This window comes from Helianthus annuus, chromosome 4 (assembly GCF_002127325.2).
Source record: "Helianthus annuus cultivar XRQ/B chromosome 4, HanXRQr2.0-SUNRISE, whole genome shotgun sequence".
NCBI classification, from domain to species: domain Eukaryota; kingdom Viridiplantae; phylum Streptophyta; class Magnoliopsida; order Asterales; family Asteraceae; genus Helianthus; species Helianthus annuus.
In genome coordinates this window covers 11,650,213-11,722,301 of record NC_035436.2, presented here as the reverse complement: position 1 = coordinate 11,722,301, position 72,089 = coordinate 11,650,213, and the positions used below count along the sequence as shown (strand labels likewise).

General features: G+C 36.5%; 5 protein-coding genes and 1 non-coding gene across 41 annotated transcripts; 5 read left to right on the top strand and 1 right to left on the bottom strand.

Annotated features, from left to right (window-relative positions):
• The first annotated feature begins 15,432 nt into the window (after positions 1 to 15,432).
• Positions 15,433 to 19,216, top strand: LOC110935751 (UDP-glycosyltransferase 87A2). Its single transcript, XM_022178101.2, has 2 exons — positions 15,433 to 15,979; positions 18,287 to 19,216. Exons 1-2 carry the CDS (start codon positions 15,517 to 15,519, stop codon positions 19,141 to 19,143), a joined length of 1,320 nt encoding a protein of 439 aa, XP_022033793.1. The 5' UTR covers positions 15,433 to 15,516; the 3' UTR covers positions 19,144 to 19,216.
• A 6,533-nt stretch (positions 19,217 to 25,749) lies between these two features.
• LOC110935752 (probable inactive serine/threonine-protein kinase roco10) lies at positions 25,750 to 30,010 on the top strand. Its single transcript, XM_022178102.2, has 5 exons — positions 25,750 to 26,130; positions 28,239 to 28,289; positions 28,379 to 28,441; positions 28,542 to 28,610; positions 29,608 to 30,010. Exons 1-5 carry the CDS (start codon positions 25,822 to 25,824, stop codon positions 29,722 to 29,724), a joined length of 609 nt encoding a protein of 202 aa, XP_022033794.1. The 5' UTR covers positions 25,750 to 25,821; the 3' UTR covers positions 29,725 to 30,010.
• A 230-nt stretch (positions 30,011 to 30,240) lies between these two features.
• TRNAG-GCC lies at positions 30,241 to 30,311 on the top strand. Its single transcript has one exon. It is a non-coding gene; the product is annotated as a tRNA-Gly (tRNA).
• Positions 30,312 to 33,706: 3,395 nt separating this feature from the next.
• LOC110932918 (putative UPF0481 protein At3g02645) lies at positions 33,707 to 35,482 on the top strand. The gene has a single exon (XM_022176170.2). The coding sequence runs from the start codon at positions 33,866 to 33,868 to the stop codon at positions 35,480 to 35,482; it is 1,617 nt and encodes a 538-aa protein (XP_022031862.1). The 5' UTR covers positions 33,707 to 33,865.
• Positions 35,483 to 51,605: 16,123 nt separating this feature from the next.
• LOC110935753 lies at positions 51,606 to 55,434 on the bottom strand. Of its 36 annotated transcripts, none has more exons than XR_004892080.1 (6): positions 55,035 to 55,430; positions 54,317 to 54,537; positions 54,048 to 54,242; positions 53,901 to 53,972; positions 52,745 to 52,836; positions 52,013 to 52,313 (listed from the first exon to the last, which is right to left on the bottom strand). XR_004892080.1 is itself a non-coding variant. In XM_022178106.2 (3 exons), coding segments are annotated over exons 1-3 (396 nt in total). In that variant the 5' UTR covers positions 55,338 to 55,429; the 3' UTR covers positions 51,606 to 51,948. The 36 variants fall into 36 exon arrangements, 3 of the variants coding, with proteins under 3 accessions (XP_022033798.1, XP_022033797.1, XP_022033796.1); XR_004892077.1 differs by having other exon boundaries at positions 54,048 to 54,234; positions 55,035 to 55,429; XR_004892079.1 differs by having other exon boundaries at positions 53,901 to 53,968; positions 54,048 to 54,234; positions 55,035 to 55,429.
• Positions 55,435 to 64,857: 9,423 nt separating this feature from the next.
• Positions 64,858 to 65,936, top strand: LOC110935756. Its single transcript, XM_022178107.2, has one exon. The coding sequence runs from the start codon at positions 64,903 to 64,905 to the stop codon at positions 65,674 to 65,676; it is 774 nt and encodes a 257-aa protein (XP_022033799.1). The 5' UTR covers positions 64,858 to 64,902; the 3' UTR covers positions 65,677 to 65,936.
• Positions 65,937 to 72,089: the final 6,153 nt, after the last annotated feature.

Here is a 72,089-nt window from a genome sequence, read left to right as displayed (position 1 = left end):
ATTCGCGCCTTTTGTTTCCAAAACTCTTCCCTTCAAATGTGAAAATAGATTGTGAAACCTGTCTTCGCGCTAAAAGCCATCGACAACCGTTCAAACCTAGCAATACGAAAGTAGCCTCACCTTTCTCCCTTATCCATTCCGATGTGTGGGGTCCTGCTCCTGTGATGAGGGGGCAGGGTCTTCGGTACTTTATACTATTCGTGGATGATTGCACTCGCATGACATGGGTATATTTTTTGAAAAACAAAGCCGAAGTTTACGAAAAATTTATCACGTTTTATGCTATGATTCAAACTCAATTCCAAACCCAAATCCAAATCCTTCGATCTGACAATGGGGGAGAATTTGTCAATACGTCCATGAAACAGTTCTTTAAAACTAAAGGACTAGTTCATCAAACCTCGTGTTCTCATACCCCTGAACAAAACGGTGTTTCCGAACGGAAAAATCGTATTATTCTTGAAATGACTCGAGCCCTTTTGATCGAATCTCAGGTTCCTAAATCTTTCTGGCCGGAGGCTGTTGCAACCTCTGTGTATCTCCTGAATCGGCTCCCCACAAAAGCTCTTAAATTCAAGACTCCCTTAGATTGTTTGTCTAAATATGCCAGTATTCCCCATCCTCTTACACTTGAACCTCGAATTTTCGGGTGTACCGCATTTGTTCACATACCCAAAGTCAACCGAAACAAGCTCGGCCCATGTGCTGAGAAATGTGTGTTTGTCGGCTATGGGATCGACCAAATAGGTTATCGGTGTTATAATCCAAAAACTCGTCAAATGTTCACCACAATGAACGTTGACTTTCTTGAAACAAAATACTTTTATGAAACCCAACTCAGTGGTCAGGGGGAGAACGAATGTATTGACCCTCTGAGTTGGCTAACCCAACTTCCCTCGTCTGAAGAAGTAACAACAGAACTTCCTCACAGTACTGCGAGTCCTTCAAACACAGACACACAATCTGCGGAGCACAGTACCACTGAAGAAAGTCCATCCAACGTGATGCCTGAGGTAAGAAATACTGAGAACCCTAAATTTTCTACGTCTTATAACTATGAGACAACATGGGAACACATAGAACCGACAACTACAGAACATGTTGATCCAGTTGTGGAACAGGTTGATCTAGTTATTGAACCAGTTGCAGCAGAGACTACCAGAAGATACTCTCTTCCACCTAGAGCCAATAGAGGGGTTCCTCCAAAACGATACTCCCCAGAGAGGGAAACCAGAAATTCAAGATATCCTGTAGCTAATATGGTCGACGGGAACTTATCTAACAGTGCAAAAGCATTTGTTACTTCACTATACACTGAACAAATACCTAACTCCGTAAAGGAAGCTCAAGGTAAGAAGAACTGGGAAGAAGCAATGGAAGTGGAGATGCGTGCTCTTATGAAAAACAATACATGGGAGAAGTGCATTCTTCCTAAAGGAAAGAAAACAGTTGGATGCCGGTGGGTGTATTCGATTAAATATAAACCAGATGGCTCCATTGGAAGATACAAAGCCCGGCTTGTAGCCAAAGGGTACACTCAGACGTATGGGATCGATTACTCTGAGACATTTTCTCCGGTAGCAAAAATGGATACCATCAGAGTCCTCTTTTCCGTGGCAGCTAATAAGGATTGGCCCCTTCATCAATTTGATGTTACAAATGCATTTCTTCATGGAGACCTAACTGAAGAAGTTTACATGGAAGCACCTCCAGGTTTTTCAGGGGGTTTTAAAGATGGGGAAGTTTGTAGGCTGAAGAAATCTCTATACGGGCTAAAACAGTCTCCTCGGGCATGGTTTGGAAAGTTCACCTTGGCCATGAAAGAATACGGGTATCGCCAAAGTAACGCTGACCATACCTTGTTTCTCAAAAGAAGGAACGGTCTCGTAACTTGCTTGATCATATATGTGAACGACATGATTATCACCGGAGATGATGTAGAAGAAATAGCCCAGCTGAAAAGGAATTTGTTTTCAAAGTTTGAAATGAAAGACCTTGGGAATCTCAAGTATTTTTTTGGAATAGAAGTTCTCAGGTCTAAACGGGGGATTTTCATCTGCCAAAAGAAGTATGTTCTTGATCTCCTGGCGGAAACTGGGTTGATTGATTGTAAACCAGCAGATACGCCAATGGTGGTGAACCACAATCTTCACATGGAACTCGATGGAAAGCTCGCAGACAAAGAAAGATATCAACGGCTCGTGGGCAAGTTAATTTATCTCTCCCATACTCGCCCTGATATAGCGTACGCTGTTGGAGTGGTAAGTCAGTTTATGCACCAACCACAAGTTGCCCACATGGAAGCTGCTCAGAGAATTCTAAGGTATCTCAAGGGAACCGCAGGCCATGGAGTGTTGTTCAAAACAAATGGCCATTTAACTGTTGAGCTCTATACTGACGCAGACTGGGCAGGAGATAAGGGAAACCGAAGGTCTACATCAGGTTACTTCTCCTTGGTTGGCGGAAACCTTGTAACCTGGAGAAGTAAGAAACAGAAGGTGGTTGCTCTGTCAAGTGACGAAGCAGAGTTTAGAGGCATAGCTCGAGGGTTAAGCGAAGTTCTTTGGATCAGGAAGCTTCTAGAAGATATTGGTTTCTCCCAAAGGGTACCCAGTAAAATTAGGTGCGACAATACAGCTGCAATACAAATCTCAGAAAACCCAGTTCAACATGATCGAACGAAACATGTAGAGATTGATCGGCATTTCATCAAGGAAAAACTGCAGGAAAGGATCATAGAGCTCCCGTATGTAGCATCAAAAGATCAACTCGCAGATATCCTCACAAAGGCAGTCAACGGAAACGCGTTTAACAGCTGTTTGAGCAAGTTGAGTATTGGTAACCCCACTACTCAACTTGAGGGGGAGTGTCGGAAAGAAGATAATAAATAGTATAGGGGGCTAATATGTAATTTGGTGTTCTATATAAACACCATTCTTTGTAACCCTTTTTTCATATGAAACAATTCTCAATACAACTCAAACCCCATTCAAGGATTCTTCTCTATACCAAACAACAGCGAAAGTCGAACTGTAGGAAACAAATGAATTCTCAAGAAGAAAACCGACATGTATGGAAACATGCAAACCTTTAAAGTAAGGCTGGTAGCACATAGTGAAAAGAGGGCTACGGCCACATATATACCCAAACCACCCTAAGGTGTGGCTAAAGGTCATGTATAATATTAAACCTTTTAGCCACACAATTTATTATTAATGTGATCATTGTATAATAGTTCAAAACCTTTAGCCACATATTTTATTATTAGTGTGACCGTTATATAATAGATCAAAACCTTTAGCCACACTTTTAGTAAAAACTTTGACATTTATTTGCCACAACTAGACTAGTGTAGCCAAATGTAACCTATTGGTACTTTGTTTATTTGATTTCTTGATGCATGTGACGAAAACACATCTCTTCGAAACCTTCAGTATCACGTTCAATATAAAATGTGACAATCACTAGCCATGGTAGATAAGTGTGGCTATATGTAACTATCTGCCACAACTGGTTTTTAATGTTGTGGCTAAAAGATAATACATGTGGCCACTTACAGATTTGTGTGACGACTAACTGCCATGGTATTTGTTGGATTTTCTATGTGGCTAGACATGTGAAATGGTCACGGTAAAGCGTGTTTGTGTGGCTAAAGGTAGTAAATGGACACGGTTATATTTTAACAACACAATCACTGCTTCACACGTGTCAAAGTCATAACACCACAATCTCATATTCCCACAAAAGTCTTGAGGCATCTTCATCAATGGAATCTTCTTCATTACTTTTGAAGTCTTGTATTTCAGCCTGTAATGACCTGTATTTGTTTTAGGGTCAAGAGTAAAATGAATTTGAATCCTTTCAGGAAACTGAGGCTTGTAGAGTTCGTCTTTCCATCCGTTCCATTTCTCAAATCTGATCTTCTTTTTCAAACAAATTCACACCATAATCGTTGGGACGATTTACTACATGGAATCTGGCAAGAGCAAACACATCATAGTGTGGTAGTGAGAGAATGCTCAGAATAGAATTGAAGTATTGTATTCCCTGTTCTCGTTTGATTGCACATATTTTAACACTTTCAAGTACACCTAGCTGAGAATGTTTTTGATATGTCCTTCTCCAACTCAATGTGTAGCCTGTTTAGGAGGAGGTGGTGGTTTACAATGGCTTCTAACAAACTCCTCCATCCATTCTTCGTACGTCTTTTCCCTATCAGCTAAAGGTAGAGAATCATCAATGAACAAATTCTATTCTTTAAGTTTTTCTTGTAGATCCTTTTCAGCCATTCTTGACATTACTTCATCAAATGGATCTATCTCTTGGCCATCATCCCTAACATACTTTTCAGGATTATACGAGATCTCACTCTCAACACGAGTAGACTCTAAATCTATTTCATCAACGTCAACCATGTTATACAGTTTAGCCAACTGCTCGGCTGATAACCCATGAATAAGCTCTCCCACTTCTAGTGGTTCTCCTGTCTCTGAATGAGTCTTAGGTACTCAAAGAATAGATTTAGTAGTTTGTACCTCTAATTCATCCACTGCCATTTTTCCAACATCATTAGATTTTCTAGCTTCACCAGATTCACTTGACTCCCCCTTAGGATCAGATCCTATAGGTTTGTCACTAGCTTCTTGCTTTTGTTCTTAACTCAGCACCAACATCTTGTGTCTCAACCACCTACTCCAAGGATGCATAATCCAAACTACCCGTGTACTCGAAATCAAAGTTTAGTCATGCATCTTCAATGTCTTCTAGTGCACCAATCATTGCCTCTTTATCAGTTGGTGGCATTGAACTGACTGGAGTAACTATAAGTGCCATCGAGCTTGAACCTCCTTTGTAACTCATAGCCGCATCCGAATTGGATGAGCTCAGTTGTCCTTTAGGATTAGAAGGATCTTCTTTATCATCAGGGGCGTAGCATTTAAGGGGCCGGGAGGGGCGCCCGACCCCCTGAACTTTTCGCTCAGTAGTGTTGTACATGTAGTTTTCGTATAGAAATTTTTGGGTATATACGTTTTCGACCCCCCGGTTCTATAGAAATTTTTGGGTATATACGTTTTCAACCCCCCCGACGGAAACTTCAAGCTTCACCACTGTTTATCATCATCCTTCTTTTGCATAACCTCATCTGGTTTGCATCTTTCTTTCCACATAACATTTACTTTAGCATTCATTTTTCCGAAGAACTGCTTTTGGTTTTCAAACATTGTCTTGAGATGATTATCTCAGCTTGCATCTTTCTTGAAGGTGGCCATTTTTCTCTTCAAGCTTTTCATTCGTCTTTTTCAACTCGTTCGTCTCAGCAGTTCGAGCAATATATGTTGCCTTTAACCTATTGATATCTAACCTTTGTTCTATAATCAAATTTTGGGTCTCAAAAGCGTACGCTAGTTTTTTAGTAGACTGATTGATTGTTCCATTCAAGTGTTGTCTTAACACTTCAATCCTTTCACTGTTAGTCAATTCACGAGACATGTTTTTACTTCGTGGAGCAAAGGATCCTTCTCCAGCTGATTGTTGTGGACATTGCTGCGCTGGTGTTAGTTGTATTGGTTGTGGTGTGGTTTCTGCAACTTGTGGTTGTTGAGTCGGTGTTGTGGTTTCAGGAATATCAGGAATTGTATCTTGAAAAGATTCGTGCTCCTCAACTATTAGGCCAACTGGTTCTTTGATTGTGGCTTTAGTAGTTGGTTCTAAGTTACTAGCAGCGGTAACTGGTTTTGTTCTTAGTGGTGTGGGTGCATGTAAACTTGTGGGTTCACCTTTCTTCGACTTTTTGGATGGTTTGGTTGGTTTCTTTCTCTTCTTCTTCTTCTTCTCCTTCTCCTTCTCCTTCTCCTTCTCCTTCTCCTTCTCCTTCTCCTTCTCCTTCTCCTTCTTGGCCACTTCTTCAGATGGCGTATATCAGTATCAACTTCATCACCAGCGGGCTTCTTTATCCTTCGGATTAGCTTTTCCTTTCTCTACTTCTTGCTTCTACCAGCTTCTTCATCTTGTCTTTGCTTTTCATATAAGGCATCAAGAGTTGGTTCTTCATTATCTAAGTCACTTTCAATATGCCGCCATTTGTAATTCTCAGGAGCCACATACTCTACATTACCAAGATGACAAATCATCTTTGTGACACCCCGCGAAAACGCTTAACAAAACTAGCTTCCTCAGTGACCGTTTGCTAAATTTCGGGACGAAATTTCTTTCAAGTTAGGGATGATGTGACAACCCGGACTTGAATGGTTAGTATCTTAGTCTCGTGATTCTGTTTTTCTTAGTTATTCTTGTGTTCGTCCCTTACAATAATATAAATAAGAAAACGCTCGTAAATAAACAATCTAAACTTCGGACATAATTTACGTTCCACATAACCATAGTTCGATCATACAATCTAGTGCGCATTCTATTAACGTATCAACACATATTAGACAAGGCCCAAATGAAACATGTAGCACAATTGACACACACAATACCCGTCCTAGCCCACTAACATATAAACGAGTGTTCCAACATATTTAGGTCCATGTACATTACACATATCCTGTTTTAATTAGTGCGGTCCAGCCCAATTCCCCTTTTAGTTAAACAATCTTGGGCCGCTAACCTTGTAGCCCAACACAAGTAGTGACCGGCTCCCTCTTGTTGTTGTACGTAGGTGATTGGGCTTGAGCCCATTACTTGTTCATCGGTCCACTATTAGTTGTTGTAACCGGCTTGTTATGCTAGAGGTGTAATACTTGTAGGATACGTAAAGGTGCAACTATATCTCCCCACACATTATTAATTTGCGCACAACATCATAACAAACTCTACTCCACCCTATCTCTCTCTAAAACTTACATACGGCAGCAGGAGAAACCCCCCCCCCTCGAAGTCATCATTCCAGTTGTTGATTCTGGTTAGTAAAACCATGTTTACATTAATATTGCTTGATTGATTCTTGTTTATGTGTGCCTGGTTAATATTGCTCGATTGATTCTTGTCTATGTGTGCCTGATTCTTGTCGATAATAAAACTTGTTTATGATGATTACCTGATGATATCGTACACTGATAATAAAACTCGATGATTATATGATGGGCATGGTGGGCCGAATAGCATGGTAAATGGATGATGGGGTTATATATGGGGATAATGATTGGGTTCGGGTGTTGTATGAAATCGTTATATTGTGTTTCGATTTAGGCATGTTAATTAATATTATTATGGTAAGGAATAAATGATAATGGGTGATCTATGGGGCTGTTAATATAGATGCACAGAGAAAATCGTCTAGTGGACTGCATGTTGAATTAGTTATAAGCTATTAAATGCGATGATTAACAGTAACATTATAGGGGGCCATGAATGATGATGTTGATCTAGTTAAATGAATAATGTAAAAGGATTGTGAACTGGGAATTAGGCAGTGGACTAAATGAATAATCTGTACCGATTTGGGTTATATTATTTTGCTTGGGCCTCACATGTAAATGGTTATAGCTGGGCCGCGAATTGGGATAAATCGCACAGCCCAAGCGAACCAAGGTTATGGGCTGCATCTGTTTTAACCTCGGCTGAACAGGAGTGTACTCGGATCCCGGGGCCCAGTTACATGTGCTTGGATTCTTGTTCAGTTGGACCGTTTGTACAATTGGGCCACGATACTCTCATTGAGCATCTTGGGCCGCGAGGCCTGCTGGGTTGTGCCCTTTCGCCGGGCCTCGATCCAAAGGGGCTGCACTTTAATAAATGAACCGCATGCTGTTTGGGCCTTAGGTTTATTGGGCCGTACATGATTGATGAACTTGTATGCGACATGCTTAACAATATCAGTACTTGTATTCTTGTGCATTATCCGATGAATCCATGTGGCATGCTATGTGTTGTACTTATATGCAAACTGATTGCTATGTGTAACTATCATAGGGTTTGGTTGATCATTTCTGTTAAACGGGTAAATTGTTCTACCGAGCAAACCAAAGGTGAGTTCATTGCTCTTTTCTCAAGCATGGATCCCAGTGAAGGGTTAACGGGTAACGTTCCGATGAGGAATGCATGGGTAACGGGATGTTGGTTATTGTACTCAGTTTTTCTATCATTGTAAGACCACTACATCTACCGGCACGTTGCTTGTAGGGCAACGGGGGTTATTAGTTGATAGCGCTATTAGGTTTGGCACCCTCACGACGTTCAAGGGGAACGGGCGTGAACTAATTACCTTAAAACATGACCAATGCTTTGATAGAGGCATTGGGGTTGGCAATCACATATCATATGGCCATTCGGTACTCGAGTAATAACAACATCAAAACGTCAAGCATCATAACAACAAACAACATATCATTTTGCAAACTGTTTTACTCACTTGATCGGTAACACAACTTGGTAAACAAACACAAACCTTGAACTCACCAGCGTAGTCTGACACACTTGTTTACATGCTTGTAGGTAATTACTGAAGGAACTTGGGAACTTGCTGTCTGATGCTGCTGGAGTGGTTACGGTCATGATAAACATTTATATTGATTGGGTTTCGACACATTCATACATTTATACTTTCATGCTTCCGCTCAATACTTTGGTTTTGGTTAAACTTTTCAAACGTTATATTTATTTCAATTGGGTATTTCAATACATTATGACTTGTGTTTGATATGATTGGTGGCTCTTTGTTGGATCGTTGCACCTCCAATAGGGACATACCCTAGGTGGTAATTTGGGGGTGTGACAGTTTGGTATCGGAGCCACTGGTTATAGAGAACTCGGTTTTAAAAATGTTTTCATAAAACCAGACTATAACCGAATTGATCCAAACGATGACCATGACACTCAGCTTCAGACTGCAAGGTTCGTTCCTCCTTAGCTTATGCTTTATATGCCTAGTAAACGTAACTATATTTATAGCATGCACGATACGACATGGTAGGCATCATGACACATTGATAGTGTAACATAACACTTGCATCTAGTAAATTCTAATCTTAGTGGTAGTGCTTATTTTGTGTTGATTGGGGTGGGAGAAACTTCAAACATAAGTTAAGAAGCATCGAGAGGAGCATGCAAACTGCCTTATTATCATGGGTGCACACATAATAATAACGCGTGGTGCATGCAAATCCCAATGAGGCTTAACGAGTGTAAGAGGGGTTCTTCCCTGTTTGTGTATGAACATGGTAGTTAATCGTTCTTAACGTGATAAACCTGAACACTTTCCTCGTTTTCGACCCCTAAATTAGTTCATTTTCATATATAGAAACATGAGTGGACGAGGAAACGGACGTAGCAACTATTGATTGAAACCTTGTGTGCTTACTCTTTCTGTCATTTTTTTTCCTTTCTGCGTTAATACCCTCTTTTGGAACGTTGTGAGTGTGCATTCTTTCGTTTAACTTGCGTTACGTCATCAACTCGACAGGCATGTCTACACCGTCCGCATCTTTCGACCAATCCCGGGCGCCAGGGAAGGCACCCGCTGCTACTCACTCACCCCCGCGTCAGATGGAGACGCGTGCTGCTTATAGGAAGAGACTCGCACAGGGCGGGGAGTCGTCCTCCCGACCTACGCATGCACTACCAGTTAACTCCCTCAGCGCTCAGGCCGAGTCGGCTGTGAGTAAGGCCCTCCGAGATTATAACCAGATTCTAATAGGACAAAACCAAGTCTTAATGGAGCAAAATCAGAAATTACTAAGAAAGGTTGATACCTTAGGAGGGCGAGTGGAAGCTCAAGAGAAGCAGATACAGGAACTTACTAGGAGAACTACTGACTTGAAGGCAGAAGCCCTAAAAGGGCGTGAGGTACAAGGTCTGATACTGAGAGACGCTCGAGTGGATCATGAAAGGCTTAACTCGCATGCCGAAAGGATAGGTATGATGGATTGGAGGGTCCATCAGTTGGAGGAAGCCCGCTTCGCACCTGAACCCGAGCCAGCCCCAGTCCCGGCACCTCCCGAACCAGAGGCGGAAGGGTCTGATGAAGAGCCCGAAGAGGAGGAGGAAGAGCCAGAAGGGGAGGAAGAAGAGCCAGAGGAGGTCTCGGATAATGACGGAAACGATGATGATGGTAGTGACCTCGGGGATGGTGACGTGGACGACTGACTCGTCTTTCAATCGTTTATCTAGTTATTTTTCTTTCAGTTGTTTTCGTATAAACAATCATGGTGATTAAAACTTTTGCGAATATTCGATGTAGTGACTTATATGGTTTAATTTGAATGCGTTTCTTATTTTATCGTTTAAAGGATATTTCTTGTACTGAGTCGTCACCTTACCTCTTTTTACCCTTGCACCACAAGAGTCACATCTTTGACTCTACGACGGTTACCTTAATTATGGTAAACCTCTCGCTGGCCTTTGTACTACCTGGTGTCTATTGGTTGATGCAATACTCTTGTAAGTTTTGACATGGTCGTTGACATGGACTTGGTTATCTAGGTATCAAGCGGAAAATTCTCTGCAAAAAGAAAATCGTGCGTTCCCTCTCCCCAGTGGGGAATCCTTATCAGTTTAAGACCATCGTAGTGGCGCCGTTGTTGGCATTGTCACAGTCGTGAAAGCCCGGAAGTGTCTACGGAAGGGCTACTCTGCTATACTAGCTCTTGTCACCGATTCGTCACTCTAAGAAAGGAAGATAGAGTATCTTCTAGTATTCGTGGAATTTCTGACGTGTCTTCTAAAGAGTTACCCGGTTTACTTCCACATCGTTAGGTTGAATTCCAGAATTGACCTTATACCATTCCTGATTTCCTTCTGGGATACAGCAATCCCTTGGATTCGCTGGATACTATCACAGCTTCATCATAGGATTTTCGAAGGTTTCGCAACTTCAACCTCCTTAGCATAGCGGGGAGCTGTGAATTCCTGAGAAATAAAATCGGGGAAACGTCTTTTCAGCTTTTGAAACCCAACCCTACAACACGCGGAGCATCACTTCTATCCGAGAGTACCGATGATACAGCGATATACCATGATGGCTTAATTCGGAGTCCCAGTTACACGCGTTTGTCGTTTTGCAACACTAATCTTTACCCACCAAACTCTGTTTTGGACAAATGATACACTCGCGCGACCGCAATGTAACGAACCTCCCTGTTGTGCCATGCCGCCATGCACCACTACTGGAAATTATTTCTAGACAACAAATTTGCTGGCCAAATCCTTCGGATGTTTAATGGACCCCTGTTTCGCTCGATTCTTTGTACGAACCTCATTAATTCCCTGTTTCTTTGATTGGCAACTGATATAACAAAACGCTAGCAACCATACCATGACTTCCACCGATCACAAGATTAGCCCCCCCAGGCGTTGTAAAGTATCTATAGATCGAGTTCGTCGGAACTCACTTCAAGCCATTGTTTTAGATCAATTTTCGGGACGAAAATTCTTTCAAGTTGGGGATGATGTGACACCCCGCGAAAACGCTTAACAAAACTAGCTTCCTCAGTGACCGTTTGCTAAATTTCGGGACGAAATTTCTTTCAAGTTGGGGATGATGTGACAACCCGGACTTGAATGGTTAGTATCTTAGTCTCATGATTCTGTTTTTCTTAGTTATTCTTGTGTTCGTCCCTTACAATAATATAAATAAGAAAACGCTCGTAAATAAACAATCTAAACTTCGGACATAATTTATGTTCCACATAACCATAGTTCGATCATACAATCTAGTGTGCATTCTATTAACGTATCAACACATATTAGACAAGGCCCAAATGAAACATGTAGCACAGTTGACACACACAATACCCGTCCTAGCCCACTAACATATAAACGAGTGTTCCAACATATTTAGGTCCATGTACATTACACATATCCTGTTTTAATTAGTGCGGTCCAGCCCAATTCCCCTTTTAGTTAAACAATCTTGGGCCGCTAACCTTGTAGCCCAACACAAGTAGTGACCGGCTCCCTCTTGTTGTTGTACGTAGGTGATTGGGCTTGAGCCCATTACTTGTTCATCGGTCCACTATTAGTTGTTGTAACCGGCTTGTTATGCTAGAGGTGTAATACTTGTAGGATACGTAAAGGTGCAACTATATCTCCCCACACATTATTAATTTGCGCACAACATCATAACAAACTCTACTCCACCCTATCTCTCTCTAAAACTTACATACGGCAGCAGGAGAAACCCCCCCCCTCGAAGTCATCATTCCAGTTGTTGATTCTGGTTAGTAAAACCATGTTTACATTAATATTGCTTGATTGATTCTTGTTTATGTGTGCCTGGTTAATATTGCTCGATTGATTCTTGTCTATGTGTGCCTGATTCTTGTCGATAATAAAACTTGTTTATGATGATTACCTGATGATATCGTACACTGATAATAAAACTCGATGATTATATGATGGGCATGGTGGGCCGAATAGCATGGTAAATGGATGATGGGGTTATATATGGGGATAATGATTGGGTTCGGGTGTTGTATGAAATCGTTATATTGTGTTTCGATTTAGGCATGTTAATTAATATTATTATGGTAAGGAATAAATGATAATGGGTGATCTATGGGGCTGTTAATATAGATGCACAGAGAAAATCGTCTAGTGGACTGCATGTTGAATTAGTTATAAGCTATTAAATGCGATGATTAACAGTAACATTATAGGGGGCCATGAATGATGATGTTGATCTAGTTAAATGAATAATGTAAAAGGATTGTGAACTGGGAATTAGGCAGTGGACTAAATGAATAATCTGTACCGATTTGGGTTATATTATTTTGCTTGGGCCTCACATGTAAATGGTTATAGCTGGGCCGCGAATTGGGATAAATCGCACAGCCCAAGCGAACCAAGGTTATGGGCTGCATCTGTTTTAACCTCGGCTGAACAGGAGTGTACTCGGATCCCGGGGCCCAGTTACATGTGCTTGGATTCTTGTTCAGTTGGACCGTTTGTACAATTGGGCCACGATACTCTCATTGAGCATCTTGGGCCGCGAGGCCTGCTGGGTTGTGCCCTTTCGCCGGGCCTCGATCCAAAGGGGCTGCACTTTAATAAATGAACCGCATGCTGTTTGGGCCTTAGGTTTATTGGGCCGTACATGATTGATGAACTTGTATGCGACATGCTTAACAATATCAGTACTTGTATTCTTGTGCATTATCCGATGAATCCATGTGGCATGCTATGTGTTGTACTTATATGCAAACTGATTGCTATGTGTAACTATCATAGGGTTTGGTTGATCATTTCTGTTAAACGGGTAAATTGTTCTACCGAGCAAACCAAAGGTGAGTTCATTGCTCTTTTCTCAAGCATGGATCCCAGTGAAGGGTTAACGGGTAACGTTCCGATGAGGAATGCATGGGTAACGGGATGTTGGTTATTGTACTCAGCTTTTCTATCATTGTAAGACCACTACATCTACCGGCACGTTGCTTGTAGGGCAACGGGGGTTATTAGTTGATAGCGCTATTAGGTTTGGCACCCTCACGACGTTCAAGGGGAACGGGCGTGAACTAATTACCTTAAAACATGACCAATGCTTTGATAGAGGCATTGGGGTTGGCAATCACATATCATATGGCCATTCGGTACTCGAGTAATAACAACATCAAAACGTCAAGCATCATAACAACAAACAACATATCATTTTGCAAACTGTTTTACTCACTTGATCGGTAACACAACTTGGTAAACAAACACAAACCTTGAACTCACCAGCGTAGTCTGACACACTTGTTTACATGCTTGTAGGTAATTACTGAAGGAACTTGGGAACTTGCTGTCTGATGCTGCTGGAGTGGTTATGGTCATGATAAACATTTATATTGATTGGGTTTCGACACATTCATACATTTATACTTTCATGCTTCCGCTCAATACTTTGGTTTTGGTTAAACTTTTCAAACGTTATATTTATTTCAATTGGGTATTTCAATACATTATGACTTGTGTTTGATATGATTGGTGGCTCTTTGTTGGATCGTTGCACCTCCAATAGGGACATACCCTAGGTGGTAATTTGGGGGTGTGACAATCTTCCTCGGGCTCGGTATATCTCCTTCATCAAACTTGTTCTTCTTTTGCATTATCTTCAGAGTATCTTCTTTCATAACATTAATTTTTAGAATATCATCTTATACATTGGGAACATTCGGTATTTGTGCATCTAAGATCATCTGCACAAACCTGGATACATCTAGAACTTGTTGGCATTTATTGTCTTCTTCCCAAGGTTTTTGTTCATATGCTCGGTAATCATCTTTGAATAGTTGAAGTTCTGAGGGTCAAAGCAGTCATTGCACCTAATAGATTAATAACTGAATTATCTTACATAACCAAACCGAATAACCGAACCAAATCAAAAACCAGTGGTTTGGTTAATTGTTTTTTCGAAAACCGAAAGTAGCCGGTCGGTTGTGGTTACCAATGTTTCCATGCCCACCATAACCGAACCGAACCAACATGTCGTATTATCTTTGTTGGATATTGAACTTTTCACCATTTTTATATTTGATGTTTTTGGTTAAACGTTTGTTAGAATTTATGAGTTATATCATATCACTTTGGTTAAATGTTTGTTTGAATTTATTGTTTATATCATATCGTTTTGTTTGAATATTCGGTAATAACCGGTATTATTATTATAGATTAATATATACAAAAGCGTAATACCAATTTATTTCATGTGTTCAAACAAAAATTTGAGTGATTTTTAGCCAGACGTAAATTCATGGTTAACCGACAGGTATAACCATCAAAACCGATTAACCATAACCACCATAACCGATTATGGATATCATTATCCAAAACTGACTCATACACTCTCTTAGTAGCTAAGACCAATAAATAAGTGATCTGGGAGAGGGTCCGAAGAATAAAACTAGCCAAGCTAATGTGCTACAAAAGTGTAAAAGTCACGTAAAACTAAACATGCAAGATATACATAACACCACCAGTAGAACAAAGTTGTTAAAACATATAATAATGGTAAGAAGAAACAAAATAAATAATAAATAAATAATAATTTCATGCGATTTCGTCAAGTGCTCATAGGATTTGATGATTATTTTATTGAAAACGAAAAGAACTTTTTCATACTTTAATAAAAGGAATAGACATCAACCATTTATGCACAATATTTATGCACAAATTGTAATAAAAAGGAATAGTCGTTAACCATTAGTTTGGTCACGTAGAATATAAAATAGAGTAAATTATGATTTTGGCTCTGGTTATATCATTTTTACTATTTTAGCTCAAAAAGAAATATTTTAACATCTAAGCTTTCAATGTCTTTTTTCTAACCCTTTTGGCCCCCAACGTCTTTTTTTTCTAACCCTTTTGGCCCCTAAAAGTAAACGGATGAGTTAGTGTTAGGGCCAAAAGGGTTAGAAAAAAAGACGTTGAGTACTCAGATGTTAAAATATTCTTTTTAGGCTAAAAAGGTAAAATTGATATAACCACGGGGCAAAATCGTAATTTACGCTATAAAATATCACAATGGCAAGTCCAACTTTGAAATTATCAGTATAAACCATTCTAATCATCGACGGTTCTCACATTAACCGGAAACAAAACATGAATCAAGTGATGGTGGTTCCGTTTCCGGGCAGAGGCCATATAAATCCTATGTTGAACCTCTGCAATATACTCTCTTCTCACAGTTGCACCACCCTATTCACCGTCGTTGTCACCGAGGAGTGGCTCGGGTTTCTCAATCCTGATCCGGAGCAAGATAACATCCGGTTCGCCACCATTCCTAACGTCCTACCGTCCGAACTCAACCGTGGATCCGATGTGGTAGGGTTCCTCACTGCTGCAAATACCAAAATGGAAGGTCCGTTTGTTGAGGTGCTTGATCAGACTGAGTTTCCGGTGACACTCATCATAGCTGATGGAACTATGGGCTGGCCGTTTGACGTCGCTAATAGGAGGGATATTCCGGTAGCGATGTATTGGCCGATGAGTGCCTCCATGTTATCCGTTGTGCATCATGTTGATCTCCTGGAATCGAATCATCACCTTTTTGTCGACGTTTCAGGTGTGATTTTTCGCTTATTAACGATATTCCATTTTAAGACTAGTCGGATGGGTACAGTGGCGGACCTACCCACAGTCGTGGGTGTGCGGCCGCACCTCTTGAAAAAAAATTTGAGGGTATTTGTGTTCAAAGGTTTCAGCTCATTAATCCCTACAAATCACATTCTAGTGGTTTACACAAATTAATTTCTACATATTTAGCCTCTTTTGACTTATTTAATAGTCATGTTTATATCTATAGAAAATAGATTTAATTAACGTGAAAGCTTATTTTAGCTTTTCCTTGACAAAGATTTGTTACAGATAAATATATTATATTTATTTTTATATGTAATATTATACCTTACTTAAATAACTTAATAATATTATATCAAATTCATATATGTTCGTTGAGTAAAACTGTAATTGGATTCAATGAAAAAAAACTAATAGTACTTGAATATTCAAAGAGAAAAAAATAATAGTTCAAAGAAAAAACAACTAATATAGTACTTGAATATTCAAAGAGAAAAAAACAATAGTGCTTGAATAATTAAAACTAAATGTCCAATAGATTCAGGAGGACGTGATCGAAAGAATCATTGGAAGACAAAGCTAAACACTATAGTAAAATATATATATATATATATAGGGTAGGGATCCTAAGAGAAGTCCACTCTATTTGAGAAACTTGAGAAGCATTCTGGACCACACATTTTTCTAAGCTTTTCGTAATATACACATATGTATAGTTTAAAATTGAGTATATACATATATGTATATTGAATTATACACATATGTATATAGTCAATTTTAAACTATACATATGTGTATATTGCGAAAAGCTTAGAGAAAATGTGTGGTTCAGAATGTTTCTCAAGTTTCTCAATTAGCCTACTACTTCTCACATGATCCTTATCCTATATATATATATATATATATATATATATATATATATATATATATATATATCTAAAATTATTATATTGTGTTTTTTTAACGGAAAGGCTCAATATTTATTTCATATCATCTTAAAAGAGAAAGTCGGGGGTATTGGTCACCGATCATACAAGTAGTTTGCTTTTTATCCCCTAACTTTTTCATAGTTTCCTTTTTATCCCTAACTTTGTCAAATCTCATTATTACCCCCTCTTAGCCCTTAAGTTTAATATGTGATTTTTAACCCCATAACTTTTTATGAACTTTGTAAAATGTCCATTTGACCCCTCGAGAGTTTTTTACTTGACGGTATAAATTCAAGTTAGTCAGGTCGCATATAATACGTTATGATTATACGGTATAAAATTCGATTTGCGTTATATTTTGATCCAATCGCAATGCAACTATATGTTACGTTGGTCTACGTTTCGACATAAACTTTTTTTTAAAAAAAATAGTCAGGTCAAATATAACACATTTTAGTCTGTTATTTTATTTTAAAAAGCATTAATAAAGCCCTTTTAATTAGACAAGTCAATTTTTCCGTTATACCCGTTACATTTTCTATGTATAAGTTGGGTCATATATAAAACGTTATAATTGTACGGTATAATTTCGATTTACTATACGTTTCAATCCAATTACAATGATTATATATGTTACATTGAGTCGGATACGTCAGAACACGCGTTTTCATAAGGTTAACGCATCATATAAGGATTGGACTAATTCATTCAATGTTTGCAATGTACCCGCGCCGTAACGCGGGCGGGCCTGATTACTAGTTAGATACAATGATTATATATGTTACATTGAGTCGGATACGCCAGAACACGCGTTTTCATAAGGTTAACGCATCATATAAGGATTGGACTAATTCATTTAATGTTTGCAATGAACCCGCGCCGTAACGCGGGCGGGCCTGATTACTAGTTAGATGTTAAAAGCATTCAATCTCTTCCCATATCTATAATTATACTAAAAATTACTATATTTTTTTTTCTTTATTAATTGAATAATATTTTTATCCCTTATCTTTTTTTAACCGCAAATTTCACACACCAATAAATCTTAAATACTCTCATTGTCCATGTTTGAAAATGAGATCTCTCCCTTAAGAGGCAAATGTCTATACCTTTATTTTTTATACTTTTATCGTTAACTCTTCTCTTTTCTTCACTCACGACCTGATACACATATGCCAAACTTGAATGTTTCGGCTTTCGGGTATGCCTGTCGGGTTCGGGCTAATTTGCCATCTCTATTTCACCCTCTTATACTTGGGTAAATTTAATCCATCGTGGTAGGAGTTTGAATTCTTTGAAACTAAAGAAAAACCATTTCGCATGCATATATATATTACATGATATTTTTTTATTTGTTTGAACAGAAAGAGGAAATGAGATCATAGATTATATTCCTGGATTGTCTTCATTAACAGTAGCAGATATTCCAACGGTCTATCATAGTGGCGGTGAGCGGTTAAAGGGCATTATACCCAACTTATCTAATATAAAAGCAAATTACATCCTTATATCAACTATATACGAGTTAGAACATGAAGCCCTTGATGCTCTTCGAGCCACGTTGCAAATGCCCGTTTACACATCTGGCCCGAACATACCATACTCCCAAAGCGAACCCAATCCCTCATCAGACCAACCCATTTACTTAAACTGGTTAAACTCCAAACCACCAAGGTCTGTCTTGTATGTTTCTTTCGGTAGCTTCCTTTCGGTTACAGGCGCTGAAATGGCTGAAATCGCATACGGGTTAACCCAAAGTGGTGTTAACTTTTTGTGGGTGGCTAGAGGGGAAACCTCACATTTGAAAGAAATTTGTGGGGAGAATGGGATGGTGGTGGAATGGTGTTACCAACTTAGAGTTTTGTTACATTCTTCTATAGGGGGGTTTTGGACTCATTGTGGGTGGAATTCGGTGAAGGAGAGCTTGTTTTCAGGTCTACCGATGTTGGCTTTTCCTATATCACTAGACCAAACACTTAACAGTAAAATGATCGTCAAAGATTGGAAGATCGGATGGAACGTGAGGGAAAAAATGGGAGCTTTAAAGAGAGACGAGATTGCGAAGACTGTAAGAGATTTTATGGATTCGAAGAGTGTTGTGAGGATTGAGATGATGGAATGGGCCAAGGGATTTTCAAGAATTTGTCAAGAAAGTGTTGGTGAAGCTGGATCTGTTAATAAAGATTTTGATGCTTTTGTTAAAGATATTGCAATGAAGTAAAACAAGTGAATTGGGTTTAGAAAAATGTTGTGACAAAGTTTATTTATTGTGATAGAAAAATGTTGTCATTTAACCAGCTCAAGCCCAGGCCCAGGCCCAGGCCCAGGCCCAGGCCCGTGTCTCTTCACTGAGGACTCATGTGCAAACTTCAAATCGTGTGTAGGGCCGTTCAAATTTCTCGCCGCTCGTCGCTCGCTCGACGCTCGTTCGGAATTTGCTTGAAAAGTGCTCGTTCGATTTGACGCTCGGTTGTAAACGAGCCGCTCTGCTCGGTTCGGTTTGTAAACGAGCCAAGCATGAGCAAAGGTCCGCTCGGCTCGGTTCGGCTCGAATTATTAATTAGTATATATAGATAGAGGATCATGTACATTAATCCAGAAGTGTGAGAAGTGTATTATAACACTAGATAACACCATATAAACAATGTATAATACTATGTAACACCATATAACACCATATAACAAATATAACACTATATTTTGTCTGATAGCATGTCTATGATAGATGTATAGTGTTATATTTGTTATATAGTGTTATATGGTGTTATATAGTGTTACATAGTGTTATACGGTGTTTATATGGTGTTATATAGTGTTATTCTGGATTAATGTACAGGATCACTACCCAGTATATATATACACAAGTATAAATTATACGTTTATACACGCACACCTATATATGCACACATTACACATACATATATACTTAAATATAAATTAAATTTATAGTTTTATATATAATACTTTATTAGATTTTGGTCCACTATATACAAATTTATAACTACATCTATACGTACTAGTCCAAACACGCCAATAAAAAAATTAATATCAAATCTAAAAGTTAAACCCTAAACTAATAAACAACAGTCTGGTCATCGCCTCAATGTTTCATGTCGTTACCCTAAATCGATCGTCTCCTGCTCTTAATGTCATTGTTCGTGCAATAGGTTCATCATCTCGTCGGCCACAACATCGTTATTCGTAAGAAAATTATTATGCCATGAAATGTACCTCTTTTTAAAGACAAAAACTTGAGACCCAACATTGTCACTATATCTCTCAGCAAATTTAAATCGGGCGACACAGTTGTCCGAATAGCTCGAACTTCGCTCGACGCTCGCTCGGAATATTTGTTGCTCGAAAAAGACTCGTTTGATTTGAGGCTCGGTTTTAAATGAGCCGCTCCGCTCGGTTCGGTTTGTAAACGAGCCAAGCACGAGCAAAGGTCCGCTCGGTTCGGTTCGGCTCGGCTCGTGAACAGCCCTAATCGTGTGTGAAATCTGGCTTATTGCTTAATAATACAAGACAAGAAAATTGGAATATTTCACGTTGAACTTTGTTTTGATCTTTTATTGTAACTTTACAACGTTAAAAAATTGGAATTTTCCTTTTGTTTTTTTTTTAATATTTTAGTTTAGGTTTCTCTTTATTTACTGTTATTTTTACAGTTATGTCTACGTATCATTTAAACTTTGCTAAAAACAAGGGCGTACCCGGGTTTGGGTGGGCGGGCGTCCCTCTTAGAAAAATTTTGTTTGTGACTTTTATAAGTAAAAATCTCGATCGCACTCTTAAAAGTTTGGTTGAACCACTCATTCGCACCTCCTGAAAATAATTACTGGATTCGTCACTAGCTAGGAATCAAACAGCCCCTGCTGCGAAACGTAGGTTTAACCCACTAATCTATATATAATTAAAAATTTAGTTATATGAACTATTTTACAACCTTTATTAATGAGACTCTTAAATACATTCTTTCTTCAAATTAAATTTAGTTATATGAACTATTTTACAACCTTCATTAATGAGACTCTTAAATACATGAGTCTCTTAAATACATTCTTTCTTCAAATTAATATATCTATCTATCTATATATAATTAAAAATTTAGTTATATTAACTATTTTACAACCTTTATTAATGAGACTCTTAAATACATGAGCCTCTTAAATACATTCTTTCTTCAAATTAATAAAATTAATATTATAATTGTAACAAATTAGACTTAAAATAAAATTAAAGATAACGTAACTGAATTAATGGAATTAAAGGAATAAAAAACTTTAAACATTTACTTTAAAATATATGTGTGTTATAGAATTAAAGGAATTTTAAGAACAACTCTTCATCTCCTTTTGTTAGACTTAAAATAAAATTAAAGATAACGTAACTGAATTAATGGAATTAAAAAAGAAATTAGAATTACAATAATTAAAGATAACATAACTGAAATAATAGAATTAAAGTAACTGAATTAATGGAATTAAAGGAGAAATTAGAATTACAATAATTAAAGATAACATAACCGAAATAATAGAATTAAAGGAATTTTAAGAACAACTCTTCATCTCCTTCCATCATTTGGTTGACCCCAAGTCTCAATATATTCTTCCCATTCGATGCGTTTCTACAATCAACAACAAACAAAACAATTTCGAAGAGGGCATTATCAGAGGTTTCTTCTAATAACTACAGAGAATACAAAAGACTTCTAACAACGCCGGTTTCGGGCCCAATCAACGGGTCAAACAAGATCCATATTCCCAAACAAGAGTGCACGAGTTCAGTTGGGTCATATGATCCAATTCTTGAAGTAATAAATCTATCCGATGATGATGAAGTTGAATCTCCATGTTCCAAGACCGATACATCGGCCAATAAATCGCAAACGACACGTGAGTCCACTATGGTCGTTGAGAATGTTTGTGGTGAATTTGGATCGGTGGATGAAGATTGGTTTGAGAAATACGGAGGGATGATTGTTGATGAGAATGGGTTTCTTCTTGGTGAATTTAGACGATTGGATGAAGAGCTTTACGTTAATATAACCGTAGACTGAATATTGATTCATGATTTTGGTCTGTAAGTTGTATCTGCATTTAAAAAAAAATACATATGAATTGAAAGTTTTGGTGATAAGTTGTCGGTATCGCATTTGTCTATGTTTATGTTTCATATCATTATATCAACTTTTTACAACCTTATTAGCCTGTTAAATATGTGAGTTCAAAAGTAAAAAAAAACGTATAGAAAAACGTCGTCGGTCACCCACAAACGTACCCAATCGCCGCTGGACACCTCTTCTGCCGCACATAGTCATCATCACCGGCAGCGACTGAAACCAGATTCTTACTCAAAAGTTTAACAGTTCATCCCTCTGGTTCAATCAAAGTCTACAAATGATTATTCCGACGACTGCGGTAAGATTGGATCAAGGGTTCTCATTGTTTGAGCTCAAGTGGCATTAGTAACAGGTTCTTCCTCATGTAAACACTGAATTTCTTCAACCAATAACACACAGGGGCATCTTTAAATACCTTCAGGTGATCTTCATTCGAATCCATACCTTATACCTACTAATTCTATCATGTTGGATTTGATTGATTATGGTTTGACCTTTGGTTACTAATTCCCTTAGTAAACACTAATTCCCTTAGTAAACACTGTGTTTCTGGATTAAATTTGTGATTTATTTAGAAACTGGATTTTAGGGTTAGGGTTCTTAACTTCTAATCTTTTAATTTCAATTCCTTTTTCACTCCTGTGTTTTTTTTTTTTTTAATTCCTAATTCAACTCATTTTCATACCACTAGGATTCTGCTACCGAACCGATCTGAGTTAAGTACCAGCGGCTAAGGTAACAATCAACGAACCCTATCTGTGTCGTTTTCAATTATATTGTTTTGTTTGGATTTGAAGTTTTCTTGATTTGGGTTTTTTTATAACTTTGAACAGAGGTGTTTGATCTCATAAAATATTTAAAATATTTGGATTATGTGTTTGTGTTTTGGATGATATAGATGTGTAATTTTTATGCTCTTATGTTGATTTCTAATTTTTAGCATTTGTATAGTCTGTTTCTGTTTTAAAATTAGGTGAAGATGATCTGATTGTTTTTGGTGTTGACTGTTTAGGAACAAATGAAGGCGTTAAGGGCTAGGGTTATCGAATGGTACATAAAGATGGAGGACCAATGAAGTCAAACGCATACGCAATAGCCAAGATTGGTTCAGGCTGACATGTGGCGGTGGGAATTGCATGAAAGGTGTGTGGCGTAAAGACAATGATATGTGGTGTGATGGGTGCGAAAACCCCGTTGTCTTCCCCAGAGCAAGGTTTGTTTATAAAAATGTTTAGTTGTCTTAATTTGTAGCCATTCTCATGCAGGCTTATAACTAAAAATAAAGTACAAACCTTGCACAGTTTCAGGGTAGAACTCGAGGTTTTTGACTCAACAGCCGAAGCTGTCGTTGTCTGCTTTGAAGACACCGCCCAACGCTTGACAAAGACCACTGCTCATAGTATACTCACAGCAGAGACTGGCCTGTCACGCGTCTACAACCTTTATTCCACTGACATACAGGATAAGTTCACTCCGGTGATGGTAAGGAACGCTGATGGAAGCATTTCAACACTGCCCAATTGTTTGCACTCTCTTGTGGGCAGCACTCAGACCCTCCAGCTTGATTCGTGTACATATTATGATCATGGCCATTTTGAATCCTTCAACTGCAAGAATGTCCTGCTAGATGGAGATGGTTGTAAGCCCTTTGGTTCTTCCACACCTCCATCGATCCACGCTAAAGACAAAGGGGTACTACCCATTCCGACACCAATTAAGCGCGTTGAACCGATCGTAAGGTATATATCGGCTTACACTTTAGTCGTGCCCTGTTTAATAAACCATTTTAATTAAAGATGTGCTACTTACCTTTCTCCTCGATCTGAAATATTATTTACATACCTGGTATATGTTTACTCTATTTTAAAATTAGGAGGCTACCACAGTCGGAAACTTGAGTTCGTAAATATAAAAGTGCATTGTTCTACATTAAAAATATAAAACTTTCAACTATAATTGATTGATTTCCATAAACAATGTAGTTGTGCATATTTGTTTTTGGATAACCGTCTACATAACTTTTTCGTGCTTTTCCTTCGTAGGCCTGCTTATGCAGATTCGGATTCAGAAGAAACAGTTGACAGTGACCCATATGAAAGGTATACCGTCTGCACTTGGTGTTAGTAATGAAAACCCGTGCTACTTTTCGATGCATATATACGTAAACATAGTATACCATTTTTAATACTTTTCTTTTTGTTATTTCACTGCAGTCAGTTGGCTGGTGATGGGATTGGGGATGACGGTGGCATGCGTTAGTTAAAGTTTGGTCTATGTGTTATCCAATAAGATAGGAAGGCGTGCGAGAGTTTATGCGTTTTTCTTTTTTCTGTTTCATGTTTTTTTCCTTGGAAGACATCTTTTTACACTTCTTTTTTGCCAGCAAGTTTTGCCAACGAAACAACTTATGGTCCATGCTTTAATAAAGTTTAAGCACGCCCCTTTGTAGGCGTATTGTCTTACATGTTATGCACCGGCCGTGTAAAACGTCTTACCACAAACAAACAATAGCTATTATTCATGTCGTGCATCGCACGGGCTTTCTCCCTAGTTATTAATAAAAAACAAGTGATTTGCTACTTAGCGTCTGTCACTTTCATGCTAGAACACACATATATGGAGATTGTATTTTTACATAAATCACCATAATTTTCTTTAATACTGTACTTAGATTAAAAATGGATATTGTTTGTTTTCTTCTGGCGATACATGCAACATATATTACAGTATTTAATTTGTTAGTTTTTTTATCTCATTTACTCTTTTTTACGGTTAATGAAAATATATACAAGTCATCTAAACATTTGCAGTTTAATGCGACACTACAATACTGGCCTATTTAAATTTGTTTTAGTGGTTTTCAATCGATTTAAAATGCGTGTCAATTTCTTTTGCATACATCTCTTTTGATTGATATACCGAGTATTAATAAAAAGATCGCCGAAACGCACAGACGTTTTTACTAGTTACAACAATAATATATTTAATTATTTTTGTCTATTGTTAAAAACCCTATTTTAGTTCTTAAATTGAGTTTTTATTTTAATAATATTTATATTCCAGAAACATATATTATTCCCTCAAATAACCCAAAACCCTCTAAAACAAAATCAATGACTATGTTTCAATTATGGTAATTTCATAAGTTACAAACCTACATTTTCCCATTCGAATAAAACCCAGAACCGGTCAGTTCCACGTCTCCACTCCATGTGGGCCCCACTTCCACCCATTCGTTCCTACACCAACAAATCCCATTTACACACACCTAGTAACACACCAATAAATACCCTTTTTCTTTTTTTTTTTTTTTCACAACACACGCATTTTTTTTAACGGCCAACGAATCCTCCAAATAGACTATTGGCGAAATTTATTATATCGGGATACACTCGCCTCCGAACCGGGGAAAACTCTCACCTAGGGTCGAAGCCCGTAAACACTCGCCCGAAAACACGACAGTGCGGTGTGGTAAAACCCGCTCAGTTCAAGGATCGAACAAACGATCTTCACCTATTCACCTAGTCTCTCATCATCACCAGATGTCGCAGAAAATAATGGGCAGAGCAGAAATCGAACCTGAGTCCCGTAAAACACCAAATCTCTCCCGTGTGACTCCACCAGTGTCTCGTCTCGTTCACGCACACACATAATAACTAACAATAAATACATATATAAAGCCCACCCTCTATCCCCTTTATTATTAGTATTATTATTATTTCCCCTACTTTCTCTCTGCCACCACCATCACCCTTCTCATTCCCTCTATCCATCACCATGAACAACAACAATAATAATAATGATGACGACAACTGGGTCAAATCCGCCATTGATGACGTCAACCTCGTCGTTCACCTCCTCCTTAAACTCCGCCACCCATCTCCGCCGCCACCCAAAACCTGGACCATCCGTCAACGCCGTTCCCGACCACCACCACCACCTACAACCACCACCACCAACAAACCATCCGCCACTAGAGCAAGCCCCACCACCCCACTGTCATGGAGCGGCGCCACCTCCGTCAGCGGCGGCGGCGTTGAAGAGTCCAGCCGGCTAATTCACGACGGCTCCGAAACAAGATCTAAGGTTTGTTACTTTGTTTGCTGTTTGTTTAACTATGTTATTATACGACGTCGTTTTCCCGTGTTATTGTTTAGTCTTTCACTTTTTTGTTCGTTTAGTTCGACGACTTGTGTGTTACACGGTGGCGCGTGGTGGGTTGGTTAATTTACGGGTTTTGTGTAATTTGACCGTTATACCCCTCGTGGGTTGGTTAATTTACGGGTGGCTTTTGTTCATGATATTTTGTCAGATCATCACACATCTTCACTTCCAACTTTACCGGTTTTTCGGTTTTGTAAAATTACCATTTTACCCTTGTCCCATGCAAAGACATAAACGGGTCTTATACGATCGTTAAAGATCAGATCTTGTTAGCGTGACAATCCGACGTCCTTTGATGAATTTACTTCACCATTGACGTAATTACCCTTACTAGATACTTTTGTGAACTGCTCTTTCTCGATTTTTTTTTTATTTTATACTTTTTAATATATTATTTTTTTAATATTATTGGAATGAGATGAGATGACTTCCTTTGGACGCCTAGAGTCAGAAACCGAACGAATTTCCACGTTTTTTACTCTCACCAAATTACGATAATACCCTTGTTACAAAAGGGTATTTTGGTAAATTCAGTTGAAGATACTTGGTAGTTTATAAACTCATGACTCGTGCACTCCACCTGTCAAAGTCAACACCCATCTAGATTTGGTTGAAAAAGACGAATGTAATGCCACTTTACCAAACTTGTAAATATGGAATATTGTTAGGGGTGTTTGTGTCCTTTTACAAGTGGATATATGGATGACGTGTTTTAAGGGTGGTTTTTGGTGCGAGTAGTTGTGAACTTTATTGGGTGTGTGTATGGGTAACAATCCGGTGTGTCGCGGGGTATTGGGACTCGTGTGCAACTGTATTTGTTTGTCTATTTTTATTGGTCATATGGGTCACTTTAAATATTAATTCCATGTGATTGGAGTCAATATTTAATTCAATTTTTAATTCCAGAAAATAAAAATCATCGTTGACAAAGTCAATAGGTAGTTTTTTTTTTTTTTTTCCATTTTTAACGGTTTGTATTTTGTCTGTTCTTTATTCATTTAGACGAGTACGTTACACTATAGCACTAAGTATTTATTAGAAATTGAATATTGGTCAAATTTATGGTTCGTGAATGTCAAGGTTTCTTGATTTATTTATTTCTATTTTAAAAGACGTATTACAATTCTTATTTGGGAAATCCGTGATTAGATTTACAACACAATTACATTAAATTTTATCAAAATTAAATAAGATGTGTTAAATTTTTTTTTTATGGGGTGTGTGTGTGTGTGTGGGGGGGGGGGGGGTCTAGAAAATATTACTTATAAATTTTATTTTGACATGGTCATAAAAACACCGTACATTAGAATTGTTGTGGGTTTAAAAGACTTGGATAATGTCAAAAGTCAAATTGACCGAAATTGTTGGTTCATTTTTGTAGCTTCCATTTGTTCTCAAAAGATTCTTGTTTATAGATTTAGGGGTAAGACAAATTTGACTCTATGTGCCGTTTGTTTTCTATGTCACGATAGAACGTCATTTAGGTAGGAAAGTGTGATAGAACGTCATTTAGGTAGGAAAGTGTGAGAACCTCATAATACAGTAATAATTTTGATTCTTCTATCATGTTTAACGTATTTTTAGTTTTTCTCATTACCCTATTTTATTTTATTTTGTTGTGTGGTGTGTTCACTATTCACCCTTTATATATATATTTTTTTGGGTAAATTGTGAAATATATTTTTTCTTAAAATGTAAAATGGATTCTTTGTTGGAAATTGGGGAGGGGTTTGACTTGGTGATTAAGCTAGCATTGGTTTCTTCGTGTACAAGACATATACATATGGCTACCTAATAAGACAAACATATGCATATTGTTACCCTATCATTTCTGTACATTTCTGTACGGGGAAATCAAAGATTTTATATACATTATATTATGTCAATTTTATTTATATTGTACGATTTAATACATTTATGATTGTGGGTCCTACTTATTTTTAATGTGTGGAGAACATGAACATGATCACATTCTAGTTCTAAATTTGCAAAATGTTATTAAGAATCATACCTTTTGTTTTTTTTTTCAGGTTATTCGGGCGAACGAAACAACCCCCACGAAGAGACCACGAAAAAAGAAGGTAACACTTTCTTTCTTTGCACTTCAAAATTCGCGTGCATCATCGTTCATGATCTTATTATTTATGGTGTTTTTGCGGTCCTTTTGTAGACACTGGTTGAACTTAAAGAGGACGAGATGACATTACTAAAGGAAAGAAAGCAACTAAAACGAGTATGTAAAATTTGTGTCGCGCCTGTTGATATTGACTTGACTTATTTGATACCGATCAAATATTAGTTTAGATTAAATATTTGTTTCTATTGTGATGCAGCAACTAGCTACCCTACAAGCCACATTTCAGAAACATAGAGAGGAGAATGAAAGCTTGAAGAAGATGAAGGTAAAAGTAAAACAAACATTCTCTAAAAATGGATAGAGTTGAATAGTTGATCATTAAAGATATCAAAGATTTTACATAATAAGTGTTGAGATTCTCAATCATACATAGTTTCTCTATGGTTAAGCAACTTGGCTATGATTAAGGGCCTCACGCTCATTGCTAAAAATGTTAATTAAATCATTTAATTAACATTTTTAGCATTGTTTTGACCCGTTGCCTTACCTGTTCATCTTGCCTATGCAATTGCATAGGTGGCAAGATGAACAGGTTAGGCAACGGGATTGCATAGGTGGCAAGATGAACAGGTTAGGCAACGGGTCAAAACAATCTTGGTTTTAAACGTAGTTGTCAATGGCGAATAGTGTGGCGTATAGGTGCATGCTCACTGGATATGGTCTGTAGCGATAGATAGCGGCCTTTATTTTTTGTTTTTTTGTTCTTTTAATATAAATAGCAATTAAATATAGCTATAAATTAGCAGGAATTTAGGTTTTTGTTAAATATACATGTACAATATCGTATATACCAGGGTATTTTGATATAATATACATATAAAATTTTTGTATTTTTTTTCTAATGTATCTTTATTTATAAAATAGTGTCTGCTATTTTTCGCTATTTGCATGTAATATATAGGTACTTTATCGCTATTTGTCGTTGTTCGCCATTAACAACTATGGTTTTAAACAAGGTCGCATTTTAGTACATGCTAAAATGGGCGGGGTTGGTTGACTGACACACACTGTCTATCCGTTATTTAACAAAAAGTTAATACGTTAATTATAATTATAAATGCATGTTATTCAAAAATTTTAAAAGGTTGTGTGCATTAATATATAAACTTTAGGTAACTTTCAATTTGTTTGATCTATTTGTCCCATTACCCTTTTAGCTAAAAAAATTGTTGACTCGTTTGAGATAAATCAAACCCAAATCAGCTCGTTTACTAGTAAATGGACCGAAACTACCACACTAACGATTTGTGTTTTGGTTTCAGAATGATCTGAAATCACAACAAGTGTTGGCGGTTTCTGATTGCGTGGAAGAAGAGAAGAATGACAGTTTTGTGCTCCCTGATCTTAATATTCCAGCAGCAGGTGAAGAGTGCTGCTAAAAGTAGGCATAGAATAACATGAGAGAGTATATTATCAGCAATAGAAAATAAATTCTAACGTTGATGGGTAGATCAAAAGTGTAAGTAGAGAAAACACATTTGTTGTTCGTATGGTTTCTTCGATATTCGATCAAAGATATTAGAGGACGTAGAAATCGTTTTACCTCTTGTAGAAGTTGATTATATATTCTTTTATCACGTTTTTTTTACAAATTTTCGGATCAGAGATATGTTTACAAGTTGCTGCTGGATATTAAAGATGAAGAAAACATCTAGTTTACGTTTTTGTTTGCTTTTCTGTTGGTGAATATTAAAGTTGAAGAAAATGTCTAGTTTGCGTTTTTGTTTGCTCTGTTGGTGGCATTTCGTTGCACAAGTGATAATCACGCTACTTAAATCATCGTATGATTAAGAAAAAACCGTGAAAATTTTCAAATCAATGTCATACCTAACATTTGATTTCTTAAATAATAAAACTGTGTTATAATGATTATAGGGTCGTTAGAAACAACAGAAGCACCAGTGGTCTAGTGGTAGAATAGTACCCTGCCACGGTACAGACCCGGGTTCGATTCCCGGCTGGTGCATATCTTTTTAAAAATAGTCTGTGTTCGATTCCCGGTTGGTCCATATCTTTTTAAATATAGTCTGTTTTGAGATGTCGTCATCTATAGGCAAAACTTTGGCATTTTTTAAAATTATATTTCTGTAAATCTCATAAATTAATTATATCATCATCGTAAATATCCAATGGTGATGTTAAAATGTTGTTGGGGATGATTAGTAGGGGTTGGGTGTTTCTATGATTTTGTTTTATTTTATAACGTATATAAGAGTTATTTTATCAAAATTAACAACTTTTTAAAGTTAGTTAGTAAACATATATAACCGTAGTATTTAGTTGTGTCATGTCAAATATACTTAAAATTGTGTGTTTCAGGTCGATCCATTTAACGTGTCATGTTTGGATTGATTCATTTTTAAACTGTCGGGTATGTGTTGACCCATTTTTAAACATTGTGTGTGGGTTGACCTTTTAGCAAACATGTCATGCGAGTCGACTCAAAACCTGTTTTTCTTTTCATGTCATGTCATGAATTAAAATTTAAAATTTAACTTCGAAAAATAACTGTAAGGTGTCTTCACTCTCCGACAAAGAAATCAACCATATTGTCCGGACACATGACACTGATGGTAGTGTTAGTTTTATCAGCTGATGCTTAACATAGTTTTTCAAATGACGAATAAAACCATAAAAAAATTAAACGGCTGATTTATTTCTAATTTGAACGGCAAATTTTAACTGTATTTAACACATATATATCATGTTTCAGACTGTTAACCAATATGAAAAATAATGATTTTATATGTATTTTATTGGCACTTTGTCTTGTTATATCAATATATTATTTTTAATACTTTTCACTTTTAACATATTTTCAGTTTTTCCTTTTATTATTATATTTACTTTTTTAACGTATTTTCATTTTTTTTGTTTTCTAAAACGATATTTCCTTTATCGTTTATTTTTGTTTTAATAATTCTTTTTTTAATTCATCTTTGCTTTCTCAATTAATTTGATATTTCTTTAATAACTTATGTTCGTTATTTTTTTAAGCTTAAGTACGTAGTTTTGTTTAATTTTTACCCTCGCTCAGTATAAGTTTTAGTAAAAACGAATTTGTATTCCAAATAAAGTATTTAGTTGGTATCGTAATATGGTACGATGATATCATCTGAACCGATTCTAACGATTAGGCTTTCTAAATAACATGTTACATTTTCAAATAACGTTTGTTTTACATTATTATTTGCTTCGTTTCGCGGTAACACGCGACGTAAAAAGAACCTAGTGATAATAAAAAAGGAATATGAAAGGGATGACTGGTGGATTTATGTGCGGACATGAGGTCTAAACCTAAACCTAAACCTAAACCTTCGAACTTTTACATTTGCCGACAAAAGCCCTTTACCCAAAAAAAAAAATCCCTTCGAGCTTGTTTATCCATCATCTAAAAAGGCAATATTGTTGTACCAATTGAGTTATTTTTTTATCCCCTTTAAAAAATAGCTAAATTTTTATGTTTGTTATAATAAATTATTGTTATTATATTCGGAGGGGAAGCTTTGTTGCAAGGTGCCCTGAACCCTATCAATTTTTTTCTCATAGTATTAATTTTATCGAAAATTTTCGAATTTTATTTTATAGCGTAAAATATTGGATTTTTAAGAGTTCGGTCCCCACCAAATTTTCATTCAAACTCCGCCACTAATTACATTAACTAACAAATAGGTACCTGCCAATGTAGCTCATTTGATAGAGACGCATGTCTCTTAGATTATTCATAATGGGCAATGCCCCCCTAAGGGGCATTTTACGCCAAATGAGCATCGTAACGTCTCATTAAAAAATGTGTAATAGTTAAAGATCTTAAATTTAATTATTAAAAATAAAAGATTATGCACATCGATGACACACATATTTTAATGTGTTTTGTTTTTTTAAATGACATTTAAACGCTCACACACAACAATAAGTATCATAAAATATTCAGATTTTACAAACGATGACAATTTTTTATGACACACGCGTTTGCGTGTCGTATAATTAGTGTGGGCCATTGTTCTTATTACATGTCCTTTTTCTTGTAATGTTGTAACGTAGTCCTGAATTTTCCTGTTCTATTGAAAGTTGTTGTATTCGTGTTACCCATGCTGTTACATGATCTGACTTGCCTAGTTCGAACTGTTTAACATCTTGAATTGATTCATTTTGATATGTGAATGTATACCGGACCACAACGCGACGGGTACTGCTTCTAGTACATAATAGTTTTCTAACCACCTCTCCCGCTAGATATTATTATCTCCATTCCATGTGTGTCTAAGTAATTTAGCGGTTTTCATAATCCTACTTAAAGTTAAAACTGATGTTGTATTAAATATTCTATCACATGTATTATTTTCAATGATAACAACTCTCACTCTCCCCATTATTTTCTGCGGCATCCAGGTAAAGGACGACTATGGGTGGCATCAGTTCGTCTTGGACGGGAGGCGAGGTTTCACCGATTATTCCACTGTCGTGCCTTCAGGCGTGTGGAGGTCAGGGTTCCACGCATTTAGGAGAGCCAGGGGGCTGGTGGCGGTCGAGTAGTCGACTTTGGCCACAAAGTCCGGTGTCACGGTGGTTGGCACGTCGTTGCCATTAAAAAAACTAACACATGTAATAACTTAAAATATCTTTAACGCATGTAATTAACTAATTAATAATAACATCCATTCCATTTACTCCTTAATTAACCAAGTCCTTTGTATTTTACGTTATAAACGCTACTTCCAAATAATATTAATATTTGTGTGTTCCAAAAAATTATTAATTTGTCTGTTTTAATTTAACAAACAGATCTCTTGTAAACTCATGAATGAGACAAGTGTGTTGGGCCGGTTAATCACTCGTTTGCCAACCACTGCCTTTAAAATGTAGAACTTTTTTTAGGAAGTGGAAACATTATTTATGCTTTATATAAATTTATCATGTGTTTTTCTAATTCATTTTAAACACTTACTATATTATACAAAAATGCATAATCAGTATATGATCATTTAAAATGTGTTTTTTTAATTCATTTTAAACACTTACTATATTATACAAAAATGCATAATCAGTATAAAAAACTATAAAAAATCTAAATTTAAGTAATATGTAAAGAAAAACTATTTCAATAAAGGTAAATTTATCATGTGTTTTTTTAATTCATTTTATTATATTATACAAAAATGCATAATCAGTACAAAAACTAAAAAAAAAATCTAAATTAAGTAATATGTAAAGAAAAACTATTTCAAGATACATAACTTTAGCATCACCCAAAATTAAATTGATTATTTGAATAAAATAAAAATTTGTTATATAGCATAATTAATTTAATATACATAACAATGGTCCACCTTAATATATATAACGGACTAGATAGATGTTACATAACATTTGCCAAAGCGTTACTACTTACAATAAATTCGATTTAAATTAAGGGTGGTCATTAAGCAACGATATTAATTACCAAGAGTTCATTGTCTATTTGTCTGGTTAATTGAACTCCCACTAAAAATTCAAATCTTATTCGCTCAACAACATACCATGACTTCAAACACAAGCCCAATTTCCAGTGACCACCGGTGGATCCTTCAGATTCGTCAAACCATCAATCAAGATATTGAAGAAGACATCGACATTCCCGTGTGTATATTTAGTGTGCCAACAAGCTTAGCGTCAGGAAAACCCGATTGTTATATCCCACAACAAGTCGCATTAGGCCCCTACCACCATTGGCAACCCGAGCTATATGGGATGGAAAGATACAAGCTTTGTGCTGCCAAAAGATGTCAAAAACAATTAGAAAATAATAGTCTAAAGTTTGATCAACTCATAGATCAATTACTTGTCTTAGAGCCAAAAATCCGAGCTTGTTACCATAAGTATCTAGATTGCGACGGGGAAACTCTAGTTTGGATGATGGCTCTTGATGTTTCATTTTTGCTAGAGTTTCTTGATGTTTACGCGATAGAAAAAGAAAGATCATTCACTAGAGTACCATCAAGAATATCACATCTTGTTGATTATTCATGTCAAGCATTTGCTCATAATGCAATTCTTAGAGATATTGTGATGCTAGAAAATCAAATTCCCTTTTTTCTTTTGGAAAATATGTTGGAATTTAAATCACAACATGATTCTTTTGAATCATGTAAAAAGTCTTTAACTTCAATGTTGTTAGGGTTGTATAAAGCGCTTTCGCCTTTTAGGGTTTCGGACAATGAGTTCAATCTTGATCAATCCAGCCAGGATTGCACCCATGTATTAGGGTTTCTATACCACATGATGGTGGATCCTCACATCAAAAATCAACATCATCAACATCATGATCAATTGAGTACCTATCAAGGTGATCATGATCAAGAACAAGAACAAGAACAAGTACAGGTGCATGAAACTCAACACAAATTACTAAAACGAAGCGTCGATGGCATAATAAATTTCTTCAAAAGATTGTTACTTTGGGAACCCCTCAAACTCATAGTTTCTAACACACCCATGGTAAGATTGTTGGAACATATTGTAAGCAATGATGAAGTCAAACAAGAGTTGAATGTGGTTAGTGATGATAAACTTCCATTAATGGAGGAAATTTCAATCCCTTCGGTTAGTGATCTTGTTAAAGCCGGATTAGGGTTTTCTCCCTCATCCGGCGGGATCTTTACCATTGATTTTGATGAGAAAGCGTCTACATTCTTTCTACCCGTTGTTAGTGTTGATGTAAATACAGATGTCGTGTTGAGAAACTTGGTGGCATATGAAGTATGCAAAGCGTCAGGACCTTTGATCCTGACGCGTTACACCGAGTTGATGAATGGGATTATTGATACTAAAGAAGATGCAAAGTTGCTTAGAGAAAGAGGGATCATAGTGAACAGATTGAAGAGTGATGAAGAGGTTGCTAATTTGTGGAATGGGATGAGCAGGTGTGTAAGATTGACTAAAGTGCCCTTTTTGGACAAGGTAATTGAAGATGTTAACATGGTTTATGGAAGAAAATGGAGGGTTAAAATAGGTAAATTCATCAAGGTTTATGTGTTTGGTTCATGGCAGTTTCTTGCATTTGCTGCTGTTCTTTTGGTTTTGTTTTTGATGTCTGTAGAGATGGTTTCTTCTGTCACTAGATTTATTTTTATGTTTTTTATAAGAAGTTTCTTATGAAAAAAAAATAAATAATAATAATAATAATAATAATAATAATAATAATAATAATAATAATAATAATAATAATAATAATAATAATAAGCAAACTTAACTTAAAACTAGCTTGTTTTTAACAAATATACTTCAATTTTTATTTTTTGTCACAAATAATAAAGATTAATATTAATTAATTATTTGAATCTATTTTATTTATTTTATGTCCATAAAGTTAGGACTTAGGGTTCACAGTTTAATTATGTTTAGTATTTGTTTAGAGTAATAATAGTGGTAGATTTATTTGCAATCCAGCAAAGAGTTTTATTAATAAAAAAGTGTTGTGGGAGTTCCACAAAACATAGAGAGTTTGATTGTGTCATTGTACACCAAAGAGAACCGAGTGCTTCAAAGTTCCAACTTAACTTGTCCGAAGTTGAGTACAAAATATAACACACGGACTGTGATGTTGGAGACAAATCTTGATGCTCAAGATTCATGGGAGGCAGTTGATCCCATGACTGGAGAAGCAATTGATGAAAGGAAAAACAAGTTGGTGCGAGCGATAATCTATTAAGCATTACCAGAGAATGTTTCAATGCAGGTTGCAACAACCCAAAGTGCAAAAGATATTTGGGAGTTAGATACCTCATAGCGGACCGGGTTCAACAGAAATCGTGGAGGAGTTTGCTAGCAAAGTATCAGAATTCGTTAGCAAATTCAAATGCATTAGGAACAACTTTGGAGGAGACTATGATTTTTAACAAGTTACTTGATGGTACGCCCGCCAAAATTCATCATGACAATTGCCACAACTGAGGATTAAGTACTAAAAGTGTAACGGATTCAGATAAAAAAAAAGGGGTTGTTTCGGTTCGGATCATAACGGATTTAGGGAGGCACCAGTTGGTTTAAAAATGTCTTTTTTGAAAAAATTAACATTGAAATTAGCATATTGATAAATTACATAGAGTTAAATGCTTGGTTGGTCCCTGTGGTTTTCAAAAATTGCAGACTTGTTCCCAGTGGTTTACTAATTACACGCGTGGTCCCAAAACTTGTCAAAAATGCACTCGGTTGGTCCCCAGCCCTAACATCAGTTAAATTTCCCAGTTAAGTCCATGTTAAATGACCAAAATACCCTTTCTTATTAACTCTCTTTATAATTTTTGTTTAGTTTTACTTTTGACTTGGTTAAACCCATCATCATCTTCATCAGTAGGACCAAGTCATCTTCATCACCATCATCATCTTCATCACAAACCCACACCCCATCTCTGTCTCTCGTAGATAATAAATCGCTAATCAAAATCAACGTATGCGATGATAATAACACACCTTAATATGAGGCGAAACATTAAGAAATGAAAGCATTCAGTGAGATGCTTTGAGGGAGGGAACTAAGGAGAGAGAGAGTTGTAGATCTGAATCAATTCTGGGATGTATATATACACTGAGATGCGTATAGGTTTCGGATGTAAATTAGGGCAGAGATACGTTGGATTGAAAGAGGATGTTACCTGATGGGCTTTAGTGGTTTGAGGGAGAGAACTGAGGAGAGAGAGAGTTGCAGATCTGAATCAATTCTGTTCAATTTTACCGGAAAAATCAGTTGAAGAAGATGAAGAATATGTTTACAATAATAATAATAATATATCGATTCTTCCAGATTCATGTCTAGCATGCGTTTTTCAACTCCTCGGCTCCGGTGACCGGAAAAACTGCTCGCTCGTGTGCCGATGGTGGTTCTAGATCGAAGGACAGACGCGCTACCGTCTCTAGCTTCACGCGCAATCGGAGCTTGTAACCGCCATACCGTCATGTTGATTTCTGTTGTAACAACTGCCACTAAAATCAATAATTAGGACAATAATTAGTCAATAAGAAAACCTTAATTAAGACACCCAAGTAATTCTGCACTAGCCCTAAAATTTTCAGAACAATCAGAATCAGGATCAGGGCCCCTAAAACTCGAGGGGGGCAAACCCTAGTTGATAATTATCTAAATATAAACGTTGCTATGCTCTGATTAGTTGAAAAGTTGAGTCACCTAGGCTATGCAGACGACAAGGCTACCCTAGGCCATAGGGGTGTGCCCCGCGATACGCGACAGGCACGGGCAAACCTGTCGCGACACGCGGGAGGTACCAAATTCGGGTATATATAGGGGGGTCTGGGACTGAATCAGATTGCTCACTTCGACGTTAAAACTCATAATATACACTGAGTTATACGTAAATTACTATCAAACACACACAAATCACGGAACGCTGCCGCAATCAGGGTAATAACTCGATCGCTATAACTATCCAACGATTGTCCGAGTGCTGCTCAAATTGAGCTTGTACTTTGTTATTCATTGTGATTTCGACTTGAATGTTTGAGTGCTGTTCGAATTCGGACTATGCTCTGTCATTCGTTGTGAATCCATTGAATTGTTAAGTATCGCACTTGATAATAGTTGTGAGGGTTTAATCTCGTGAATTGACGTAACTGCTGAATTAGTTACTAATCCCGTTTGTGTGTGCATTGTTATTTAAATTAGGTTAAAAGGCTAATCAGTAAAGCTTATACTCTGCTCGTAAATCTACAATGTGAGTCATTCCTCTTTTATAAACTCTTTTCTCACAGTTTGTGAGTCAACTGTTTTACAAAACTCCAAGTTATTTTCAAAGTTATAGTTACAGTGATTAAGTCTATGTAATCACCAAGTTACAGCCGGTATGTGGGGTTTTGTATACATTACTTATTTCCCGTCACACTTGGACAAACGGGTGGCCAAGGGGTGATCTGACCACAGTCACAGACACCATTGGACAAATGGGCTAGCCAATGGATGGTCGAGTGACAAATACTGTGGGTAGTTGGTTTGATATCAGAAACATTGTAATTCCCCTTAATACTGTAGATTATAACAAATGTGTCGTTTTCAGTAAACTGAATGATTCACTCAGTATTTCCCCGCTGACAAAACCTTTTTCAAACATGTTTCAGGTGATATGGTATGAGCAAAGAAAAGTGCCGTGGAGCACTCCCAGCTTAGAAAAGTGGCTCAATGTAAATAAATAAATGAACATGTTTTGAAAATAAAGATTTCCCTGAGAAATCGCATTATTGTAAATTTCGAGAATTTATCCCTAAGTTATGAAACGGGCAGTTTAAATTATTGAAAGATCCTGTTTTAAAAAGACTTCCGCTGTCGCCTAAATTAAATACCACGGGGTTCCTGTCCCGCGGCTCCTGAAACGGGTCAAACCGGGTCGGGGGCCGTGACAGGAAATGGTGGTATCAGAGCCACTGTTTTAAGCTTACTGATTAAGCTCATTGTTCTAATTGATTTAAACCTATTACAAATAGGAAAATATTTATTTGTCATTCTGTGAATATATGTGTATTAACTGATTAATTGTTAAAATTACAGTATGGGTAAACAAAAGATTTCTGCTATCTATCGCAAATTAGATAGTACACTTAAAGAACAGGGAACCTCTTCCTCCAAATCTCCCACCAATTTAGAAGAGGGAATCTTTGTCCGTAAGGCAAATTATGAAAACCCACTTACACCGGAGAAAAGGAATTCAATCCTTAGAAAAGGTCAAGAGAAAAAAGAAACCCCGAACCAAGAGAGTGAGGCTTAACCCAGAAATTCAGGAAATTAGCAGTAATCCACCAGGGGAAAATAATTTAGATGAAAAATGGGCAAATCTGTATCTGCTCGCTACTGTAGCAGAAAATGCAAATCTTTAAACTCTAGAAATAAGTACTTCCCAGTAAATAAATAAATAAATAGATCTGAGTATGTTCTGTTTGCTGTTATGTTGTACAAATTGGTGTGCAATAAAAATGTTTATTTGTTAAGCTTTGTTCCAAAGTTTTAACTTAACATTTTGTGCATTTTGCATATATGCCGTACAGCATGAATGAGATGTCGGAAGCATTTCAGAACCTCAACCTCTATCCTGTGCCAATTGAAGTCTCCCACAACTTCACTGGCTACATTGCTGACATAGAGGAACCGCTAGAATTCCAAGCTCCACCGCTGGAAAAAGCAAAACCTAAAAAGAAGAGAAGATATGTAGGGTGGCGAAAAGTGCGCAGAAGGAAACCTAGGAGAATCCCTAAAATAGAAAACCATGTGAGTGTGAGCAAGGGAAAAGAAATAGAAACCGGAGAAAGTTCCAAGCCAGCAGAAATAGGAATAGACCTAAAGCAAAAGGGAATAGAGATCGGAGAAAGCTCTAAACAGTCTGAGGAAATCACATTCCAGGACGAAATAGACCGCCTACTGGCTAATTGTGATGTTTTAGCGCCTATCAACGATAATCTTTTCTCTTATCCTGCTACAGCCCAATTCCCAATAAACCTAGGACCAGCTATTCCAGACCCACTAGTTCACACCCGACCATTAGGCCAAATGGAGGAATGGTGGACCAATGACTGGCAATTCCAAAATATAGTTAACAGTCCCTATAGTTTTCTCCCACAGTTTGATCCAGAACCTATCCCTAATCCGCCAATGAGCTATGAAAATTTAGCTGAACTACGTCAGTTTGGTGAAGAACTGATAGGCACCGGGAATAGGATCCGAGAAATAGGGGAGCAGATTTCTTGGAAGTACGACGAGAGGGAGCGTCATTACTAAAACTGCCAGCAAACCAAAAGATAGGAGGGGTTTGGAGAAGTTTGTTTGTATTCTAACTAAAATAGTAAAACTGATTCTGTAAAATGGGCAATAAAACACTGTAAGATAAAAAGTGTGTATTGAAGCAGGTATAATATATAAAACAAAACAGAAGTCGAGACATCGACAATTTTGGCTATGCTTGCATGTTATACTGATCTATGTGTTTATCTGTGTATGTATCTGTGATTCTGTTATCAATAATTAGGCACTAATAATTTCTATTAATACTAATTAGCAGATGGAAAACGCTAATAGTGAACCAGTTAATGAAGTAAATCAATCCGAGCAAAATCAGGAAGATCAATATATAACTAGACAAGATATTGAACACTTTATTGCTCAAGGGATAGCCAATGCTATTCCAGAAATCGTGGCTGCTGTTCAGAAACCTGCCAAACCACAATTAATTCCTAGTAAACGTATTCCGGAAGATAACGGCAGTAACAACATAAATGGAGGCGGCAATCATGACGATCATGATCCGCAACAGGCCCCACTCCCTAAGAGAATGAAAGCTGCAACGCCTGGTTGCACTTACAAAGAATTTCTTGCATGTAAACCCGCAGAATTTGCAGGTAATGAAGGGGCAACTGCAACACTGCGTTGGTTAGAGAAAACCGAGGCAGTAATTGCAATAAGTAAATGTGCTGAAGAAGAGCAAGTGATGTATGCATCAAACTTGTTCAAAGAAGGAGCGCTAGAATGGTGGAACACGGTGCTACAAGCAAAAGGAAGAAGGGTGGCCTATGCAATGAATTGGGAAGAATTTAAGAGTCTTGTCGAAAGAAAATTTTGTCCCGAATACGAGAAGGAACAAATGGCAAACAAGTTCCTAAGTCATCGTATGTTAAGTGTAGACTGTCGAGGATATACTTCGACATTCTTCGAATATGCGAGAGTGGTACCTTCCCTGGCTTCGCCAGAACCGGTACTTATTTCCCGTTATATTTGGGGATTAATTGGAGAAATCCGTAACATCGTTAAAGCTGCGAGACCACGCACGATTGACGATGCTGTGGAATTAGCTAATACCTTGACCGATGAACTAGTCCGCACCAGAGAAGAAGATTTTGCGTGGGTAATAATAACAATAAGTTCAAAAAGAGAGGAACAGGGCAATCCTCGTCACCTCCTTTCTGCAGAAATTGCAAAAAGAAACACTATGGACAGTGCAATATATTTTGCAACTTCTGTAAGGCGAAAGGACATCGGGAAGAAGACTGCAGAAGGAAAACAAGAGTCTGTTATAACTGCAGAGAAACCGGACATTTCCAGTCTGAATGTCCTAAGCTAGCTAAACCAGCAGATAGTAGAGCTAAAACGACTGAAGGAACTACTAAGAAAAATGCTCGCGCATTCCAGCTGACCACTCAAGAAGCCGAACTCATTCCAGATGTGATAGCGGGTACGTTCTTAGTGCATAACGTCTATGCAAAAGTATTATTTGATTCTGGTGCAAACCAAAGTTTCATTAATACTGCATTCTGTCAAGCTCTTAACTTATCTCTAAATACCCTTAGGCAAATCTTTACTGTTGAAACGGCAGATGGAAATTCTGTCAACCTAGACAAGGTTTTGCAAGAAGCAAAGATAGAATTGTTAGGTCATAAGTTTTCTGCAAACCTGTTACCTATGAATTTAGCCGGATTCGATGTGGTATTAGGAATGGATTGGTTAATAGCCAACCATGCTCGAATCCTGTGTGATAAGAATTCCGTAGAAATCCGTACTCCCACAGGAGAAGTAATTCTAATTACAGGAGATAGACCTCGAAAGCCACTGAAATTCATTTCAGTAATGAAATTGGCTAGTTATTCAAGGAAACAAGAAATGGTGTATATGATTTCTGTAATCATTAACACTAAAAGTAAGGAACTCCAGGACATCCCTGTAGTTTCAGAATACCCAGATGTTTTTCCAGAAGAATTACCTGGTTTACCACCTGATAGGGAAGTAGAGTTTAGAATTCATTTAATTCCAGGTACTGCACCAATAGCTAAGACACCTTATCGATTAGCACCTACCGAAATGCTAGAATTGAAAAAGCAATTAGATGAATTACTAAGCAAAGAATTCATACAACCTAGTTCATCCCCTTGGGGTGCACCAGTGTTGTTTGTGAAAAAGAAAGATGGATCGATGAGAATGTGTATCGATTATAGGGAATTGAATAAGGTTACAATTAAGAACCGATACCCATTACCTAGGATTGATGATCTTTTTGATCAATTGCAAGGAGCTAGGTATTTCTCTAAGATAGATTTAAGATCTGGATATCACCAGTTGAAAGTGCAAGAGGAGGACATACCTAAAACTGCTTTCAGAACTAGGTATGGTCATTATGAGTTTACAGTCATGCCCTTTGGATTAACAAATGCTCCAGCTGCATTTATGGACATGATGAATAGAATCTGTAAACCATACTTGGATAAATTTGTAATCGTGTTCATTGACGATATACTTATTTATTCCAAAAGTCAGGAGGAACATTGTGAGCACTTGCATGCACTCTTAACTTTGTTAAGAAAGGAAAAGCTTTATGCCAAATTCTCGAAGTGCGAATTCTGGCTACAAGAAGTGCAATTTTTAGGTCATATGGTGAATCACGAAGGAATTCACGTAGATCCTGCTAAAATAGAAGCAATCACGAATTGGAAAGCTCCACAAACGGCTATGGAAGTTAGAAGTTTTCTAGGATTAGCTGGATATTGTAGACGATTTATTAAAGATTTCTCTAGGATAGCTGTACCTTTAACTAAGCTAACCTGTAAAGCCGTTAAGTTTGAATGGGGATCTAGACAAGAAGAAGCTTTTAGGATTCTAAAGCACAAATTGACAAATGCTCCAATTTTAGCTTTACCCGAAGGAACTGAGGATTTTGAAGTATACTGTGATGCTTCAAAATTAGGATATGGATGTGTGTTGATGCAACGCAAAAAGGTAATTGCGTATGCCTCTAGGCAATTGAAAAAGCACGAAGAAAATTATACGACTCATGACCTAGAATTAGGAGCTATAATTTTTGCTCTTAAAATTTGGAGACATTATCTGTATGGAAGTAAGTTTACTATCTATACGGACCATAAGAGTTTAAGGTATATATTTGGACAAAAAGAGTTAAATATGAGGCAAAGAAGGTGGATGGAAATCTTAAGTGATTACGACTGTGATATTCAGTATCACGAAGGAAAGGCAAACGTAGTCGCAGACGCCTTAAGTCGTAAATATCATGAAAAGCAAAAGCGAGTCCGTGCTCTTAGGTTAAATCTACAATTAGATTTAATGGAACAAATAAAGGAAGTTCAGGGAACGGCAATCAAGAACGATGCCGAAGGAATGAAAGGATACCTAAAGGAATTAGAACAAGGAAAAGATGGAATTTGGAGATTCCACAAGAAACGAATTTGGGTACCTGAGCAAGGAGAATTAAGAAATAAGATTTTAGAAGAATCTCATAAATCTAGGTATACTGTACATCCAGGAAATAATAAGATATACCAGGATTTAAGAAATAATTTTTGGTGGATAGGAATGAAAAAGGATATAGCCGAATATGTATCTAAGTGTTTAACCTGTTCACAAGTTAAAGCCGAACATCAGAAACCTTCAGGACTACTACAACAGTTAGAAATGCCTGTATGGAAATGGGAACTCATAACAATGGATTTTGTTACTAAGTTACCCAAAACCAGAAAAGGTAATGATGTTATTTGGGTAATTGTGGATCGATTAACCAAATCAGCTCATTTTCTACCAATGAAGGAAACCTTTAGCATGGAAAGGTTGGCCAAGTTGTATGTAGATGAAGTAGTATCTTTACATGGAGTCCCACTCTCCATTGTATCGGATAGAGATAGTCGTTTTACTTCCCGTTTCTGGACAAGTTTCCAAGAAGCAATGGGAACTCGACTCAATTTAAGTACCGCATATCATCCTCAAACGGACGGACAAAGTGAAAGGACGATACAAACCCTGGAAGACATGCTCCGAGCATGTGTAATTGACTTTGGTGGTAATTGGGATAGCCATTTACCATTAATTGAATTCTCCTATAACAATAGTTATCATTCAAGCATCGAAGCTGCTCCATTCGAAGCACTGTATGGACGCAAGTGCAGAACTCCCGTTTGTTGGGCAGAGATAGGAGAAAGTCAGTTATCAGGTCAAGAGATTGTGCAAGAAACTACTGACAAGATATCGCAAATCAAGGAAAGACTGAAGACTGCTAGAGATCGTCAGAAAAGCTATGCAGACAATCGCCGCAAGCCGTTAGAATTCCAAGTCGGAGACAAAGTACTATTAAAAGTATCTCCTTGGAAAGGAGTAGTACGATTCGGTAAGAAAGGAAAACTGAGTCCCAGATATGTTGGACCATTCCCAGTGATCCAACGAATAGGACCAGTAGCTTATCGTTTACAACTACCAGAAGAGTTAGCTGGAGTACATGATGTGTTTCATGTATCCAATCTCAAGAAATGTTTATCAGACGAATCCCTGGTAGTACCTCTTCAAGATATAGAGGTAAATGAAAAGCTGAAATTCGTAGAGAAACCTTTACAAATAGAAGATCGGAAGATTAAGTTTCTCAAACACAAACGACTAGTGCTAGTAAAAGTCAAATGGGAATCCAAGAGAGGACCAGAGTACACTTGGGAACTGGAATCAGAGATGAAGCGAAAGTACCCTCATCTGTTTCAGTAAATCTCGAGGACGAGATTTTTCTCAAGGTGGGGAGGATGTAACAACTGCCACTAAAATCAATAATTAGGACAATAATTAGTCAATAAGAAAACCTTAATTAAGACACCCAAGTAATTCTGCACTAGCCCTAAAATTTTCAGAACAATTAGAATCAGGATCAGGGCCCCTAAAACTCGAGGGGGGCAAACCCTAGTTGATAATTATCTAAATATAAACGTTGCTATGCCACCTAGGCTATGCAGACGACAAGGCTACCCTAGGCCATAGGGGTGTGCCCCGCGATACGCAACAGGCACGGGCAAACCTGTCGCGACACGCGGGAGGTACCAAATTCGGGTATATATAGGGGGGTCTGGGACTGAATCAGATTGCTCACTTCGACGTTAAAACTCATAATATACACTGAGTTATACGTAAATTACTATCAAACACACACAAATCACGGAACGCTGCCGCAATCAGGGTAATAACTCGATCGCTATAACTATCCAACGATTGTCCGAGTGCTGCTCAAATTGAGCTTGTACTTTGTTATTCATTGTGATTTCGACTTGAATGTTTGAGTGCTGTTCGAATTCGGACTATGCTCTGTCATTCGTTGTGAATCCATTGAATTGTTAAGTATCGCACTTGATAATAGTTGTGAGGGTTTAATCTCGTGAATTGACGTAACTGCTGAATTAGTTACTAATCCCGTTTGTGTGTGCATTGTTATTTAAATTAGGTTAAAAGGCTAATCAGTAAAGCTTATACTCTGCTCGTAAATCTACAATGTGAGTCATTCCTCTTTTATAAACTCTTTTCTCACAGTTTGTGAGTCAACTGTTTTACAAAACTCCAAGTTATTTTCAAAGTTATAGTTACAGTGATTAAGTCTATGTAATCACCAAGTTACAGCCGGTATGTGGGGTTTTGTATACATTACTTATTTCCCGTCACACTTGGACAAACGGGTGGCCAAGGGGTGATCTGACCACAGTCACAGACACCATTGGACAAATGGGCTAGCCAATGGATGGTCGAGTGACAAATACTGTGGGTAGTTGGTTTGATATCAGAAACATTGTAATTCCCCTTAATACTGTAGATTATAACAAATGTGTCGTTTTCAGTAAACTGAATGATTCACTCAGTATTTCCCCGCTGACAAAACCTTTTTCAAACATGTTTCAGGTGATATGGTATGAGCAAAGAAAAGTGCCGTGGAGCACTCCCAACTTAGAAAAGTGGCTCAATGTAAATAAATAAATGAACATGTTTTGAAAATAAAGATTTCCCTGAGAAATCACATTATTGTAAATTTCGGGAATTTATCCCTAAGTTATGAAACAGGCAGTTTAAATTATTGAAAGATCCTGTTTTAAAAAGACTTCCGCTGTCGCCTAAATTAAATACCACGGGGTTCCTGTCCCGGGGCTCCTGAAACGGGTCAAACCGGGTCGGGGGCCGTGACATCTGTTGCTGAGAATTGTAAGCTGTTGAGGAAGCTTCATGTTGATGGATGGAAAACTAATAGGATAAATGACGGGTTGCAGGTTTGGGGTGGGTTAGAGAGGGAGAGAGGGAGGAAGAAGGTGAGGGTGGAGCATCTTTATTTTTTATTTTATTTATTGTTGCAATTTACTGATGATGATGGAAGTAAAACTAAACAAAAATTATAAAGAGAGTTAATAAGCAAGGGTATTTTGGTCATTTAACATTGATTTAACTGAGAAATTTAACTGATGTTAGGGCTGGGGACCAACCGAGTGCATTTTTGACAAGTTTTGAGACCACGCGTGTAATTAGTAAACCACTGGGACCAAGTCTGCAATTTTTGAAAACCATAGGGACCAACCAAGCATTTAACTCAATTACATAACTAAAAGTGTAAGCTAAACATCTTAAACAACAAACCTGAGGGATTAAGTACTTGAAATTACATATCTAACCAATAATTTGCACAAAATGATTGTATTCTACAGACCAAATTCAACGGGACAGGGTAAAGTATCTAAGACTCTAATCCAATTCCCTTTCATAACACATCAAAAAATAAACTAGTTAAGTGAATTGGTTAAAGTATATAATAAGGGTCGGTAAAACAGTATCTGATTACATGATGACAAACGAAACAATAGCTTAGGTTAACATAATAAGACCTTGTAATTTTTTCTTGAAAAGATATTAACTTTGTAATGCAGATAAAGATTTTAAAAATTGTAGTTTCAAGAATAAGAGCATTCACATCCAAGGAATCTAAATATGTGGAGAAAAATGCAATTTGTGTCCCTGTGGTATGTCTCAAACATCAACCTGAGCCCCTAAATTAATTTTTTGGTTTTTTGAGCCCCTGACTTTATGAATTCTTAACAGTTTGAGTCCCTGCCGTCAGTGTTCCGTCAGTTTGACCGTTTGACAGTTGTGAAAAGTCCTTTATGCCCTTCACCCTTAACATCTTCTATACTTAATCTCAGTTCATCATGATTCGAACAGTTTCATCACACTTCTCAACCAAATCTGTCAAGAAAATATCTCCCATCTCCCAACACCGATTATCATCATCATCATCTTCATCTTCCGAACAATACATCATCATCATCTTCATCTTCATCATCTTTATCAGCTTCATCAGCTTCATCATCTTCATCGATAACAATCCAAGGTAAAATCACATACCTAAATCGCATCGATAACATGATTCTTGTGGGTTTTTGTCTCGGATATCAAAACAAAGGTTTGGTTTTGTTTGATTCTTGTGGGTTTTTATCTCGGGTATCAAAACAGAGGGTTATCTTCTATACGGTAAAATCACAAACCTAAATCACATAGATAACATGATTCTTGTGGGTTTTTGTCTCGGATATCAAAACAAAGGTTTGGTTTTGTTTGATTCTTGTGGGTTTTTGTCTCGGGTATCAAAACAGAGGGTACTAAATGGCTGCGGATGTAAAGAGGTTTTTGATTCTTGTGGTTTTGTTTGATTCTTGTGGTTTTGTTTGATTCTTGTGGTTTTGTTTGATTTTTGTTTGAATGTGTTTTGGTTATGAATACGGTACTAAATTCAAAACAGAGGTTTTTTAATGTGTTTTGGTGTTGATTCTTGTGTAGTTATTTAAACACATCAATATGGATACTTGAAATGTGTTTTGGTGTTGATTCTTGTGTAGTTGTTTGAGAACTGTTTAAAAAGAACAGTTTCGGATTGATGTGTTCCTCATTTGAATGTGTAGGTTTTTGATTCTTGTGGTTTTGTTTGATTCTTGTTTGATTCTTGTGGTTTTGTTTGATTTTTGTTTGAATGTGTTTTGGTTATGAATACGGTACTAAATTCAAAACAGAGGTTTTTGAATGTGTTTTGGTGTTGATTCTTGTGTAGTTATTTAAACCCAATGTGTTTATATTGGATCAGATTGTGAATACATTGTTCCTCATTTGAATGTGTTTATATTGGATCAGTTCGGATTGATGTGTTCCTCATTTGAATGTGTTTATATTGTACAGAATGGCTGCGGATGTAAAGATACGCAAAACACCAACTACGAAGGCGAGAACACTTGACAACCTCCTAGAAGATGGTGCGGTGCACATAAGGAAGTGATTGATATGAATGAATACAACCCCAGTGTAGGTCTTCGATTTTCCTTAAAATTTCAGAGCTCGCTAATTACATATCTCCCACTAGGGTTATATTCATTCATATGAATGAATATAACCCCAGTGGCAGATATGTAATTAGCGAGCTCTGGAATTTCATATCTACCACTTGGGTTATATTCATTCACATGAATGAATATAACCCCAGTGGCAGATATGTAATTACCTACACTGAGGTTATATTCATTCATATCTGCTACATTCCGAAGTGCACCCGTCAGTAAAGATCCACAATTGCTTGTGGATCTTTGACGTTTTGTCTCTATATTGTATGTTACGGTATTTTGTTATCGAGTCTGTAAGTTCCGTCAAATCTACGAAGTTGGTATGACGTTTTGTCTCTGTATTGTATGTATTAAAACTTTACATTTAATATACAGTTTACGCTTTAATAATTTGTTATATATAGTATACATTTAATTATTACATTGCATTTATTTAAAAATAAAAGAGAATTTAGGCTTTAATAATTTGATATATATAGTATACATTTAATTATTATATTGCATTTATTTAAAAAGAGTTAATTATTAGATTGCATTTATTAGAAAAATGTTCAAATAAAAGAGTTAATTTGAATTATTAGATTTCTTAAGAAAAAAGCAAAAAATGAATTTAGGGGCTCAGGCTGACATTTCACTCATACAATAGGGACGCAAAGTGTTATTAATATATGTCAAAAGACGGTCTTACCCCTGCCTCAAACAGTCAAACTGACGGCAGGGACTCAAAGTGTTATGAATTCATAAGGTCAGGGGCTCAAAAAACCAAAAGATTAAGTTAGGGGCTCAGGTTGATGTTTGGGACATACCACAGGGACGCAAATTGCATTTTTCTCAAATATGTGTGTGTTGTTTTTAAAATATAAAGAGTATAAAAAGTGGTTGTGAGTGGAGGAGAGAGAAAATGTTACTGTTCATCTGTATATTTGGGGGGACACTGTTTACCCCCTATAATTTTTTAATATATTTTAAAAGTGGTTGTGAGTGGAGGAGAGAGAAAAGGTAATGATAAAGGTATAAAAGAATATTATTTAATTGAAAAGGAGAGATAAAATGTAGTGTTTTTTAGTGTAATTTAGGGTGAAAATATAGTGGGTTGGATGTGAATGCTCTAACAAATCATCAAAATGCTCTCCTACTCTCTGAGTGTGCTCTCTACTGAAACAGGGTGACATCTGCTGGTATTTATAGAACATACCAGCAAATGCCTTACACCGATACTACATAGCTAATCGATACACTAAGACCACATCGACACACAAAAGAACATATCGACACGCAAACTGTTCTATCGATATATCCTATCGATACAGCATATCAATATACACCATCGATACACTATATGGATATACAACTACACCTATCGATGTGTATCAAGACAAACATAACAAACTGTTGTTAACTTGTGACAGGAGGATATCACAGATTGAACAACTTACAATCACGTAAAACATAACAAATACGAATTCATTGATCGACGTACAAAAAATGATAAATAAGGAGACAAGCTACAGACACAAAAATGCACTAACTTTAGTGTTATTGTGTCACTATAAGATAGTTATTTTGTTACTTGTGGTCCCTACGCTTACTCATTGTTATTGTGTCACTGTAAGATAGTTATTTTGTTAGTTGTGGTCCATGCGCTTACTCATGCCAATCTATTCACAGTTACCTTGATTTAGGAGACGTAATAGTGATTTTTATTCAACCTAATGCATCTTGGGTGTTTGCTTCGGACCCTATCCATTTCTACCGGATCTTCTTACTCTTTAGGTGTTACCCATAATATATATATACAATATCTTTATCTGTACGGCTGTATAATACATTTGAAGATAGCACTATTGTAATTTATCTTAAAGTTTAGGACACTTAAGACAAATTTTGTTGCCTAGGGTACACGTGTTCTTTTTTTTTAACAGCCAATGAAATAAATGTCCGGCTACCCAGGGTAACCAAATAGCAAAAGGGGCCACAAACCCAGGGTAACCAGTCGCCGAAGGCCCACTGTGGTAAAACCCGATTGGGATCGGATTTGAACTTGAGACATATGGCCTCAAATCCAAGTCTCCACTTCCCTTCCAATGTCAATTGACTCATTGATAGGATACAAGTGTTCTATGCAATAGTTACTAATTTGATCTCATTTAATAAACTTTTCTCAGTTAATATATAATTTAACTTAATGCACATGAGATTATTTAATTCATTGTATTATCTTATTTATTATATTTTAAATTTACATTTACTATTTGATTTTTATAACTAAACAAGTTGACGCTAACCCGCGCGTTGCGGCGGGATATTGTTTATGAATGCCTTTAGTAACCGAACAAAAAATAAATGTTAAACCACCCACGCGCCTTGCGAACCGTTACATAAAACTTGTTATATATGAAAAGAATAACTAAGTCGAAACGATAGCATTGGTTACTATGCAACGGAAAATCGCTACAACAGAAGAAGAAAAACCCAAATGCCCAAAAGTATTTACATAGATATCAGCACCAACCCATTACAACCGCAATACCTTGCCGGAGAGAGGTTATTTCTTTCATTTTGGATGATACTTGAAGTGTCAAAGTATAAATAAATGTCTGTTAAAATTTAGGATCATCTCGAAAAATCAAGGGGCGCTTAGGGATGTTGTGCGACAATTAAAAATGAGTCCTTAAAAACATAACTATTTTAATACAACGTAACTATAATAACAATAAACAAAACAAAATGCGACAAAATAATCTATTTTACACAGATAAACAATTTGTGAGCTCATCATAACATTTTTGAAAGCAAAATTGATAATCAAATTCTATAACCCATAATTTCAAATTAAGTGTCACTTTCTAATAGGGTGACCTAATTAAAATCATTTGAATATAAAGTCCAAACAAAATTTTATATTTACATTTAAAATATATGTTAAATTTTAATTTTCCGATATAACACACCCTCGAGAACGTTATTAGCTTTCTAAAATATGCAATTTTAATTTTTAAGTTAGGTAAATACCCAATTAAAAAGTTCTTTAAAACTAAATACGCAATTGTACCTAATAAATAAAACAAAGTGTAATATTTATAATAAAATCAAAGAAACTAAATGGTTAACAATTAATTTGTTAACTAGAATTGTATCCCGCGCGCGTTGCGCTGCGGTTGCATTATATTGCGGTCCACAATTTTCGTAAACGCTCAAGGAGTCCTTTCACTTGTCATTTTTAAGGTAAGAAATACAAATTATAGGTAAGCAATTAAAACGCAAGGCTGTTAATCGCATAAAAAGCCAAAGCAACCCATCCATAACTAAAAACACACCTAAAAACCTAAAGAGATAAAAAAGAACATTTTATTAAATATTTTAAATGAGCGGATAAGAATCATCACAGCAACTACTTGCTTCTTTCAAAGCCACCTCAGTTGCCAAGCCAAGAATAACACATCATGGTTGCCAATAAAATAGAATCTACATTAATAGTAAATAGAAATCTCTGATAAGCACTTGGTCACCACCATCGAATGAAAAAGAAACAACCAAATATTAAATATAACATTTATAATTGTTGCATCAAACGATTGTATCAAAAGCTTGAGGACTTATACATAGAGACTATACAGTAGTATACAACATAAATATAGCCATTAAAATAGCCACTTTCGTCTAACCTATTCAATCTAAAATGAGATAGACAAAAAAATACACTTAACCCTTTCCTATATGTAATACTCAATCTAAAAACAAAATAAGAGAACCAATAGCATATATATATACGTCTTTAAATGCAATGAAATCCTCAAACTCTGAAAGCCACATGATGATAAATAGCCATCTAAAAAGGAAATATAACAAATCAAAACAATCTATAAGCATACTAATTTCCACTCAAACCCCATTAAATCAAACTGTTCCAACAAATCGATAAACATACTTAATTATTCTATTGTTGTATTTATGACTATTATATGCATTCATGAGAAAAAAAAAACCATCTAAATATAGTCACCAAAACACGAACAGTAAGGGTTTATGTGATCCCAATTTTTACATTATTGAGAATAACTATAAACATATACATATTGCTACTGAGGTTTCTTCGGAACACACATAAGAAAAACCCGAAAAGCTCAATCTTTTCAAAAAAAAATGTAACGGAAAAGGGGTAAGGAAAAGTTAAGCTAATAAGAAAGAAAAATGAGTGCCAAATTTCATAAAACACAAATGAGGCCTTATATTGTTGAAGACGTGGATACAATATCTTACCAAAGGTAATTAGGGTGATCCGCTTCACAAATGCTCTTATATACCATTAGTGTTGGCACTGAGCAACCACAATCCGCGAAGAAAAAATAAGCCTGTAACCATCAAAATGACATATGAAATGGCTAAAAAAATGTGGACTGACTTATTTGGCAAGAATAAAATCAAGTAACCAAACAAATTCAGGGAAAGGCTACGCATGCTAAACTGCAGCAGTATAAAATCTATATTTTAACTTATATTAGTTTTTATATAAAAGTTATAAAATAATTATAATAGTAAAAAGGAAATGTATTTGGAAATCCCAATCGGTATCTTTTAACAAATTAACGGGCATACCTAATACCGCCGGGTATGGGACACGATTTTACAATCGGGTATGGGTATGAGATTACCAATACCCTCCTGAACCCGACCCATTGCCATCCCTAGTAAATTTGTAAAAGTACTTAAGGCAAAATCATTGTGTTTGAAAACGGGGTAGTTGCATCGAAGCTATATAATCCATTTGAACCACATGGAAGTATAACAAACTTAAAATCAGAGACCCACAACAACATTTCTTGAAGCATAGAATATTATGTTACAGGTGATACTATGCCTTTCATACACCCCCTTCTATTGCTCTACCCATGTGATAAGATAATTTTGTACAACAATACACAATATAATAAGACAGAACATGAAAGAATAGATTAAGAAAGTTAACCTCTTGTGGAAAATATACTCTTGGCTTTACTTGTCCATCATGTAAGGTTTGTGAATTCTGGTATTTTGAGTATGGCCATTTTCTGGTTCATTTATCAATTATAATCTGAATAAGGGTTTAACCTTTTTTACTTTTATTCTAAGGTTTTCAAGTTTCAAAATCACTCGTTCTGCTTCTCTTGATACAGAAGCTGCTTCTCTAAGAACTTTGAGTTAAATACAAATCAAAAAATACTCTAGCTCAATTAACTAATAAACCGAAACTTATTTAGCAAGAAAAATGAAAAGAAAAGAAAAGAAAAACTCCAAATTCTGAAGTTGAAAAGTTGTTTAAAGTAAAGACCTAAATGAATTTGTATAAGACAATAATAATGAAATTCAAAGCTGTGAAGAGAAAAAACTTATAGTAACAGACTAACAGCCATGAAAGTATCAGCCATGAAAGTATCACCTGGAGCAATTAGTTTATAAGTGAGCCACATATCGTTTGGTTCACCCAGAATCATCTGTTGGGAACATCTAACTAATGCAAAGTTAGAATTGATGTTTAACAAAATTGTTTCAATTTGTATGAAATGGAAAGGCAAATTGAACTGACAGGGATACAGATGGATGCCGGAACCCTAGTTCCAGCAGTTGTCGTCGCCATCCGTCCCTTGTACCCACGCTGATTTCTGGATTTAAGTCCACCTGTCATGATACGGGTCATCCACCAATATTTAAGGTTTAATGACATGTAGACCCAGATCGATAACCAGAGAACTCGCTGGAGCTTCACCGGATTCCTGTAATGCTGAAAATAGCTTCAATGCACACAATGTTGACCCATCTAACTGAAAAAGGAGCATGCAACTGAATCGAGCTTACCGTAATTCTTGCCGGATTACCGGATTCCTTGTCTACTGTTCTGTAGGTGAGGGTACAACACTCACCAGAAGTTAGAAAGCTTCGCCACAGATCCGCTGTGCTCCGCCACCAGAGGTGGTGGCTGGCCACCCCTGCCTCTCCATTTCTCGCACTCTCTATCTCTCTCCCTCTCACTCACTTTACACACATGTGTGTGTGTGCTAACTGGGAAAAACCAAATCCTACATGTTCAAAACAAATCTTAGTTACAAGCTTTTAGAGACACCGTACAACAACGATTTTCACAAAAAAAAAAAAAAAAAAAAAAAAAAAAAAAAAAAAACTAATGGTACAACACCTAATAGCTCATAAATGTGGTAAATTAAGTACACCTCTCCGGCAATTACCACCATTGTTATCCACCATTAACAGACATATCTACACCACTACAACTCCATGGCCATTAATCCCACTGTCAGCCTTACAGCAACCCACCAACAGTTCTCAATCATCACTACATCAATCATCAAAGATTCAGTGTTGCCTATATTTATTTCGCCTGGTAGGGTCCCCAAGGGTCTCCTACTCAACAGATTATCGTCACTAAATCAGAACCTTGATAATTTCATAAACATCGTTCCTACACGATTGTTTCCGATTTTGGGGTTTCATAATTCAAATTACAGTTCAACATAAACAAATAGTGCAAAAGAGGGGATAATATATAAGTTAAACAAACCTTGATAATAATCACGCCAGAATTCAAGTTAATGACCCTTTCTCTGTTGCTATTGTTCCGCTTATGCTTCATGTTAATCAGATTTGCAAATGGATTTGCAGTCGTAGAGAGAAGAGAGTGATTTAGGGTTTTAAAGGGGGGTGTTTTCTGAGGTTCTGTGATGACTGACCGACGGTGGCAAGCTCTTGCATCATCATCATCCGCCTGAGAACCGTTGTAGAAGAGGGCGCTGATCTCTGTCTCTCTAAAATTATTTTGGCTACCGGAAAACTTTAAGCAGAAAGGAGAACAATAACGTGTCATGTGTTCTACATAATATCTTTATCATAAACAAAGCTTAAAGCAGTGGGTAGAGACAATGGGGAGAGAGGGGATGCAACCAGATATTGATAAAGTCGGTCACAAATGGATCAATTTGAACCAGAAGATTTTTTTTTTTTTTTTGGAAAACACCTTAAGCCTAATGTACAACTGATGATGCACAAAAAACTTTCTTCTTTATATAGGTTTTAATTTAATGTCATTTCTGATTTTTTACAAAATTCCCAATGCACCCTCTTCAATTTAGTATGCAAAATAAAGTCATCTTCTCCAATTTTTTTAACAGATGCTCTTTAAAATTTTCCAATATACAATAGTTGAGGGATGGTAAATCGTGGTTGAGTACCAAACACCGATCGATCAAAACCAACTCACACAACCAACCGCCGTCTCAACAGCACCGCTAGTGATTCACCTTTACCATCGCCGTTCAATTTTTGTAAATCCTAAACTCTTCATCCTCCATCACTGCCACAACCATCGCATCGCCTCCGACGATCTCTCCCCGATTTCTCTGTAACCGCCATGGCCGGAGATTTGGTGACGGTGGGGCTAATATAGGGAGTGAAAGGGGAACGATGGTTGCAGAAGATGAGTGAACGGTGCGTCGGTTTGGTTATCAAGTTTAGTCATGACGGCTTTTGAACATTGTTGTCGGTTTCGTTACCGCCGGTACGGTTTGAGAATAGAAGAATAAATTGTAATTTTTTTAACGGTTGCGTCGATTTTTATTCTTTACAGTTGAGTCGGATAGTTGGTAGAAGTGTCCATACATTATACAGCAATGTTATTTTCGGTCAAAACATAACCGACACCATTGCATGTGTAAAACCCTTCAATATAACTTTAATATAAATGATGATTGTTTCTACCGGTCGCGAATTTAACGAATGGGTACAAACTCCAACCATCAACAGGTGCCTTTATGTGAAATGATATGATAGTATCAAGTTACTTTTCGTAGAGTTATATAATATAAATATTAATAAAAGACTATAATTAATGTCATGTGGTAATTTCTCCTTCAACTTCACAATTATATTTTTATTTTCATTTAAAACTATTTTGTTATCCTTATTATTATTATTATTATTATTATTATTATTATTATTATTATTATTATTATTATTATTATTATTATTATTATTATTATCTATAAATCTCTTAATTTCAATTTTAATATTATATTGTTGTCCTTATTATTATTATTATTATTATTATTATTATTATTATTATTATTATTATTATTAAATCTCTCAATTTTAATTTTAATAACATACGGATGAATAGTATATTTTTTGTCTTTTTGTCTTCCTTTTTTTTAGGCATTATGATTTTTCATTTTGTAACAAAACTTTAGTATTTATAATTTGTGTCACAGAGGTTAAATAGTTTTAGTCTTTTTATTAGTTTTTGTTTTACGTTTTTCTCGGATTTGTTCGTCGTTCGTCACTACTTACCACAGTGTTTGATAGTCACATTTGGACCCTCATGGTTTTTTTTTCATTCGTATTTGGTGGTCACATTTGGTCTTTTAAGTTTTTTTTACCCCCTCCACTTTCTAATACACATCGTTATAAATTCGACTCCTTCTACGTACTATGTCACGTAAGTCATTTTGTGTTGGAAATTCGTGTTTTTTTACGCTTTACCCGGTTTTGGTCTTCGTTCGATGCTACTTAGCATGCTTTTACATCCCCATCTCCTCAACGTTGATAGCACGTTTTTATGCTCACTGGCCCCATCTCCTCAACATTGATAGCACGTTTTTATGCCCACTGGCCCGCAATGCGGGTAGCTTAAGACTAGTATCATTTAAATTAAAAATTATCCTATTTAAATAGTTAAGTATATATTTACTAAATATTTACATAATAATAATATAACCGGTGTTTAAGGCAGTTCGAGTTAAATTGCGCTCTCATAAAAAGTCTCGGTGACATCCATCGTATCACATGGGCCAATCCCCTTGTATTATTTTAGTGTTTTCAACTTAAAATTTGTTAATCGTTTTCATAACAACATTTTCAAACCTTCTGTATAATTAACTTCTAAATGTCTTCTTCATTTAGGCTAAACTTATTTATAAATTCCTAGATGTCAAAACTATCCGTGTTGTTTAATGTTACTATATTCTCCTCACACAATTATTTCATCATGGAATGTCTCCATCGATTATAAATACATTTATGGCCGGTGGAAGAAATTGTAAACTAAAATAATATATTTTTGGTAGATGTTCTCACTTGTGTTTACTAGTTTTTTTCCCCTTCTTTCATGTATGTTTATCTAAACATAACTCGGGTCGTGTATTATGCAAGGACGGTGAGAGACAAGCACTTCTTCGTTTCAAGCATGGCCTCATTGATGAAACGGGCCAACTTGCTTCCTGGGTTGCTGACGACAAAGAGTGTTGTAAATGGATTGGGGTAGCGTGTGATAATACTACCGGTCATGTTCATGGGATTCATCTTCCTGGACTTGATGGTCATTGTAACTGGGAAGAGTTTGCCAACAGGAAAGAATACGATAAAGCCTCAAAGCAAAAGTTGAAAGGAGATATAAATCCATCCTTGTTGGACCTCCAACAACTCGAGTATTTGGACCTGAGCTGCAATGATTTTGGAGGGATAGAAGTTCCTAAATTCATTGGTTCTTTTTTTTCAGAACCTAAGGTATCTTAATCTTTCAAATTCCTACTTTGGTGGATATATCCCTTCACAACTAGGGAATCTTTCAAAACTACATGTCCTCAGTCTTGGCAATTTTCGCTATAACTTTGATGAATCAACAAGCATAATGAATACGCATTGGTTGTCAAGTCTTGTTATGTTGCATCACCTAGCTATGAGTGGTGTGGACCTTAGTAAAGCAACTGATTGGCTTCATGTGATCAATGACCTTTCTTCTTTGGTCCAATTACACTTATCATATTGTAAACTCTCACATATACATCCCCATGTTCCTAGTCTTAATCTCACATCCCTCTCCTTGCTTGATCTTTCTTTAAACAGTTTTGATAGTTCTATGCCACCCTGGATATTCAGTTTGACTAGTCTGCTTTCACTAGATTTAAATGGGTGCTTTCTTTCTGTTCCTAGTGCTCACAGCTTTCGTAATTTGACTGATCTCGAGTTTCTTGATCTCGACGGGAGTAATTTCATGAATTCTTCATTGGTATTAAAAGAACTGTCTAGTAGTAATCTCATCTCGTTAGATATTGGTTCTTGTGGTGTTTCAAGTTTGGATCTAGATTCTCTTCACAACTTAACCAATCTTCTTAGCCTTGGACTGTCATCAAATGAACTCACCAAGAGAATACCTAAATCATTGGGTAACCTATGTAATTTGAAAGAAATTGATTTGTCATTTAACAATTTTGGTAATATTAGTTTAACCTATCTTCTTGAAAGTTTTTTCGAGTGCAAATCATCAGCCTTGGAGTCATTGTCCTTCTCATTCTCGGGAGTTTCGGGTCATCTGCCTGATCAACTTGGACAACTAAGTAATCTAGTGCATCTGCTACTTTCTGATAACTATATAACTGGTACCATTCCGCATTCCATAGGACAGTTATCTTTTCTAAGGACGTTAGATCTTAGTGTAAATCAAATGTGTGGTTCCATTCCATTCTCAATTGGACGATTATCATTGTTAGAGGTGTTAGATCTTGGGTTAAACCAACTAAATGGAAGCCTTTCTGAATGGATTGGAGGACTCTCATCGTTAAAGAAGTTATATCTTTCACATAACCGACTGGATGGCAACCTTCCTGATAGACTCGGTCAACTTACGAAGTTGGTTAGTTTGGATATTTCTTTCAATTTGTTCACGGGTGTTGTGACAGAAGCTCACTTTACCAATTTAGTGAGCTTGAATAGTCTATAAGGAAAAGAAAACAACTTAACCTTAAGACTGCAAGTTGCAAACTGGATTCCCCCTTTCCGTCTACAAAGATTCTCTTTGAGTTCTTGGATTTTAGGGCCTCAATTTCCACTTTGGTTGCAATCGCAAAAGGATTTAACGTATTTGGATATAAGCAACACAAGAATTTCATCATCAATGCCCGACTCATTTGTGAGATCATTCCACAATCTATACTATTTAAATATGTCACGTAATCATATCCAAGGAAGGTTAACATTGTTGGGAGTCCCTTCCGTTGAGGTAGTCGACTTAAGCTTTAATGACTTTCATGGAAAATTACCTTCTCTTACATATGACATGTTTCCAACAATTTTGGATCTATCAAGTAATTATTTTGTGGGCTCATTAGATAACTTGTTGTGTTCCAATGGTGTGAGCGCAACAAGGGTTCTTAATTTGGGAAATAATCATTTGTCGGGTGTCATTCCTGAGTGTTGGGATGAGTGGCCGAGTTTAGAATTCATAAGCGTGCAGAATAATAATTTTTCTTGTGAGATTCCAAGAACATTGGGTTCTATACCTTACTTGCAATTATTGAATATGGGTGGGAACAAGATCACAGGAAGATTACCCTCTTCCCTATTGAACTTGACAAAATTGGAGATCCTTCAACTTAGCAGAAATGAACTCACTGGAAGCATTCCAACATGGTTTGGAACAAAACTCAGTCTTTTGAAAATTCTTAACCTTAGAGCCAACAATTTTGATGGTAATATTCCGCATGAGCTTTGCTATCTTATACATCTTCAAATCTTGGATCTTGCTCATAATAACTTGTTTGGAAATATTCCAAGATGCTTCAACAACTTTAGTGTCCTTTCTGGCAAAGAAACTAACTCAAAGTCCCGATTTTCTTTCTCTCCTATTTACGATAGCTGGTCACTAATTGCTGTGAGTCGTTAGTGATGAAGGGAAGACAGGACACCTATGACACTATTCTTGGATTAGTGATGTTGTTGGATCTTTCGAGCAATAATTTTTCCGGACACATACCCAACGAGATTACAACACTCAAAATGTTAAAATTTTTCAATCTATCAAGAAATCAGTTGACGGGAAGGATTCCGGAGAGGATTGGAGACATGAAAGCACTTGAATCCTTTGATTTATCGGTAAACAAGCTTTCTGGAGCACTTCCCATGAGCTTGTCAAGGTTGAATTCCTTGAGTAGCTTCAACGTGTCCTACAACAATTTGACAGGAAAAATTCCAATAGGTACTCAGATTCAAACCTTGGATGAATCTAGCTTCTTTGGCAACAAACTTTGTGGAGCTCCACTAACCCAAGCTGATGGTTGTGTACGAGTTGAAGAGCGGGCTAATATAACACAAGACCAAAAAGAAGACGGTGGAGAAGATTGGGGGTTCATTGTTAGCGTGGTGCTTGGATTTGTTACTGGATTTTGGATAATATTGGGGCCATTGATAGTTATCACGTCATGGAGGATTGCATATTTTCGTATTTTGATTAAAGTGAGGAATATGGTTTTTTATTGGTATGCATAAGTGTTGTTTGATATGTTGTAACGTTATAATTAGCTTCATGTTCATTTAGAAAACTCTGTGTTAAATAAAATCATAAACTTGTAAAACAAGCCCAGTAACTAGTAGATACTGAATATGTTCACTTCTCTCTTTTTTCTTTCATTTCAAACATTTAGCAAAATCATTTACAAACACCAGGGTCGGCCCAATGAGATTTTCTGTAAAACAAGCGCTTTAGGCCTGAAAAAAAAATTAAGGCCCAATTAAAAAAAAAATAGACTTCATATTTATTAGATCATATCTTTTATTAAAAAAACTATCTATAGATTAGGAGGGTCTGTCTGTATACACTACAAGAAAGTCGACCAATAGCGGCGACAAATGTCGCCGCTAAAGGTAATAGCGGCGACATGTCGCCGCTATTGGGTCGCCGCTAAAGCTTGGCCGCTAAAGGGCTATATGTCGCTGCTAAAGGCACGTGTCGCCGCTAATGATTAGGACTTTTAGCGGCGACAAGTGTCTTCGCTAAAAGGTCTTCGCTAATAGGTGCAATTAATAGCGGCCGTGGAGACGAGGTGGTGCCGGTGGAGAAACTACATTCACCAAGAACCAAGAAATTAGCAACCTATATAACAAAATAAACAAAAAAATTCAACATAAAACTAACCGATTTGAAGTAGAAATGAAGAGATTCGCCGATTTTGGAGAGAACCCGTGAGGGAGCTGAAAAGATTTGGGGGAAAGTAGGTGGAGGGAAGAAAATGGCGCTGAATCTGTGATTATATTCGTCGGGCCAATAGGGGCGACATAATGTCGCCGCTATTGATTATCTTCGTCGCCGTTATTAATCTGTGCAAACCCCAGCCGTTGGATGATGATAACAATCGTGTGGCTAGGGTTAAACATGGGACACCGGGTGCGGATTGGACCAATAACGGCGACATATTGGATATCGCCGCTAATAAGGTCGCCGCTATTAACCGTTTTTCTTGTAGTGATATTTATGTAACATACTTAGCATGAATAGTTTTTTTGTTTTGAAAGATAAAACAAATTTTGCGTATGTTGTTTGCATTTGCAACTCCTATTGATGGGATAACCTACTAAAATGCAGGCGTATATCTAACAATATATCCAATATATGATTTATCCCACTATCTTATGAACCGGACTACCACCGGTCCCTGGAAGGCCCAGACCGCCAAGCAGAGAGGTGGCCGTGTCATAACATCAGAATCCACATAATAACCCGAGGTCTTGCATGAGATTGGTATGGTCACCAAATGAAGTAAATAAACACTGTGTTCGAAGATCATATCAAGCTATATGTTTTCGGTCTATCCATACCTCTACTCCTCAAGGTCTAGAACACGAAGGGAAACACCCGGACCACAAAGGCCAGGATATGAGGGCGAAATCCCCACAAGGGGGGAAAGCGTCAACGTTAACCTGGCAAGAATTAATGCTAAAGATCTCACATGTAGACATACCCTTAACAAAGTCTACCATTCGATTGATAATGGTTTTGTCCACCAGATGATTGATTATTGAAGGCCTTCAATTTACTCTAAACTACCTACTTTTTTGCATTCATTACTCCCTTTATAGGACAAATACTTATTCTCGTGTCGGAGTCTAATAGGAAGCCCTTGGATCTCCATTTTGACAAGACTGGTGGCTACTTATTTTGCATGACAAACTTAAGTTCTAGAGGTGAACCTCAACTCCTGGTCCGTCTATGCGGATTTTGATAGCAAGAGACCAGGGGTAACCCCCGTTGCCCCTTGACGCTCCGACGGTAGTGTAAATTTTGGAAAAAAATGACGTTTTTTTTTTATTTCGTTACCTTTTTTTTAACCGTTGCCCCTATAAGGATTTTCTAGATTCACTACTGCAAGAGACTCTTCTATCAAAATTGAATCTGGACAGATTTTGATACAGCAAAAGTTAAGTGCTGGCTTCTGTTGAGGATGGAGGGAAAGATGACTATAGTTATAACTTCTAAACCAAATTCATGTGTAGCAGAATCAATAAAGATATGTATTCATGTTCCAGCAAAATTACTGAAGATTTTACAAATAAATTATTGAAAAACTTTGAAACTTTTTGAAAAGGAGAATTTATCTGACAACATGTTATGAATCATCACTTGCCCTTTTGTAAAATTTCCATACATCCATAGAATAATCAATAATGTTCTAATGTTTACAAAAGAAAAATCAAGACAGACAGAAAGTTGTGATCTCATTTTCACAAGCCAAACATGATTGCTTAAAAAGAGAGATACCTCAAATAATTTATAATATTTTTGAAGTTTATGTTCCACAATTTAGAATCAAAAATCAAAATAAATTATTTTTCGTAAAGACCTACATTATAATATTCGTTTTAGGTGAAAAAAGATTGAGCAACCCTATAAAACACCATCTAACTAAACAATGATAACCCTTCTAAAAAACCAAGGGTTGTTTGTTTGCCTCATACTAGTTCAGCACTTAATGGTTCAGATTGTTTGTTTTCAGAGCAGATGTCTGAATGGTTCAGACATTTGCCTCTAAATGGTTAAGCATTATATTGAGTCTGAATGATTAAGACCTCTAATCTGAATGGGTCAGACATTTGCCTCTGAATTATTAAGTATTATACTGGCTCTTAATGGTTCAAACTTCTTACTAGTTCAGCACTTAATGGTTCTGATCTCTTAATGGTTAAGCACTTAACCATTTAGAAGTTGTCAGACAGGCCCTAAATCTTTTAGATTCATAGAGAACAATTATGTATCCGGGCATTTTAAAACTAATTATATTTTTAAAAAAACACCTTTAATAATAGTAAAAATTAGTGTACAAATTTCCTGATCAAGTTTTTCAGTAATTAGCAAATTTCATTCTAAAAATATGAAACATGATTTACTTCTAACTTCTAGAATACAAATCATGTGTTTCAGAGTTAGCCAATTTCACTAAAAATAATCAAAATCTAAATCGTAGGGCCTTGAATTATAGGAATTAAATAGTTATTGGTTTAACTTTGATGATATGGTATAGGGCCTTCCAAAACGCTCGCGGCTCGAAGCTCACTCGGATTAAGCTCGGAAAAAATCCCGCTTGATATGACTCGGTTTGAAACAGAGCCGAACCGACTGGGCTCGGTTTGAAACAGAGCCGAACCGACTCGGCTTGGTTAGAAAGTGAGCCTAGCTCGGCTCGGCTCGTAACGAATCGGATTTGGCTCACTTGGTAACTCGGCTCGGATTATCTTACTTATAATATATTTTATTTTTGTATACATTATAATACATTACAAAAAAAACTTATTATTATTTACATGTATTAAGGAGTGTAATTTGATATCTATGACGTATTTTAATGTTTATAATCATGCTAATTAACTAATATTGTATTTTGTTGAAATTTAAAACTTAAGTTGTGTTGTGCTGTCGAACTTGATTTTGGCTTGGAATGTATTAGGCTAAACTTAATTTGAATATATTCTTTTGAACTAATGAGTAATATTTACAAAACTGAATTTCTTTCAAAATCGAGCCAAACTAAGTGAAGCTAAGCTAACTCAGTTTAAAATTAAGCGGAACCCAAACTTAAATTTTCAGCTCGGTTTTAAATCCGAGCCTCACCAAACCAGCTCAAATTATATTTGAATAGAGCCTGATTTTACTCTAGCTCGGCTCTACTCGGCAAGTCACGTTATCAAATATATTTGTAAACTTTTAACAAATCTAGACTTATATTTTCTCGATTTGAATAATGAGTAGTAATTCTCATGTTGGACTAGAAGGGACACATGTCTCTACGACACCAACTCCTTACTTCATGTGAACAACAGGTGCCAAAGCTCGATTCAAACAATCAACCCCCACTCCCAACCAACACACGTAACCTCCACGCACCACTTACAACCCCACGTACAAATCACACCCCTATAAGCGCGTAACCATCAAACACTTACGCACCGCCCACAGCTAAACCCACTGGGTCCCACCTTCAAAATCAGTTCGAAAACTCAAAGCCGTTGTTTGCTTTAACCAACGGCCGCTAATTCACACATTCACCCCTTAATAACCCAACTAATTACACTTCTGCCATCACCTTTCAAACTTTCAAACCCCTATATAAACGATGCATTCTGTTACAACAGGTTTGCCAAATTTTCAATTCAAAACCCTAAATCCCCAAATTCTCACTAAATTCATCTACAAATTCACCAAAATTCCGATCATGTCGCCGGAAAAACACAAGTCCGGTGGATCGTCACTCATCAGAAGCACCTTTCAACGGTCAATTTCACCGTCCGGTAAGTTCTGTTCCTCCACAATCTCATCATCATCCTCCTCCGCCTTCACTTCTCCCGCGAGATCCACATCTCCGTCGAGAATCACCGTCGCACGCAGTGGTTACGGTTACGGTCACGTGACGTCATCTCCGTCGGTCCGTTTCTCCATCGATCACCGTCACACGTCACCTAACCGTTCAATCTCGCAAAACAATAAAATCGCTAACGTGACGTCGTCATCGCGAAACGTGACGTCATCGTCGGGGAATAATAATAAGGTGCCGTGGAGTTATGGATCGAAGAAGACGTGTCTGTGTTCTCCTACGACGCATCCTGGATCGTTCCGGTGTAGTTTGCATAAGAATTTGAATGTACGGAATAATAATAGTAATGTTAATGGTGGTGGTGGTGACAATACGGTGTCGTATCGGTCGCACAGACTGCATGCTCGGAGATCTGCGATGACGAACTCGTTAGTGAGAATCGGTACGGTTGAAGGTGATCTGGTAAAACGAGCGTTGGCTGCTTTGATACGGCCGTCGTCGCATCAGCAACGACGGAGGTGTGATTTTCAACCACGGCCGAGTCGGTTGTCCGTTATGTCGAAAGCCGAGGAGTGACGGTTGATGGTAACGGCGTTAACTGTGCAGTTAGATTTTGCTAGTTTAGAAGATAGAAGCAATGTTTTAAAAACCAGTTCAAACTAGCCTGTTGAATCGTCTGGTAAAACAGGTTAGTTAAGTCGTTTTTGAGCTAAATCGGTATAAAAACCGGGTTTTAAAACATTGGTTAGAACGATTTTGTATATTATTTGTTTTTTTTTTTTGTATAAATTTAGATTTTTTTTTTTTGTGAAGAGTAACCCTAGTTTCTTCTATTCATAATTTCATATCGTTATATTTTTCTTTTTTTGGAATGTAAAATAAAGTGAGTGACATGTGTCATTGGACGCCCATTTGGTGGACTAGAGGGGGGACTTTTCTTAAAAGGTAAAAATATAAAAGTAATTAAATAGTGTTTTAATTATATTGAACATAGGGGAATGGGATCAAATACAAACACTTAAGTTTGTAAGAACCATAAGAACCAATACATAATTGACAAGTGTCCATCAATAAAAAATTAGTTTAAGGGTAATTTAGACTTTTTGACCATATTTATTTATAACTAATTAAAAATAATTACAAAAAATATAATCAGCACAACACTATATAATTAGCACAACATCATTAATGGTTCTTCATTATCAGCACATCGTCCTCGAATCGTTCTCCATTATCAACATAAACGACATTAGCACAACATCTTCAATCGTTCTCCATTATCAGCACACCAGATGTGCTGATTATATCTACTTTTGGTGTTTGTTTGTATTATTTTGTAATTAACACATAATCAGCACCTTATTAGCACAAATATAAAACACCTTTTGTTAACTTTTTTTAAAAAACACTTTTATAAATACAAAAAGGTATAGCAATATGGTACTCATATTAAAGATAAAAAAATACTTGATTTTATGGTATATATTTTTAAAAAAAATAATGAAGTATATAAAAGTTATTTTAGTTTAAAAAACCTTGGTGGAATTTGTATTTAATAGAAAATGGTCAAATGACTAGCAATTTTACAAAATTACCCCTAATTTGTTAGTAGTAATTTTTAATTATAAGAGTTTTATTTATAATCAATATCAACCCTTGATTTAAATTAACAATGGTTCAGATCTGTTCTTACGGTTCTTATAATTAGCACTGTTTGTACAGGATCTCAACCCTGAACATAGGTTTGGCTTTTACTATTCTCATAATTTATAATTTTTATTTAATATATATTACATGATATTTATTGTGTAATAAATAAAGCAATGTCAAAAATAAATGTTAGTGTTTATGAATTATTAATTAATAAAACAATTAACAAAATGCTTTTATTAAAAAATAAATAACTAAATGACAAATGAGTTGGATTAAGTTTGAACAACTACTAATGAGCTTTTTAAAATATAATTAACTAATATTTTTTTGGAATTGGCAAATATCATCAACTAAATGACAAATAAGTTGGATTAAGTTTAAATAACAAGTAAGGTCATCCGTAGTCATAAGTCTTTTTTGAGGCGTTATGCGACATGTGGTATGCCATGTTATCACGGGGCGTTATGCAAGTTGATGTTGTAGTCATAAAGCCTCTTTGTCATCATTACTTAATTATTTTAATTTTTATATTTTTAATTAATTTCTAAGTTTCTTAAAATTAAAAATCATTTCATTAAATAAAAAAAGAGTACAATAAAAAAAACATTAAACTAGAATAAAAAAAATTACACAACCAAAGGTTATATTTTTTTCTATTCGCTCCTTTTCTGCCAACGCCATCTTCACCGCTTTTCCCATTAAGCGGTCGTGCGGTTTCGAGTAGAAGTCAAAGTCGTGAGCCCATTGTCTATCCCGCATAATCTTCGTAACTTCGCGGTTCTCCTCCATACGTTTAGTACCGAGTTCGTGTATGTCTTGAAGTCACTTGTTTATCTCCGAAAATGCGTTACTCATTTCCGTTCCCATTGACATCGACGACGACTCGGGCTTTTTCGCCCGGCTTCTTCTTCCGGGCGGTCTTGGTAGCTCTTCCACCGGCTCGTCATCCGGAATATCCTCGTTCACCTCGGTGTTTCGAGCGTCGGAGGTTGGCGTTTCGGGTTCACCCGACTTGTTTGTTTTGGACCCGACTCGGAGTTGAGATGTTGGCCCATTTGGGGCTATAGCGAAGGATTTGCCAACACCTTAGGTACGGGAAATGACCATTAGCATTTGTATACTCGACCAACGCCGCTTGCGTAATGTCCTCGTCCTTGTTTCCACTTTTCCATCCGGCAAAATTCCGTTGGTACACGGTTTGAAAGTTCGTGCATTTTTTGTTGATTGTCCAGTTGCCCGATATCGAGTCCGGTGAGCGGTATTCGTTTCCTTTACCCATGACATCGAAAAAAAGATCTCATATTCGGCCCCAAAAAACGGATTTACTTTGATTGTTTGCTACAAAAAAAAAGATATAATTAAGTAGTCTAAAATTTAAAAAAAAAATTGACAAAAAAAACAGAATATATAAAATCAGAAAATTAACTAAAAACTGAAAATAAATAAAAACTGAATATATAAACTGAAATATAAATAAAAACAGAAAATAAATAAAAAACTGCAAAAAACAGAAAAAACAGAAAATAATACAGAAAAAAGAAAAAAAAACAGATAAAAACGGGAAAAACAGAAAAAAATAAAGAAAGTTATAAAAATACCTATAATCGGGTCCTCCGAAACATCGATCCAAGCGCGGGTTAACGTATACTACTCATCGGACTCCCACGATATCACAATTTTTTTCGCTTTCTTTTTATGTGGTCGTTTTCCTTTTCCTTTTTGCGTCTCCGCTACTTCGGGTTGTGTTTCCGGAACAACATCGGGTTCGTGTAGTGGGGAGCCGAAAGCTTGAGCCGACCCAAACGCTTGAGACGACCCCATTCCATCAGTGTTTTGATTTGGGTTCCACCCGTAGAGATTCGGGTCCCATGATAGCGGTTGGTTCAAAAGATTCATGAACCCGGGATTTTGTTGATTGTAATCGAGAAAACCGGAGCCGAAAGGGTTGGGTCGAGTGGGAACCGGCGACACGGGGCGAGTAGGATGTAGGATTACCACTTTGGTTTGGGTCCGCACTTGATCGAGGAGGAATGAAGCCATGGTTGAATGGATACATTGTATAAAAATTTTGTGGATTTTTAAAAAAAAATGGTAGAGAGAAAGAGTGTTTGAGTGTGTGTGGATTTAAAAATATAGGAAAAAGGGTATTATTTAAAAGAAAGTTTGAAAAATAATTGATTTTTTTTTTTTTAACATTTATGACCGTTGGTAACGGTCAAAAAAAAAAAACAAATTCATCAAACAATAACGCCGCTATGAAGCTCATAAGTATAATAGATGATTAAAGATTGATACGATCGCATTACTATTGACCTTGGTGATTGCCTCAAACAAAAGTGGTGGGGTGAGTTTAAATTAGTGCAAACTTTGTTGGGTGATAATAGTTGTTAAAAAAAAGTTGTGCAGTTCGATTTTAGAACCAACTAGTATTAAGCTTCCTTACGTTGTAGCGGGAACGTAAAACCGTACCATAGCATCATTGCCAGTGAGCATCAAAACTGAAATTGCGACATGTTAATGCAAATAAGTTAGACCGAAACATAAAATATAAAAAAGAATAACTAAGTTGATCTAGGATCTGCGCGTTTTGACGAACACGTTACTTGTCAAATGGGAAAAATTGTGTAAAACGTTGAACCACATACACACGTTGCGTCATGTTAACTCGCAAAATCCGGAATGAATGAAACATAAAACTTTGAACCACACACGCACGTTCTACCGTCTTAACTTGCAAATTTAAAAAAAAATGTAAAAGATGAAAAGTATGGAACCAAAGTTGACAATAAAAAAATGTGAAATTAAATCGTAAAAGATGAAAGATTTTGGGAACAAAGAAAACGAAATCAAATTTTGTGAGATTAAATTTTAGGTTAAAAGTAAAAAAAAAAAATCAACATTTTTTAGAAAATATCTCATTGAGGTACAACACCATTATATATAAAAATTACAAAACAATACTATGTAAAATTTGCAGTTTATCTTGTATAAATTTAGATTCTTTTAAACAGTCAAAACCCTAACTTTTTTTTTTTTTTTGCTTCGTATCATCGAGGTAATCTGAAAGTGTTTTCCTCTTTTTCTTTTTTTATTTAGTAATCTGAAAGTGTTTTCTTCTTTTTCTTTTTTTATTGTATAATAAAGTGTGTGACATGTGTCTTTGGTACGTTCATTTGGTGGATTAGAAAGAGGATTTTTTTAAAAAAAGTAGAACAGAAAACTAATTAAATGATTAATGATTAATGATTCATTTATGTGGGAAGTACATGTGGTGGTTTAAGACTACATGGTAGGGTGATGGACCATCCTTGAAGGATGATCCGCCACGTAGGCGCCATGTCACATTCCTCTCTAAGATGGTCCATCCTCCAAAACTAGAAGGCATGGTAGGATGATCCCAGTCATAGTCCTCCACCACTTTTTATGTTTTTTTTTAATTTTTTTAGTATTCTATTTTTTTAACATTTAACAAATATACTAATAAAATATTTTGGGAGATTTGAGTGAATTGGTTTGGCGATTGTTGGAATGAAGCAAACGCGTTCGATGAATATTGGGAGAATTGGTTCGGTTCTAGCGTTGGATAATATCCCAGAACCGAAAAAACATTTGGTTGGGTCGGATTGTTGGGAGTATTCGGGTTGTTCGAAGTGTTCGGGTTCTCCGGGTTGTTGAACGGATCCATGAAAATTATGTGAAAGAAGGTTGAGAGTATAGTGGAAGGAGTGTAAAAATTATATGAGAAAGAGGTAAATTGTTGAGGTTAATTTGGTGTTTGATAGTGAAAATGGAAGTAAAATTTATATAATTTATTAATATAGCCGTTTGAATTTATTCAAATTTTGGATTTTTTTTATTTATTTATAACTGTCATATTCAAGGGGGGCCCACAAGAATTGCATCGTCGCCAACGTCTACCTTCGGACGGAGAGGACGGAGACGGTAGGGGGCGGCACGGTGTTTGGACCGTCGCCGACCCGCGACGGGCCGGGGCCGACCCCCATACCGTGTAGCCTAATTATATCGAATGAACATTGGTTTGGGCCTTATCTTTTCTTAAAATTCATAAGAAGAATTAATTAAAGTTATATTTATCATATAAAGTAACCTATTGTCACCCACCTTCACTGTTGCAAGTGAAGTGTAATATATAAAGTAACCTTTAGGGTGAATTTTTTTACCCCATGCACCTTCATTGTCGCAAGTGATGTGTAATATATAAAGTAACCTATAGGGTAAAAAAAATTTACCCCACCCACCTTCATTATCGCAATTGACGTGTAATAGGCTTGTAAATAAACACAACCGATGTTCACAAAACGACTTAAGACATAACAAAACTACTTGATTTATCCTTTGTTATTATTTGTAATTACCTTTTTAGATATCATGCAGTTTGTTAGCTATACGGGTGTAGAGGAGTCAAGCCGCATATGAGCTGCTTAATATCGGTTCGCTAAAGCTTGAATCGAGTAAAGTTTAAATGAGCTCGAGCCTAAACAAGCCCATTTAGTACACAAGTCTAAGCTTCACTATTCAAGCTTGAGTAGGCTTGTGTGTAACACCCCGAAAATATAAAACTTTATATTGGAATTATAAAGTTTAAATAAACAAGAATTTACTAACTAGGAAAAACTATAACCTAGTTAATTACAAGTCTAGAAATAACTTGAAAAAGGGTTAAAATGACCAATCTATATGTTGAACAAAAGTTGAGGGGGCTAAATTGTTAAGATTGAAACTTAAATTGATAAAACAAAAAAAAAAAAAAACCAAACACCCCATTTGGGGAAGTCTGGTCGTACAAAAACAACAAGGGGCGATCCCCACTCTCTCAAAACCTTAACTTCACAAATTTGATCAATTGAAGGCTAATCCCTGTCCCAAATCGAAATCTGAACATAGATTCGTGATCCTCATCACAAGGGGGTTACAAGGTATGTGAAATTTGGTATTAATCCCCTATTTTAAATTCTCATGAAATTGGGAAAATCTGAAATTCATGGATGCATGCTTGTTTTATGATGAATTAGGAACCATATAGTGTCTAAGGACAAACCCTAGACAAACACAAATTGAAATCATGTGAAATTTTAGAGAAACCTATGAACACCATTGTAGGTGAATAGTGGGTTATGTGTAATTTGATAAACACTAGGAAATAGAGTATTGATCTAGTATAATTTGACAATTTTGAAGTGAATTCTGAGATTTAGAAGTTAACAATTATGTAAAATGGTTGATTGGGGTGAAATTAGGGCTAAGTGATGAGCTAGGAATTTGCTATATAATCATGTAAAAAAAAAATCTGCCCCTAAAGTGTTTGTGAAAATGCC

Coding starts and splice junctions, on each gene's coding strand:
- LOC110935753 (XM_022178104.2), bottom strand. CDS start 55,337: ATGACACGTTATTGTTCTCCTTTCTGCTTAAAGTTTTCCGGTAGCCAA. Junction 52,837..55,034: donor CTGGCGTGATTATTATCAAG/GTTTGTTTAACT, acceptor TGATGGTTACAG/GCTTATTTTTTCTTCGCGGA.
- LOC110935756 (XM_022178107.2), top strand. CDS start 64,903: ATGCATTCTGTTACAACAGGTTTGCCAAATTTTCAATTCAAAACCCTA.
- LOC110935752 (XM_022178102.2), top strand. CDS start 25,822: ATGAACAACAACAATAATAATAATGATGACGACAACTGGGTCAAATCC. Junction 26,131..28,238: donor GCTCCGAAACAAGATCTAAG/GTTTGTTACTTT, acceptor TTTTTTTTTCAG/GTTATTCGGGCGAACGAAAC. Junction 28,611..29,607: donor AAAGCTTGAAGAAGATGAAG/GTAAAAGTAAAA, acceptor TTTTGGTTTCAG/AATGATCTGAAATCACAACA.
- LOC110932918 (XM_022176170.2), top strand. CDS start 33,866: ATGACTTCAAACACAAGCCCAATTTCCAGTGACCACCGGTGGATCCTT.
- LOC110935751 (XM_022178101.2), top strand. CDS start 15,517: ATGAATCAAGTGATGGTGGTTCCGTTTCCGGGCAGAGGCCATATAAAT. Junction 15,980..18,286: donor CCTTTTTGTCGACGTTTCAG/GTGTGATTTTTC, acceptor TTGTTTGAACAG/AAAGAGGAAATGAGATCATA.